Raw genomic sequence first — 72,089 nt, forward strand, 5'->3', positions numbered from 1 at the left:
GAGACTTTGATGGAATTTTTTAGAGTTTTGGCTTATTAAGACAAAAGATACATAGTTAGGGTGTTGGAGTGAGAAGGATTAAAAACTAAGTTGGTTGGTGAGTTTTTTGGAGAAAGGGGATTGGAAGAAAATCCTCTAGATTGGGGTTAGAGTAGTGACCCTAACTAGGCTAATAAATATCCTTGATAAAGAAATAAAATCTCTAAGTTAAGAAGCTTCCCATAAAAGTGGTATCAGAGCCATAAGATTGTGGGTTGTGGTGGTATGTTGTATTATACTAAATCAAATGGATCTTTAAAGATGGTAACCAATGTAGAGTTGGATAAGGAGGTCGATAAGAAAAAGAAGACTACGGAGGAGAAAACCAGGCTTCTTGATGAGGGCATCAAACAGATGAAAGATACGTTGAAATAAATAGAAGATGTAACCCTAGTAAGGGAAGATGAAGACACCAATAAAGGAAAAGATAAGGTAGAATTGGAGGATCAAATACTTGAACCTAATCCTCCACTTGGTGAGAAATAACCATTCCTCAAAGCCTTTAAGGAAATTGGAGGAAAGAGTCTTGAGAAAGTTTCATTGTTCCATGAGAAAATAGATGTAGAGGTGGTCCTAGAGTAGATTGAGAGTATTGAGAAATACTTTGAATATGAAGGTACAACACAAGCTCAGAAGGTAAGGTTTGCAAAGTCAAGATTGAAATCACATGCACCAAATTGGTGAAAGTTTGTGTAAGAAGAAAGAGAAATTGAAGGAAAGAAATGAATAATTAAATGGAAGACTATGGTAGAAAAGATAAAGGAGACCTATTTTTTAGAAGATTATGAGATTTAGATTCACAAGAAGAGGCATAATTCCAAAAAATTTCTCTAAGGTCAAGGGTGAAAGAGTTAGAGAAAATCAAGGTGGAAAGGTACTTAAGTGGCCTTAAGTGGACCATCTAGGATGAATTGAGCTTATTTATTTTTACCACATTGCAAAGTTGTTTCCAAATGGCTAGGAAAGTGGAACATGAGTTGAGGAAGAAGGGTGACTCTAGCTTCAAAGGTAGAGGTAGAGGAAAATATTTTTAGAAGTAACTCAAGAGGAGGTTCTAGTGGTAGAACCAATGATCAAAGAGCCTATGGAGACTCCAAGTGGATGAAACAATCCAGTGAGGCCAATCAAAGGGGAGGCTCTAGCAGAGAAAGAGGATTCAATAATGGGGACAAAGGTAGAAATGGGAATAGTGATAGAGGCTCACACTTTAGTAACATGAAATGTTATCACTATGTTAAGTTGTGGCATCCTGCCTATAGATGTCTAAAGAAGTCATTAGCTTCTTATGGAGAGAAGAAGATAACTTATGTCCAAGAGGAAGACAGTAAAAAAATAGGAAAAGTGAAATTTGAAATAGAGGAGGGTGAGAACCTCATGTTGAGGAGAGTCTTCATCAAAGAGATAGTGAAGGGGCAACCCAAACAAAGGAGAGAACTTTTCAAAACCACATGCAAGATACTAGGAAAAGTATGCGAGGTGATCATAGAAATAGGGTCTATTGATAATGTGATATCAAAGGAGGTAGTATAGAAGCTCGGCCTAAAAAATATTCCCCATGTGTGTCCTTATAGGGTGACTTGTTTTTGAACAAGGGGCATAACATATTAGTAAATGAACAAGTATGGGTAGACATCAATATTGGTAAGTATCAAGATAAGATTTTTTGTGATGTACTTCCTATGGATGCTTTCCATTTTTTATTATGACGACCTTGGCAATATGATATAGAGGTAGTGCATTATGGGAAGGAAAACAAGAACACATTCAAAAAGGATGGGGTCACCTATAGAATACAATCTTTAGTGGAAGAAGATAAGGTAGAGAAGGCTACTACTAAGACATTTTTGATGAGTGGAAAAGAGATGAGGCCATCAAAGAGATGAAATATAAGCTAAAATAAATGAAGATGTAGCCCTAGTAAGGGAAGATGAAGACACTAATAAAGGAAAAGATAAGGTGGACTTGGAGGATCAAATACCTGAACCTAATCCTCCACTTGGCGAGCAATAACCATTCCTCAAAGCCTTTAAGGAATTTGTAGGAAAGAGTCTTGAGAAAGTTACATTATTCCATGGGAAAATAGATGTAGAGGTGGTCTGAGAGTGGATTGAGAGTATTAAGAAATACTTTGAATGTAAACGGACAAAAAAGGCTTAGAAGGTGAGGTTTGCAAAGTCAAGATTGAAATCACATGCACCGACATGGTAGAAGTTTGTGCAAGAGGAAAGAGAAACTAAAGGAAAGAAACACATAACTAAATGGGAGGCTATGGTAGAAAAGGTAAAGGAGACCTATTTGTTAGAAGATTATGAGATTCAAATTCACAAGAAGAGACATAATCTCAAGTAGAAGGATATTGATGTAGCTACCTACACTAAAGAATTCCAAAAACTTGCTCTAAGGTCAAGGGTGCAAGTGGTAGAGAGAATCAAGGTGGAAAGGTACGTAAATGGCCTTAAGTGGTCTATCTAGGATGAATTGATCTTATTTAGTCTTACCACATTGCAAAGTTTTTTCCAAATGGCTAGGAAAGTGGAACATGCATTGAGGAAGAAGGATGACTCTAGCTCCAAAGGTAGAGGTAGAGGAAGAGATTTTAGAGATAACTCAAGAGGAGGTTTTAGTGGTAGAACCAATGATCAAAGAGGCTATGGAGACTCCAAGTGGATGAAACAATATAGTGAGACCATTCAAAGGGGAGGCTCTAGTAGGGGAAGAGGGTTCAATAATGGGGACAAAGGTAGAAATGGGAATAGTGACAGAGGCTCACACTTCAGTAACATGAAATGTTATCACTATGGTAAGTTGTGGCATCCTACCTATAGATATCCAAAGAAGTCATTAGTATTTTATGGAGATAAGAAGATAACTTATGTCCAAGAGGAAGACAATTAGAAAATAGGGAAAGTGGATCTTGAAATAGAGAAGGGTGAGAACCTCATGTTGAGGAGAGTCTTTGTCAAAGATATAGTGAAGGAGGAACCCAAATAGAGGAGAGAACTTTTTAGGACCACATGCAAGATACTAGGAAAAGTATGCAAGGTGATCATAGAATTAGGGTCTACTGATAATGTGATATCAAAGAAGGTAGTACAGAAGCTTGGCATAACAAATATTCCCCATGTGTGTCCTTATAAGGTGACTTTTTTTTGAACAAGGGGCATAACATAATAGTGAATGAAAAAGTATGGCTAGAGATCAATATTGGTAAGTATCAAGATAAGGTTTTGTGTGATGTACTTCCTATGGGTGCTTGCTATTTTTTGTTAGGAAGACCTTGGCAGTATGATATAGAGGCAATGCATCACTGGAAGGAAAAGAAGTACCATTCAAAAAGGATGGGGTCACCTATAGAATATAGTCTTTAGTGGAAGAATATAAGGTAGAGAAGGCTACTAATAAGACATTGTTGATGAGTGGAAAAGAGTTCCTTAAGGACTTGAAGGAAGGTGAAGGAGTAGGATATGCCATTATGGTGAAGCCAAAGGAGGAGAAGCTATTAGCACAAGCACTTAAACCTATAGAAGTGCAAGAACTATTGGATTAGTTCAAAGACATTATTTTTGATGGAGCACCACCAAAACTACCCCAAAAAGGAGCCTATTGTCACAAAATCTTGCACTTTTTCCTAAAGTTTTTACCTAAAGGAAACCTTGTGAAACATGGAAACAATCTCCAAGTTGTGGGACTTGAAATATGAGATTGAGTCTCTGGAGAAGGTCAACTTCCTTATTATTACAGTGCATCTAACTACTCTTTGAGAAGAAAAGGGAGAAGAAATGCATGAAAGAAAACTACCTAATCTAATATAAAGGGAGTGATACACCAAAATGGTTTGTTTAGTCATATATCTTCCTAATAATGCACTATTCATCAATATAAACTCAAAATACACTAATTCAACCTTTTTTTTAACTTGACGACTACATACAGATTAGAAACCAAATGAAATACCACAAGGAAGGAAACTTAACTCTATAACATTCAAAGGTAGGGGTAGATATTGTTATGTAGATTGAAGAATGAAAAAAAACACCAATAGAGGCAAGAAGATTTTGCACTAACATTTATGGGAGAATGAGGTAGAGTAGAGAATTACATTCATTCATAGATAAAATGAAATTATAGTAACAATGTATAGAATAATATCACTATAGAATCAAAGAAAAAATGACTGACCCAGAGAAGGGTTACAAAATCTACTTTAATAGTGTAAGCATAACTTAGATAGGTTCTACCATAAGGTAAAGCACAAAAAATGCATTTAAGGCTATAGAGAACAATCACTATAAACCTAGGAAGGATTTGATCATGGTACACATCTAGAGATAGGAAAAGCATATTATTCACCAAAAAAACCTTGAAAAGATAGAAATGACAACCATTATCATTTTGATTGGGTAGATGGATAACAAGGTGGTGATGAAGTGTCTCTTTACATTTATTAGGCATGGGGAAAGTCAAAGAGTAGTTATAGGTGATCAAAAGATCAAACCTTCATTAAAAGAGTTGCTTACTCTATATTATCAATGTGCCAAATAAGATAAATCAGCAAGTCAACTGGATTTGACTACCTAACCCTGCTATGTGCACCAATGTTATTTGAATATTCTTCCACCTTGTCTAGCTTTCTAACTTCATGTTGACCTATTCACTATTTACATGGAATTACTTTGCCACCTTTCTTTGGGCTAACATTTTATTCCTTGCTAACTTTTCAATCTAGGCCCATCAGGACACATGTTAACCTATCGTTATGTCACTATGAATAATGACCTTACATCTTTGGTTAGCAACATAATGATGACACTTGATAAAATTTAAATCTAATGGTCCTAAAGAGGCATTGACCTCTGTTAGTACCTTGACCAATCAAAACCTTTCCCTATACCAAGTCTCTCTAATACCCTTTTGCTTGTGGCCCATAGCTGAAATAGGTCCTACATGTCCATTTGTCACATCGTTACTATCTTTCTACAGAAAATGAACATACAATTTTCAATAGTAACATAGTGAAAAACATTAATTATTTGAAAATCAACAATGAGAAAGAGGACACCAAGAAACTAGACCACTTTTGTAAAGCATGAATAAAACTTTGCCAATTATTACCCCATTTGACAACTCCACTAGCCATAAAGAAGAAAGGCCTACTGGGATTCATGGAACATTTTTGAAATGTCATTATGAATTTTATCATGCAAATTTTGGTAAATACAAAGTGACAATCATCGATTTCTTTAAATCGAGTGGTTGAGAAGATGTGGGCACACTGAGATATTATAATGTGAAACAACTCGTAGACTTGGGACATAAAATATAACCCAAGTTTTTAAATGCATCTTTTATAAAATCAGTATGTTTGAATATTTTAAAATATAATAATTAGACATATTTAATAGGAAAACTCAAATTTTGGTAGGAGAGAAATTATGGCTAACAATTCTGGTGACTTAGTGGGGATTCTTACCTCCGAAGCACACAACCAGTGACCTTAAGAATCCATTGGGTTACAAAGTCATAAAAACTAAGATATGATTTGTATAAAAAATGGAAATACTAAAGGAATGCAACCTCTGTAAGCACAACAAACTCTAAAACTATGCCTCCTCTACAACCTTGAACTTTAAAAATTGGTTTCTTACAGAGAGAAACAACATGTGCTCAACACTTCTTGGAAAACTAGAAACTAACCTAATATATATAGGAAACCCTAACCCTCTCTAGAATTAGGGTTTGAGATAAATTTTATTGACTAAAATTGGCAAGACATCACCATTGGGTCTAGATAGTTGGAAAGCATTGGCCTACTTGCAACTAGTGCTAACATAAGGTCCACTCCAAAGAGCATGAAATTTAGAGTGCCTACCTTGTTTGGCTCTTTCTACATTACACTTGAGAACAAGGTCTCCTTCTTTGAAAACCCTAGCTTTGGTCTTATTTTCAAATTTTTTTTTGACCCATTGTTGATGAATTTCAAGTGTATGCATAGTCTATTACCTCTTTTCTTCTAGCTCCATTAATTCTTCCATTCTGACTATCATGACATCATCTTTAACTAGCTCCAACCGATGAGCTAATTGAAGAGAGAGGAACTCAAGGGAAATAGAAATTCTTTCTTCCCTTCCATAAACTAACATGAAAGGAGAGTTCCCAATAGCCCTCTTAGGTGTAATTATGTTAGCCCAAAGGGTAATCTTTAGTTTTGAATGCCAACACCTTTGGTTGTCTTCAATGGTCCTCTATATGATTCTAATTAGGTTCTTACTAGAGGACTCAAACAAGCCATTGCCTTGGGGATAGTAATTTGAGGAGGTGCTAAAATGGATACCATTTTCAACTATCCAAGAACAAATATGGGTTGCAACAAAATACTTAGCATTTTATGATATTATAGCTGAAGGGGTGCCAAATCTAGTAGCAATTCCATTAAGGAATTCTATCATTGAAGTCTTTATGGCATCCTTCAAGGCTACTTCCTTTATCCACCCTATAAAATAACTAGTAGTAGCTAAGATCCACTTATGACCATAGCTTTAAGGTGGATTGATTGGACCAATAAAGTTTAGGCCCCATTAAGAAAATGGTTGATCAACCTAAATAAGATGCAAGAGAAAAGCTACTAATCTCACATTTCCTTAAATGCTTATGATAATAATTGAATAAATTTATCCAATAATAACTATCTCTCATGATCTTCATAGCTATTGTTCTAGCTAAGAAATGGCCACCATCAGGATTATCATGAAATTCCTTGATCATCCTATTAGTTTGATCAGTGCTGATGCATCTTAGTAAGGCTCCATTAAGATCATTCCTAAAAATCCATCTATAAGGGAAAAAGGGATAGAATCTAATCTAAATTATCTTATTTTGGCCTTGCTCAACCCTTATGGATATCCTTCTCCCAATAAGAAGGTTGTCATGTCCTACATGTAATCATTTAGATTTTCATCTCCTGTTGGTTCTACATTTTCTATAACTTGAGAAACTTTGTCAGTTGGCTCCTAGGATGAAATCATATTTTCACAAACCATTTACCTCTTACTAGCTTGGTAATCTTGATGTCTATGTCATACCCCATGACCTTTGTGATCCATCCAACCCCCTTGTCATTGAAATTATTATTTAAAAGAAAGTCCTTCACACTTGCATGAGGAACCAGGAGTTGGATCTTGTTGTGAGACAAAAGATGTTTGGACTTCTTCAAGGCCCTTATTATAGAGATGAATTGTTTCTCCACATAACTATACTTATCTTCATAATTTTTTAGCCCTTCACTAAAAAAGGCTATAGGTCATTCTTCATTAGCATCGTTCAGGTGTGTCAAGACAACTAAGATTCTTGACTCACCACCTAGGGTATAGAGAATGAAATCCTTATCAAAATTGGGGTTGATAAGGGTGGGGGTTGATGCTATTGTTTCCTTTATATCTTCAATACTCACTCTTGCCTCCCTTTTCCAAGTGAAGACCGTATTCTTTCTTAACATAGATGTAAGAGGCTTAACCATGGTATCAAGATTAGGGATAAATCCCTTAACAAATTTTATTCTACCAAGGAAACTTTGCAGCCCTTTCTTATGAGTAGGAAGTGATAGAGCAAGAATTATCTCTATCCTCTCTAGATCGATGGCCAAACCCTCCTTAGACACAATATTTCCAAGTAACTTCCCTTGATTAGTCGCAAACATACACTTTCTTAGATTCAGTGATACACCATATTCCCTACATTTGATGAACACTTGCCTCATATGACCAAAGTGATCTACCACATTCTTGGAATAGACTATTATATGTTCTATGTAGATTAACACAAATTTCTCAATCTAATTGTTGAAATCCATCTCCATTTACTTTTGAAAAGTAGCATCTACATTAGTTAGTCCAAAAGGCATCTTGCTATAGGAATAAGTGCCCCATTTAGTAGTGAAAGAAATCTTGTATCTACGAGACTCCTAGACTAACACTTGATTGTACCCTAAATACCCATCTAGGAAAGAAAATCTATCTACACCACTAACTTTGGACAAGATTTGTTCCATGGAAGGGAGAGAATGGTGATCTTTAAGAGAAGCCCTATTAGGGTCCCTAAATTTCCCCATTCTTCTTCCTAATAGGAAAAATGTTGGCTAGCTAATAAGAATTCTTAATAGGAAAAATTATGTTGGCCTCTATAAGCTTGGATAGCTCCCTTCTCATCATAGGCTCAATCTTAGGGATGACTTTTCTCTATTTTTGTCCAATATGTTTGGCACTATCACTCAAATCTATGGTATGTTGAAACAATATTAGTTCAAAACCCTTTAAATCATCATATGTCCATGCAAATACATCATTGAATTCTTGACATAAATGAACAGAATTTTCTTTCTCAACTTCAAATCATACCTTTTCCAAATTAAGAGTCTTTCCATAAGCAATTTCAACTGGTATATGATCATCTTTGTTTGCAACCAAGTTTGATCCTCTTCTCTTGCTTGATTTTCATGGTTGAAGATACTCCCCAAAGTAATCAAGCCTTTGGGTAACTTTTTTGGACTGAGTTTCATGATTTGATCACTATAGTGGCCTTGTATCCTAGATTGATTCCTCTTAGAGAATTATACTTCACCTTACACGAAGTTGACATTTTGTAAATTAAAATCAAAGACTTGCCAATTGGTATTTTTGTCTAAGATTACAAGTCTTACAACTAATATAATGTGTTTCTCCTTGTTATCCTTAACATACTCTAGAACATCATAAGAAGCACCAATTGCTGCAAGCCTATTAGCATGTTTGTTCCTTTTCCTAGGAACATTTTGGATGTTGAATGCTTGAAAACCTTCAAGAAAATCCCATACTTTGTGCTTTTATGACATGAGAAGGATATTCTTTGTAATATTCTAGCTTCTTACTTGATTAACAACTAGTTCACTATCCCCAAATACCTTAGAGCCTTAATTCCTCTCTTTTTCACAAGTTGAAGACCTTGGATTAGATCTTCATACTTTTCCACATTCTTAGTGCAACTGAATTGGAGCCTATAAGAGAAATAGTACTTTTCCAATTCAAGGGAAATGAGCATGACACTAGCCCCTAAGCCATTTTTATTTCTTGAGCCATCAAACAACATGCTCCAAAATCCACTTGTATTCTCTCTTGTCTTTATAAGATTGGGGGTAGGAGCATCCTTTTTTGATTAGCAATATGTGCCAAGGCTAGTTTCTAGGGCTTCTTGTACTGGATAAAATTGATAGGTAGTGGCCCACTCATCCAATAGATAATTAGGCACCTCCACCAAAGAAGTAGTAGGCTCCTTTGCTATGTCTCCATGTTCTTCTTCAAAAATATTGTAATTCATGTTTATAGGACTTGGAGTATAGCTATATGATTGAGGGCTAGAGGCTCTACTCTTATGGAAGATTTTGTCACATACCTTGTTCTAAAAACTATTTAAGACCAATTAGGTGAAATATAGCCACCTATTTGTGTAGTAAAGTCTCTAGAAAGACAAATGGAATAATGGGGTTTGATCTTAGCTACTACTATATCTTGTGTAATAGTACAACTAGGGAAAGCATGTAATGTCATCTCCACATTCTTTAATACTCCTATAGTGTTGACATAGCTACCATCTAATTGGAGTGCATCCCTAATCATTGGTTCATATTTGATGCTGAGGAGATTAGCTACACTGCTAGGCATTATAGAACTACTAGCCCTTGAATCAATCATGAAATTATGGACTAGCTTATCTCCTATGATCAAGGAAACATAAGAGAGAGGAGGCTAGATTTTATTATTTATTTCTCCCCCTTTTATTGTTTGCACCAGGCTTGTTACATTATCCTCACTATGTGGTTGATCTTTCACTTCTATGCTCTCTAACTCTTGTTGTAGTAGCTTCTTTTGTGATGGTATAGTAGCAATAGCATCCCATATAGAGATATTGATGTTAGTCTTTTTCATTTGATCTACCACATTGAAAGGAGTATTAGCTTCTTTGGTTGAAGCTTTGGGAGATACATGGATAGGTCATTGAATTTGAAAATTTAGAGGTTCATTGGGCTTCCTTCTATTTGTGTCTTGTTGATGTTGGGTAGCCACACTTGGTTGTGTATTCATTATTGGAAAATGAGGAGTAGCATCTGAAGTTGAAGCTTGATTAAATGAGGGAGATGTAGCATCCTCAACAAATCTCCTTTTACTTCTAGTTTTGTGAGCTATGGAACCATGATTGGCATGACAATACTCCTTTGAATGATGGGTCATGAAAGAAGAATCACCCTATTGTTTTAGATGAGAAGCATCAATAGGTTGCCTAACATTATATTGTTGTCCTATTGCTTGCTCTTATGTAGTCAATTCTAAGTAAGATTGGTGCAAGAGCACCCAAGCTACATGAGGTTAAGATTCATTAGATTATATATTAAAATATATTTGATTCAGTTGTGAGATATTTTAGTTGATATGTAAGGTTATGTGAAGCCATTTGTATGACATTGTTAATATTTTCATGTTAAGGTCCTAGTTTTGTCAAGAAGATCAAAATATGAAAGAATGTCTAATAAAGGATAAAATTGATGCAAAATGTCTAGTAAGTCCATTTTACGGTGATTCATGTGTCCATTTGGATAATTTTTAAATTTGGAGTTAAATCGTGAAGTTGTGACAATGACATAAAAAGTTGTAATTCAAAAATGCATAAATTGCATAATGTTGTCAAAAAAAGTGCATAATGTTGCAAGGGAAAGGATTATTGGTTCAAAAGGTGGTTGGGAAGTTGTAAAACACCAAAACCACTATAAAATAATTTTATTATTCATTCCAAATCATATTTTAAATGAATGAGAAGAGGAATATCATTTTGAAATAATTGGTATCTTCATAACTTGCAATTTTGATTGGTGTTAACTATTTTTATGTGGTTTCTAGGTATTGTACGACCATTTACAGCCTAGAAATGTTATAAAAAGTGTAATTTATTTAAATTAGGATGAATAATATTTCATTTGGTTCTATTTTGGAGTGATTATGTTGATAAATTAATAAATTATGGAAGATTTGGAAAAAGTTGTTATTTGCAGATTTGAGACTACTTGACCATAGTCTGAATTAAACATTTGGTACATAATTTTTTTTGAGAATGAGGACCTATAATAATATTAATTGGAAATATTATGTGAACTAGCTTTCATTCCCTTTTGTTTTGGTTTTTTCTTGTTCATATTTGTGAAAGTTATATACATTTGAGTGGAAACTAGTTTTTAAAGATCTCCATTAGAGTTGCAGGCAATGATTTGTGCTTGTAAAATGATTTATGAATGGTAAAAATGAATGACTTATAGATCATAAAACCATAATCACAAAGGATGAATTATAAATTGATTTTTTTTCATTTATATTTTTTTTGAGAAAGATATTAGATGCCCCATATAGGGTTTTGGGTTTTACTTCTGGTTTTTGACAACAAAATGAGGTTTTGATCACAAAATGAGGTTTTGATAAAGAGATCATAACTTGTAACTAGGTTGTTAGATTGGACTCAGATTTAGATATGTTTTAATATTCCTACTATTTGAAGATTCCTTAAAAGGTATTTTTATGAAAATATTAGAAACAAAAGTTATGAATGATAATCTATGGAATAGAAATCAAACTATGCAAATGGTGAAGTATTGGTAGACTTGTGTTGAAAGTGTCTTGTTTTGCTTCTTGAGATGTACAATAATGGAATTATTAAATGAATTTTAAAGAGATCAGCATGGATCCAACTGATTTTTTAGTTTTTCATGATGCTCTTCATCAAATTGGTATTAGAGCTTGAAGATCTTGAGTGTGTGGGTAGAGCACCGAGGGAGGCAATCCACACCAAGACCTTAGAGATTTGGTATTTTTTTTGTTGATGAGATTTAGTTGTAGGGTTCTTATCCATCAAAGATGTAGTAAGAAAGTGTGTTTTTGGAAGACCTAATAAGGGGTCTTAATATTGTCTCCATAAAGATGAAGCTAGGTAGAAGGTGTAAAGAGAGAAACCACTAATAGAGTGTGGTAGTGCATCTTCTAAGGTCTTGGATGGCTAAGATGGCAATAGGTTGGTAGTTGTGTAGTAGCAAGAGGAATGGTGGATTTATGGAACCTTTATATAAAAATCATTGATGCTTCACTTATAACAATACTAGAGAAGAAAATGGTAAGGACTATTATCTGTTCTTGAACAAGAGAAAAGAGAATGTGAAACTTGAAGAGGCAACGTTGAAGATGATTTTCAAATATTTTTTCTTGTAGGTTATTGATTCCATGTTTCCAAGGGACTTGAAAATTTTTGAAGGCCCAGAGTATGGTGCAAGAGCACCCAAGCTACATGGGGGTAAGATTCATTAGATCAGATATAAAAATATATTTGATTCATTTGTGAGATATTTTAGTTGATATGTAAGGCTATGTGAAGCCATTTGTATGATATTGTTGATATTGTAATGTTAAGGTCCTATTTTTGTCAAGAAGATCAAAATATGAAAGAATGCCTAATAAAGGCTAAAATTGATGTAAAATGTGTAGCAAGTCCATTTTATGGTGATTCAACTATCCATTCAAATAATTTTTAAGTTTGGAGTTAAAATTGTGAAGTTGTCACAATGACATAAAAAGTTGTAATGCAAAAATGCATAAAGTGCATAATGGTATATAAAAAAGTGCATAATGTTGGAAGGATTATTGGTTCAAAAGGTAGTTGGGAAGTTTTAAAACACCAAAAGCACTATAAAATCATTTTATTAGTCATTCCAAATAATATTTGAATGAATGAGAAGAGGAAGATCATTTTTAAACAATTAGTATCTTCATAATTTGCAATTTTGATTGGTGATTACTATTTTTATGTGGTTTTTAGACCTTGTATAGACTTGTCCAGCTTGGAAATGTTGTAAAACATGTAATTTATTTAAATTAGGATTAATAATCATTAGTTTTGTTCCAGTTTGGAGTTATTATGTTGAGAAATGAATAAGTTATGGTAGATTTGGCAAAAGTTATTATTTGCACATTTGAGACTGCTTGACCACAGTCTGAATGAAACATTTGGTACAGACACATTTTAGAGAATGAGGAACTCTAATAATATTAATTGAAATATATGTGAACTAGCTTTCATTCCCTTTTTTTTTTGGTTTTTTCTATGCATATTTGTGAAAGTTATATACATTTGAGTGGAAAATGGTTTTTAAAGATCTCCATTGGAGTTGTAGGCAGTGATTTGTGCTTGTAAAATGATTTATGAATGGTAGAAATAATGGCTTGCATATAATGAAACTAGAATCCAAAAGGATGAATTAGAAATTGATTTTATTTCATTTGGATTTGTTTTGAGAAAGATATCAAATGCCCCAGGCAAGGTTTTCAGTTTTACTTTTGGTTTTTGACAACAAAATGGGGTCTCGATAAAGAGATCATAACTTTTAACTAGATTTTTGGATTGGAATAAGATTTAGATATGTTTTAATATTCCTAGTTTTTGAAGACTAATTCAAAGGGTTTTGTATGAAAATATCAGAAACAAAAGGTATTATGATATTCTATGGAATAGAAATTAGACTATGAAAATGGTGAAGTATTAGTAGACTTGTGTTGGAAGTGTTTTGCTTTGCCTCTTGAGATGTTTAACAATGGAATTTACTTAATGGATGTTCAAGGCATCAGAATGTATCTGATTTATTTTTTTCCTTTTTATGATGCTCTACATAAAAGACCCCACTTTATGGCACATGCAATATCCATAGAAATAGTTGCAAGAAGGGCAAAAGTGCTAATCTTGAGCAAGGTTATTTTGAAGGACTAAGGCCCTATTTGGGTTTGTATTTGTAGAAAGACTATTACCAATAGGTTTATTTTGATTCTATGGAATGTGACCCTAATTTTGATTTGGAGGCTTATTATGTATGGGACCTACTGGAGTTCATTCTAGTAAGGAACTTATCAAGTGGATTTAAATATGATGCCAGGAAACAAAGATAGGGACAAGCTTAAGGAGTAGCTAAATCCTATAGTTAGCAAGGATAAATCTTAGTTTTGTACCAACATTAATATAGTAATTAGGACTCGCTTCACTTTAGGCTCTGTAAGGCCAAGGTGGGCAAACCTTAGGGATTGATCTTATTAACTTGATATTCTTCTCTACAAGACTATCCCTTATAGTAGAAATGGTCAATATTCTTCTATAATTTTCTGACAAACTTCCTAATTATAGTAGTTAATTACAACAAAAAAGTAACAAAAAATAAGCAATGACCAACACTTAATTTCTTAATACATTAAAAAGTAAATTGATTTGTTCTTATGAATGTTCTATAATCACTTTGGAATGGACCAGTGCCTTATCCAATGGGATATAGAGTCAAATATTAGTAGATTTGGACCTTTTTAATCAACTTGTGACTAGAAGTGTCAACATTAAACTCTAAGCTTCATTCTGATTCTCATCCTTTTCACAAACGTTAAATTTATCAATCACAGAATGTAATGACTAAATTCTTTAAATTAGCAGCAATCAATAAGAGATATACAACCTTTTCTATTGTATTAAACTAAAGGAAACTTTTTCATTTAGTCCCAAGGCTACAGATATATGAAAAAGAGACAAAACCTCAAAGATAATGATAATTAAGGATAAATCCTTCTCATTTAGAGCTTAATATTGCTAATAAAAACTCATAATATGACACAAAGACAAAGTATTAGGTCCCAAATGTTCACTTTTTGTATTCAAGTATGCATGCAAATGAACTCATTCAAATAACTATAGAACAAATGGATAGATTACAAAATAGTACATGACATATGTGAAAAATTCTACAGACGATGAACCTCTACTTCTCATCTTAGAAATCCATATATAGGATTGCAACAAGCTACAGATGAGAGGACACATGTCATGATATTAATGGATACAAAACTTTGGAAGAAGGGAATGAAAAAATTATATAGAATATTCTTCCAAAATATTGATCAAACAAATATAATTAGTTGAGGAAGTAAAGGAACATTTATATTGGGCATCTAATCTTTTTCTTCTTTGTCCTTTATCTATCCTATTTTCAAAATATCTTAGCTACCTCCTGCCGATAGAGCTTTAATTTCTCCTAATGCTTCCCATACATATATTTCCCTCTTGGTGGGCCATTTTGTAGATTTTACTTCTTGTAAGTTTTGAGTGGCCTTAGTCCACCTAGAATCCATGTCTACTTTAGACTCAACAATAAATTTATTTAAATCTATTTCTACCTTAAATAGAGAATCAATCAATTTATTAAAAGGAATATCTGAAACATCTTCAAAAATTGACAATGTAGTCTCTTGGGTTAAAATATTGTCAAATGAAGTTGACCAGTCCTTCCAATCTTTCAATGTGCTAGCAGTATCCAAAATTCATGGTAAACAGGGTTATATTCCCTAAGATAAAATATTCAGTTTCTCTTATATAACTTGCAATTTTCTAGTGAAGAAACCCATCAATTCCTTCACTAGATCTAGTCCCTCCTTTACTATAATTATTTTATCAAGAAAATCTTGCTTCTTTGCCATTAGTACAATTAGCCTCTCTAGAAATTGAATATATGGCTCCAAAAGATTGAATGTGGGTGATAGCCATGATAGTTCCTCATTACAAAATTGCTCAGCACTTTGTAATGCAATATAAAAATGATGAGCCTACTGAGACATGTTTTTCAACACTTAATTTTGTGACTCATCATACTTCTAAGGACACTTGTCTTTATATCTCCTCCCTATTGAGTAGATGGAACATCAATGCTCATTCTTCTTGGTTCTAATGCCTCCTCTTCTTCCATATCCTCTATTTTCACTAGGGCCTCATCAATATCTCTTGCTAGCTATTATTGACTTTCAATTTCCTCTTTCTATTCTGCAATAAATATCTACTCTACCTATGTAAGTTACCCCTAAGAGATGCAACCTCATTTTAAAGTTCCTATACCTTGTCCTCAAGTTCTACAATTCTCTCTTTATAGACATGGCTGCTCCTAAGATCATCTTAATAGAGCTTCCTAACATCAATGTAATCACATATAGATTTGGCTAATCTTGTTTCCATCTCCTCTACGTTGGCTTCATTCATAAATGAAAAATGTTTTAATGCCTTTGAAATTTTTGTGCCAGAGGTTCCCTGTAGAGTCCATACAATCATGTTACCTTTTTCAGTACTTTGGACATCCATTAATTTTAGCTTGTTTGAGGTAGGGGCCATACTCTAGACTACTATGGATTTGGTATCAATATTGAAACCAATTCATCTCGTCAATCCATCTTCATCAATTTCCACATAAGAAATGGTACTCTCCTACCTCCTTATCTAATCAAGCATAAATGCTTGTTCCAAATCCCATCTAGGCACTAGTAACATACTACTTCTCAACACTAGATCTTGAACATCCTCTAGAGTCATTACTTCACTCTCAGGATCATAGGCCTGCAATTTCTCAATAAGTTCCATCTTCTACTCATTAGACTCTCCTAGCTTCATCTTCAATGCAAGTTCATTCTATTTTATCTTATATAAGAAACTCTTAAATTTAGTGGACTTAATGAATTCATCATCTTCTAAGAACTATTGTGCTTGGATGATCCTATCATCTAGCCTTCCTACTACTAGTTCCATGTTTGTAAGAGTATTTTGTATTGCATTAACTATAGTTTGTAAATAATTTTATCTTAAGTCAGCAAAATACTATCTACTTCTTGGTAAAATTTATAATGTCCTTTGTTTGACCTATGTAGGGATGTGGATAATCTTTTGCCTTTTGTTTCACTTTTCTATCCATGATGCTTGAGGTACATCATCCTCTTCTATTTCAAGGGTTACATTTGGCTTAGGGCTATTAGGGAAAACTCTATCTTCTTCTCCTATTGGGCCCTTTGGCATTTTAGCCATGATCTCAGCATGGTCCATGACCATCTTCCTAATCTTCTAAGGATAAGGGATATCCATGTAGAATCCCACAAATTGGGGATCTATTCTTTTCAATTCTTTCTTTACCCTTATGACATCATCAAGATTTGCTAGCTTATTAGCTGCCTCACCCTCTACTACTATGTTTGGAATAATATCCTCATGAGGTTATTCCATGGTACTTGACAATACATAATTCCTCATTTACTTAAGGGTGACCCTCATCCAACCATCAGGGTCATACATTCTATAAGGGATAGTGCACAAATTGTAATGTGAAGATAAGAGTGAATTTGGTCTACGACCTCTTTACCAATTGTAAAATCACCAATCCTAAAACACCTACATAAAAAGGTTCCTTTATGTACCTTGGGTCCTAAATACTCTCTATTGACCATGGAAAGTTTCCATATAAATTCAATTATTCCTAGCTTAGGAGGGATAAATTTAGGAAATATATGGGGTGGCTAAGGACAACCATAGACTCTCATTAAAGAAAATGTAGGAAATAACAAAATATCTCCCCAATTATGGTCAAGTATCTTCCGCTCAAGAAGCAAGGCTCCTCTCAAATGATCCTTCAATATATCAGGAGCCCTAAAGTATCCTGGATCTAACATTTTCATAATTACACTAAAATAATTGAAAAATGATACAAAATCAAAAAAATCATAAGTGTTGTCCCATACCTATGTCCATAGTTGCACTAGTAGGTTTCTAGTTATATCATAAGTTTGATCAATGAAATCAAAGTTTATGTACCCTATATTCTTGTATATAATCAAGTGTATCAGCAATGAATAATGATGGAAGGTGAAATCCTTAATTACCCACTCTGAGCCTTGGCAATATTCTCTTTCATCACTTCTAGAATATAATTGACATAATCATATTCCTCACCATGGTAAGCATCTTATACATCTCTTGCAATTTTGAATTCTGCTCCAAAGACCATATCAATCTCATCCTTTCCAACTACCTTATGGACACCATATATAGTTTTAACAAAATAATTCTTGAATTTGTCTAGTGGCATCATCTTATCAACCTTCTTAGGGTAATCACCCACTTTCTTCAAGTCCATGGGAATATGTTGTAGCATTGATCTTCCAGTGTATGCCTTGGTGACTGCTTCAAATTTCCTCTATAAATCTTTCAAATCTACAATCTGTCCCATAGCTGCATCTAATCCAAAGGCCTCAATGAGTGACTCTTGATCTAGGGTATAGAGGATAGTTCCATCCCTCCTATGGAAAGATTTTGTGGCTAGATTGTAGCACCAAAAAAGGGCCTTCATTAGGTCTACATCTACAAAGACCTTTAGAAATATCAACTTGGTGAGATTCTTCTTCCACAGGTTGCATACATGAATTTTCTTCTCCCTATTATGATAGAAGTATTTGAAAAGCTCTGAACATGTAACACCAGGGCATACAACATCTCTACATAAAGAATATGGGTCAATGAAATCTTGATCATCTACAAAATTTGCATTGGAGGAACCTATAAAAAGCTTTATCCATTCTTCAACAAATTTGTGTTGTTTCTTCTATCTGGTTTTGCCTACTGTAGAGGTTAAAGTTTCTAAAAATACCATGTCTAAGGCTTAGATATCTTCTACTTCTTTGTCAAACAATTTGATATTATGCAAATAAACATCAGATATAACAATCACTCTATTCTCAAGAAGCTCTGGAATAACAAACTGGAATGCACTAAAAACTCTAGAATGCTCAAATTCTTTCTCTTTGAAAATTAAAAACTATGATTATGAAAAGGGAAGATCTTTACAAATTAATATACCCAAATCAATGTTCACTTTACATTTATTTCAGAATTCTTGAAATATGATATCAATTCATTTTTTTCCTCAATGGAGCATCACCATTACTATCCAACAATGTACTTTTTGTATTGCATTCAAATCCTATTGGTCGATAACTTTACTATTTTTTCTAGCTCAAAGAAAAAACATTCACTTTAATGTCAAAGAAAGGCCCATGATGCTATGACAAAGATAGATGAAAAGACCTTTCATAAAATCTTATTGTTGCAAAAAAGATTATTTGATGTTATGAAAACCCATGAAAAACCCTTGTTCATCAGCTGGGCCTCATGGAAAAAGGTTTCTACAATCTTATGATCACCTTGTTTTTGCAGTGTCAGCACTAACCTTTTCTCCCTTTATGATCTCTCAATAAACATCTTTGTACATTGTAGCTTGAACTTTCCCATCATATGATATTATGATCATGGTTTCAAAGTCTAGTTTGTAACATCATAGGTTACATTTAGAACTCTTACAATCCTCCAATAATGGTTAACCCTTTATCATAGCATCACAGTCACTATAATCTTCATGAATGATCATATGATCATAGCTTAATCATGTCATCAGGCCACACTTTATTTTTTCATGAGATGCTATGATGAACCATTCATCATAGCATTGGAGAACATTATATTTTGTTTCAAAATAATATATCATTTCCTTTGTTCCCACCCTTTTTGACTAAGTAGACAATTGGTACCATACCTTCTATTTTGACCAATGAAAAACTAGACACCAATCTACCAATGCACCATCATTTTAACTTCAAGACTTCTATGATCTTATGACCATTGGTTCTTTGTATCATCACAACACCCCATCCTTTCTTTCATGATCCTATGATATACATGGTTTCATAATATCGTAGCATGCTTTTTCATTTCACTCAATCCCTTGATGACCTCCCTTGTAATATCGAAGATGAGCACACATTGAAATATTTAAGATTTGTGACATGATCTTGCAACAAAAAGAAGTCATAAGATCAGAAAGATAGAATACACTATTCACAATATGATGATGACAAATTTATCACAAGATCGTAACAAAGAAAATATTTTCCTATGATACTCCACTAACCCCCTTTATCATAACATCATAAAGGAAGATGTTAAAAGAAAACAATAAAAACTCACTTAATTTCAAAAATCCTAGGGTTAGGGTTTAGACCAAATTCAGGAAGATTTTGCAATATGAGATGAAGATCAAAACCTAGAGCACTAAACCTCACACTTGGGATAATCAATATAAATAATTAGATCAGGGAAAAATATTCTAAGGTTTCTTCTATAAATGGAAACAAGATAAATTCAACCCTAACAATCAATTAAATATTTTCACCATAAATTTGAAAAATTAGCCTTAGTGAAAATAAGAGCTATTAGGACCTTGATACTAAAGTGATGGAGGCTTATTGTTTTGAGCTTGTTTCCTTTCTAAAATCACCACCTTATTACTCATCTTCTATACCACTAAGAAGTTATCCTCTAGCTTCTTTCTAACCCTACAACTTCTTGTCTACATTTTGCATCATGGAATGTGTCATATCTTTAATTTCATCTATTCCATTTGAAGATGTAAAGGCTGAAGGGACAATGCCAAGGGGCTAAATTGAAGATGTGGTATGGATAGGGGTTAGAATAGGTTGATGATTGGGCATGTCAAGAAAGAAACGAATTGGAGGCCTTGGTGCTAGCTTCCCTCCTTGTATTAGTATATTTCCTACCTTTATGGAAATCTCATAAGCATTTGGTAAGGTATCCCCTCCCATAGTTTGCACTATGGTAGCTATGTGACTATTAAAGGCTCTAAGGTGATGTAAGAAAGTATTACTAGGCGAAGGCTCTACTGTATTAGGTATTCTATCCCATGTCTTTTGAAATCTATAATTCAAATCAGTCATAAATTCATGGGTTACTCTCTTGATAGTTGTTAGCTGCTCCAAAAGTGATAGATGATCATTTTTGTCTTCAAAGTGTTTGCAAAGTCCTACTCCCAACCCATCCCTATCAACAATAGAGCTATGAGGAAGACCTTTATACCATTGTAATGTTTTTCCTTTTAAGGATGAAGCTAAAAGCCTAATAGCAAGACCGTCCTTTGTAATACCATGTATATTGTAGACATTTAAAATTTCTTGAATATATTCTATAGGAGAGATGGAAGTTTCACTAGTCAAAATCAAGTACTCTTTTGAGAACTATCACTGGGATATCATGTCTTTGAGCCAATAAGAGAGGACTCCCACAATTAAAGGTGGAAAATGCATGTGCTCTAGGCTATGCCATATGGAATAATGATATATTTAAATGTAAAGATGGCAACCTAGGTTGTGATCTACCAATAGGAGGAGTGGACAGAGATCTTGTAGGTGCATGTGCTATTGCTACACTCCTAATTGGTGATACAGATAATCTATTTCTCTTTCTCTTAGGGTTTGAAAATGAGAGCTCAATGTATTGAAAATTACCTCTAGAAGATGCTCTTGTATGATCTTTAGGCATGAATAAAAACTTTCGTCTAGAAACCAAAATATAGAGTCAGAGTTGCCAAGTACTTGAAAATGAGCCTCTAAAGGCCTGAAATACTGAGAGTAGCACTATCTTCTCAAAATCATTTGAACTATTCTTCTTGACACCAGTGAACTTAAAATGTTTCAAATGTTGTCCCAGTGAGTGTGCCAAAAATTATGGTATGACTAGTGGAGGTCCTAGAAACTAACTTGAATCTTTAATATCAGTCCCATAAGGCATGCCAAAAACTATTGTCATAAAAGCTTGCACCCTTGCTTAAATATTTTACCTAAAGGAAAACTTGTGAAACATGGAAGCAATATGATAGCTTTGGGACTTGAACTATAAGATTGAGTCTCAAGAGAAGGCTAACTTCCTTACTATTGTGGCACATCTAACTACTCTTTGAGGGTAAAAGGGAGAAGGAATGCATGAAAGAAAACTACCTAATCTAATCTAAAGGAGGTGATACACCAAAATAGTTTGTTCAGTCATATCTCTACCTAACAATGTACTATTCATCAAAATAACCTCAAAATACACTGATTCAACCTTTGTTTTAGTCTAACAGTTACATACAAACTAGAAACCAAATGAAATGCCATAAGGATGGAAACTACACTCTATAACATTCAATGGTAAGAGTAGATACTATTATGTAAATTGAAGAATGAAAAATAAAACACCAATAGAGGCAAGAATATTTTGCATTAATATTGATGGGAGAATGAAGTAAACTAGAGGATTACATTCATTCATAGAAAAATGGAAATTATAGTAATAGAGTATAGAATATTATTGCTATAGAGTCAAAGAAAAAAGAGCAACCCTGAGAACGGTTACAAAGTCTACTTTTATAATGCAAGCATAACTCAGATAGCTTTTACCTTAAGACAAAGCACAACAATTGCATTTATTGCTACAAAGAGTAAGCACTAAAACTTTGGGAAAGATTGGATCATGGTACAAATCTAGATGTAGGAAAACCATATTATTCACCAAATAGAACCTTGAGAAGATAAAAATGATGACCATTATCATTATAATTAGTAGATGGATAACTAGGCAGTGATCCCTTTAAATTTATCAAGAATGAGGAATGTTGAAGAGTGGTTGTAGGTGATCAAAACATTGATCCACCATTAAAAGAGTTTCTTACTCCATGTTATCGACGTGCCAAAATTAGATAAATTAGCAAGTTAATTGGATTTGACTACCTAACCCTCCCACATGGACCAATGGTGTTTGAATATTCCACTACCTTGTCTAGCTTTCTAACATTATGTTGTCCTATTGACTATTTACATGGTACAAATTTTCCACCTTTCTTTAGGCTTACCTATTATTCCTTGTTGACTTTTCAACCTAGGCCCACAAGGACACATGTCAACCTATTGTTATGTCACTATGAATAATGACCTCACATCTTTGGTTAGTGACATAATGATTATGCTTGATCTACTTTTAATCTAATGGTCCTGAAGATGCATAGACCTCTATTAGTACCTTGACCAATCAAAACCTTACCCTATGCTAGCTCACTCTGACACAATTTTTCTTGTGGCCTACAGCCGAAATACATGCCATACATCCATGTGTCACATTGTCATTATCTCAATATGGAAAATGAACATACAATTTTCCATAGTGACATAGTGACAAATGTTGATTATCTCCAAATCAATGGTGGGTCATAAGAGGCCAAGAAACTAGCCCACTTTTGTAAAGAATGAATAAAAATTCACCAATTGTTACTCCATCTAACAACTGCACCAACTACAAATAAGAAAGGACCACCAAGATGCATGGTACATTGTTGCTATGTTGCTATGACTTTTTGTCTTGCAACTTTTGATAATGACAAAGTGACAATCACTAATTTCTTTACATTAGGTTGTTGAGAAGATGTGGGCACATCAAGATATTATAATGTGAAGCAACCCATAGACTTAGGACATAAAATATAACTGAAGGTTTTAAACATATCTTTTATAACATTATGACATTTGAATATTTGAAAATATAACTGTTGGACATGTTTGATAGGAAAAACTCAAATTTTTGTAGGAGCACAAATATGGATAGCAGAGCTATAAGTCATCAAAGTGACTTTATACTAGGTGCATCATTCCCTAATAAGGCTACATACAAGATGACACTAGAGAAGAACAAGGAGATAACTACAGAATTCCAAGAGTTGCTTGATTAGGGGATGATTAGGAAGATCATTAGTCCATGTGCAGTACATGTTTTCCTAGAACCCAAAAAGGGAGGTGATAGTTCTATTTTCCACCAGAGCTAAATTTTTAGATTTATGGTGAAAATATTAAATTGGTTGATAGAGTTGCGTTTATCTTGTATATATTATTAGAATAAACCCTAGTTTTTACCTAAATCTGATGGGTTGATATTCCCAAATGTAGGATTTGATGCTTTAAGGTTTTCTCCTTTTAGGGTTTTATGCCCTAACCCTAATCATAAGCCATATAAGTGAGTAGGCTTTTGTCTAAAGTGCATTATTTCTTATGATGTTACAAGGGAGGGTTAGCTAAGTATTGCAAGCAAGGGTTTTAGCACTTTTTATCTCACGATTGATGTTGTGTCATGATGTCATGGATGACAAATTAAGTCTTCTTGATCATATGATTTCCTTTGTATTGTATGATTGTATAATAATTTAAGTGGTTTGCATTGCAACTATCTTTGATATTATGGCAAGAAGTTTTTTCATGATTTTGGGAGTAGTGAAATGGTTAGCTATGATCCTACAAAAAGGTGGATATCAAAGCATCGTAAGGGAAATGTTGAGATATTTTGATGCTATGATGCCCTACTATCCTAAGATCGTAAGGGTGATAAAGGAAAATAAAAGTGGTGTGTTGTCAAATAGGTGTCCATGTCTTGATTGGATAGAACAAATGTACAAGTGCTAGATGTATGCACTATCAAGATTAGTGGGACTAGAAAAGGGTTTTATAATGTGTTTTGAGCAGCAAAGAATTACTAAGCTTGGATGATGAATTCATTAAATCCAATAAATTTAAGAGTTTCTTATATAAGATCAAACAATGTGAGCTTGTTTTGAAGATGACACTAGATGAGTTTGATGAGCAGATGATGGAATTGATAGAAAAGCTATAGACCTACGATCCTAAAAGTGAGATAATGATTTTGGAGGAGGCCAAAGATCTAGTACAAAGGAGTGGCATGCTACTAGTGCCTAGATGGGATTTATAGCAAGCATTCATACTTGATTAGATTAGGAGGTAGGAAAATTCCATTTCTTATGAGGCACTTGGTGTAGATGGATTAAAGATAGGAATCCCTAGTAGTTTGGAGTATGGCCCTTGCTTTTAACAAGCCAAAATTAATGGATGTACAAAGCACTGAATAGGGTAATATGATTGTATGGACTTTATAGGGCATCTTTGGCATAGAGATATCCAAAGCATTGAAACATTTTTTAGTCATGAATGAGGCCAAGGTGGAAGAAATGGAAACAAAGTTAGCCAAGTCCATACATGATTACATTGATATTAGAAAGATCTGTGAAGGTGAGCTTAGAAGAAACCATGTGTACAAAGAGAAGATGTTGAGCTTGAGGCTAAGATCCAAGAACTTGAAAATGAGATTACATCTTTCAAGGAGTAACTTGCACAAGTAGAATAGAGGATGGTTCCAGCTCAGTGAGAAGAGGGACTGGAAATACCATTGGTAGTTAGGGATACTACTGAAGCCCTAGTACAAATAGAGGATATAGAGGAGGGGGAGACATAACAACCAAGATGGATGAGTATTGACACTCAATCAATTCAATAGGGAGGAGATGTAAGGACAAAGATCCTTAGAAACATGATGATCCATAGGGTTGAAGTTATGAAGAACATATCACAACAGGCTCATAATTTATATGTTATATTTGCTAGATAAGATATTTACTATGAAGGAAAGCCTAGATATGGTAAGAAAATTAAGTGGTTTCTTTACTAATAAACTATGGTTTATACAAGGAAAGTTAAAGATTCTATCTGAGGGAGTGGAGCCTTGTATGCATCAATTCTAGATGCTACCACTTCAATAAAAAATTGGCTAGAGTGGTGATCTTTGTTTGGTAATATTTTTACCCAAGAGGCTACAGTAGAAATTTTTGAAGATATGTCTAATTCCCCATTCCATACTTTAATTGATTCTCTCTTTAAGGTAGAAATAAATTTGAATAATTTTATAGTTGAATCGAAAGCAATCATGGATGCCATGTGGACTAAGGCCACTCAAGACTTACAAGAGGTGAAGAGTATATAGTGGCCCACTAAGAGGGAAATTTATGTTTGGGAAGCAATAGGAGAAATAAAAGATTTGCCAACACGAAGTAACTAAAATATTTTGTAAGCAAGATAGATAAAGTACAAGGAGAAGAAAAGACCAAAGGATCGATATAAATATTTTCCTACCATCTCAACTACTTCTCTTTTTTTATCAATATTTTGCAAGATTGTTCTATATAATTTATTGTTCCCATCTTCCAAAAGTTTTTGTTTCCATTAAAATTTTGACATGTGTCCTCTCATCTATAGCTTGTTGCAATCTTATATATGGATTTCCAAGATGAGAAGTAGAGGTTAGTTGCCTATATAATTTTTCACATATGTCATGTATTATTTTGTAGTTCATCCATGTGTTATGTGGTCATTTGAATGAGTTCATTGGTATGCATACTTGAATACAAAAAGGAAAACATTTTGGGACTAAAGGTTGTGTCTCTGTGTCATATTATGAGTTTTATTAGCAGCATTGAGATTTAAATAAGAAGGATTTATCCTTAATTATCAATATCTTTGAGGTTTTGTCTCTTTTTCATATGTTTGTAAGCCTTGGGATTGAATGAACAAGTTTTCTTTTAGTTTAATGCAATTCAAAAGATTGTATATCTTTTATAGATTGCTGCTAATTTAAAGAAATAGGCAATTACTTTTTGTAATTGATAAGGTTTAGGGTTTATGAAAAGAATGAGAATTAGAATGAAACTAAAAGTTTAATGTTGACACTCTTAATCACAACTTGATTAGAAAAGTTCTAAGTTTGCTAATCTTTGACTCTGTATCCCAATGGATAAGGCACTGGCCCATTTCAAAGTTCAAGGGTATGTTGAATCAATCATGTAACTACAAGACATTTACACAAAACAACAAATCAATTTACCTTTTATGTGTTGAAGAAATAAAAGTGTTGGTCATTGCTTATTTGTTGTTACTTTCTTTAAGTTGTAATTGCTAGTGTAGTTGAGAAGTTTGTCAACAAGTTATAGAAGAATATTGGCCATTTCTACTAGAGGGAATAATCTTGCAAAGAATAATATCAAGTTAATAGGATAAACCCATTAGGTTTTCCCACCTTGTCTTAGCAAAGCCCAAAGTGAAGTGAGTCCTGATGACTCTGTTAATGTTGGTCTGGAAATAAGATTTACCCTTGCTAAATATAGGATTTATCCCATCCTTAGGCTTTTTCATGTCTTTATTTCATGGTATCTAGTTTAAATTCACCTAATAGGTTCTTTACTAGTCTAAACTCCAACAAAATGGTGACTCTATTAGGGAGTACTCTACACTTAGTTGTTTGTGAAGGGGTTCTTATCAGGCTATGTTTTAGGAACATTGTTATCAAAATCTCTATATTTTTCTTCTTTGTTCTAGCTTTTTTTCATATATTCCCATCATAGTGTGGTGACCCAAGTCAAAGTTTTCTAGTTGGTGCTATAAAGATTAGGAAATTCTTAAACCAAATGTTTGAGAAAAAGAAGAATACATGTGGCTTTACTAAGAACCATCCTAAGATGCCATTGTTAACTAAGTTACTGAAATGTCCCTTTACTGGTTTTGTATGATATTTCATGCCTCTAATCAGATTTTCAAAATCAAACAACTAATATCACAAAGATCCACCAAATTTCTCAAGAAACCCCAAATCGGGTATGTTGAAAATAGTGCCAAAAGCTTCACAACTTCACCTATTATTAATAAATTTGAAAGTGGAAATTTTTACAAAAAATTGAGCAGAATAAAAGCCTATAAAATGAAATTTCTAGATTTTTATAACATGCACACAATGGCTCCCAAACGGAGGACAAAAACAATGCTCATCGGGCTCCCGAAAATAGCACAAAATAGCCTGAAATCACCACAAAAACTTAATAATCTATCACAGAAGTATAATCATATCCAAATACATATTTTCAGATCTATTTTAAAATTTAAAAGTATGATATATAGAAGCAACCCAAACTGATATGAAATACTCAACCAGAAACACCAAACTCTTACAAAAAATACACCCGAAAACTCACAAATCTGCACTGTTCAGCACAAAGGAAAACTCTGCATGAGCATGCACATGTGTAATATCCTCCCCTAATTTGAACTTTGACTTGTAGAAATTTAACTTAAGGAATATTGTCAAACACTTTGTATGCAAACTCATAAAGTTGATTTCCTCAATAAATTGCTTTCCAATGAGTAGATTTACGAACAACTATGAAGTGACATTAAAATGCATAATACACATCATAACATTTTCACAAACACTTGACACACATTCAACAATATATGAAAAATCTGCAAATTCTTTCAATCTGCTGATAAAGGGTGATTTTTTAAATGTAGATGTGCACTTACAGCTGCCTTAAAGGCTGCAACAACTATTTAGACTTGTATTCAACAATTATTATGCAAAGTATCAAATTTTGACAGAAGAAACCTGGAATTAGTTGCCGTAGTATTTTGCAGATGTAGTCGGCAGCCTTCCAAACTTCTAATCAGCTAGAAAAATAAGTAAACTTGATACCAACACTGTTCATACCGTACTGTAGCAAAATAATGTTCATGCCGACTATAGAAAAATACTATTCATGCGGCACTATAGCAATAACTAACTTTAGATCTGCACCTCAAACCCTTGTAAATTTCTTTATGTGAACGCCCCAAATGAAACCCAGTGTGTTTCCTGAAGTGAAAACACCATTGATCCTCCTGACTGTGTCTTCCAACAGCGAAGAGAATGCTAGCAAAGAGGGATTCTATCCTCCAAGCCCGATATTCAAATATCCAGCAACATAACATTAAGCTTCATCCAAGCATACAAAAAAAAGCTCTTCCATTTCTTTTATAGTGTTCCCACAAGAGCTCAATCCTTCGTTTTCTCAATGTGGGATAAAACATAACTCCCTTTATGTACCTCATGTCTCCAATGTGTTATAAAAATAAAGGGAACTCTTTTAATTTAAATATTTCCCACAAACTATAGTCTATGCATTAATAAAGTTAAATATTTAAATTTAACTTTATAAAATGGCTTTATCAATGCATAACAAATCTTATCAATGATAAATAAGTTTTCCTGTCAATTTTAAACAATTACCATCGACATACCGCTGTGACTGAATGTCTGACCATGTCTAAGATGACTTACTATAAATAGTAAGTACGCCCAAAGTTGCCTCAGAATGCCTCAGAAAGACCTGCAACTGAAACTATCTAGGCCAAATGGCCTCTAAGCCCCTTTAATGTCCTAGTTAGCCTACATGACTATGGGGAAATAGGCTAACGACAACATCATGCTATGAATGCTAGAAAGGGGACATTACAACATGGAATGGCTTCAAACTCCCATCCTTAGCCTTCCTAGAAACCTGCAAACTCCCACTCTTGGGTCTCCCTGGAAACCTGCAAACTCCCGTTCTTGGGTCTCCTTCTCCATAGGTTTTGCAGCCTCCAAAGAATAACAAAGAAATGAGCAAAAATCAAGTTCTAGAATGAGCCCAAAATGCCTCCAAACCCCTTAAAAGAGGGCATAACCCTAACTCACGTCCAAGAGGGGTTAATAAAATATATTTTAATAATAATTTTCATTTATTAGTCCATTAGCTTCCAAAGATTATCCCCTTTTTCTGAAACTTCACCTTTTTGGGCCTGTCAACCTTAGGAAAGATTATTATTTTTAATTATTTGAAAAAGAGACATGACAAGTCCTCCCTTCCCAAATATTTCTTGTCCTCAAGCAATGGCTAAACAATAAACCAATCAATCCACCTGGATCCCAAATGTAGTCATGAACTATACTACTATCAATTAACACAGGCTCCTGCAATACCCTCTGCAATATAACCAAGAGGACTCCATAACCAAACTGACAATTATAGCTCAACCAAACTCCAAAATCAACACTACCACAGTCAGAAACCCATGAGACACAAATTCTTAGAACATCAGAATCCAAGTAAAGTGGATAAATCAAACTGCCAACATAGTAAATACCATCAACGCATCCCACTGGCCTATATGGAATGTACAATCCAACTCTGCAACAATGGTGAATGCTCCTGAATGAAATTGTACAATGTATGGTGAATCCACACACTGTACAACTCCTACAGTCAACACAACTCTGCAGGTCACCGAACACTATCTCATAACTATAACTCCCATGCACTGCTGATGGTGAAAAGATATTACAAAATAAATAGCAAGAAATGGAACCCAAACCAAATTTTCCTACCATCAACTCCTCAACACAAGGATCAAATGCTAACTGATGTACATACCCTACAATATAATGTTCATAAAAAAACCAAACTTAGTCAACAGCTCACCATGAACAAGTGATACAACCCACTGTGACTGATCACCAGCTAAGTTAGGAGATGTCATAGCCAAAGGAGTAGAATCAATAACAACACCCACTGAAGCATCACTCCAAAACTCCTGCTCTAAGTCATGTATTATCAAGCTGTCAACTGTAGAACCTATTGCCATGTTGTGCCCATCACAACTCTCATCCCGAGGCATCAAACTATCCCATAATTGATGATAAGCATTAGGAACCAAAATACATCTCTATATCATCATCTCATCAACATGGTCATCAAAGGTGAATTGATGAGCATACCTCACAATGTAATGTTGATAGAATGCACCAATCTCAGTCAGTGGCTTAGACTACAATCTAGATGTAACTAATTGCAATTGATCACTAACCAAGTTGGAACTGACTACTACCTTTGAATACATCGCCAAGGTAGTAGTATTACTAGAAGGAACCATGCCAACTATCGGCTCACCAACATCACACATGGTCTTTGATACATCATCTCTAGTCTTCATGCCATTAGTACTAGATGTCACCACCATGTCAGGCATACCACAAAAATTTGTTGCAGCACCCAACTCATATGAACCTGACTCTAGTGGGGACAAACCTGATATGCCAATGTTAGTATCAAGGATGGATGCATCCCCATCTCCATTGTCTTTGACAATCTCGACCATGGACATCCTCAAATCACCAGAAACCATAGCTTGTTACTGTATAGAATCTAGTAAAGACTTTAGTTGCTCTAACTCCATGGTCACCTTAGCCAAATGAAATTGTGAATCCTTGAGAGCCAACTGTGTACTCTCAAAAATCTCAGAAGTCACCTCAAGCTGCTAAGTAAGCTCACTCACCTCATCTTCCTTGGCCAACAATGCATCGTATGCTGTACTGCCCCACTCCATAAGATAATCTCTATCGGCTACCAACTACATATAATCCTATCTCAAAATTTGGATAGCCTCCCATAAAGAGTGGAACTCTATCAAGGAAAGATAATTGCCTCCCTGCTCATCACTAGTAGGAGAACCCCATCCATAAATAGCTAACAATTGACGAGCAGCATCAAAATGTTGGCAACCGATAGCAATGTCTCACTCACTAACTCTCAACTGATTAGACACATGATGGCACTGGCTAGACTGTCTCCTACAAACCTCCTCTGATGCACTATCTAAAGGAGTATCCTCAAAGTTACTAGTCTCTAGAGTATTACCATCCATATCCTGTGAATCAACTCCAAAGCTCATATCAACATATGGAGTATCAAAAACTGTAGCACTGTTGTCCAACTCCTTTGTACCAAAAGAAAGTGCCAAGTAAACTAAGTCTTCAAAACTGCCCATTGCATCCTCCTGAATGTCATTAATGCCAATATGATCTTGGGACTCATCTGTACACACTGCCAAATATGAAAGATCATCAACACATTCCAGCAAGTATGGTCGACTGGATATATGAACAAAGCCCAACACCGGTGTATAAAAACTAATACCAAAATTGGACAAGCTACTAGCACAAGAAAAGACAACACCGTGCAATCTACTAATCAAATCCATGATAGCACCCAAACAAACACTGCTACCAAAAAGTGTTAAAGATCTCCAGTCAACTAAATCCCAAATGACAATATAATAATCTTGAGTCCATATTTGTAAACTAGAATCAGCTGGTAACTCAAGAAAACTCCTCACCTGAGTAATATGAACAATACCAACTAACTCCACATACCTGTTATGATGAGATAATGAAGTCACAATTCTATCTTTGTTCACTTTTAGCTAGCTAGAAAAATCATGTGAAGTACTACCAGCCTCAACCTCATGTGATGAAGCATCTAACTGTGCCTGGTACTCTTTCTTAGCAAAGTCATGAATGCTCAATGTCTACTCATCTCTTCCAGGTATCTCACCATCATGCACAACAACATCCTCATAATCATCATCTGAACCCACTATGCTGTAGTCACTGCCTATTGTAACTATACCATCCTGAATACCTATGACATCACCCTTTGACGACATGTATACAATTGTCTCAATTTGAGTATCAAGTTGACCATTACTATCAATCTGCATAATATCCTTTCTCACTACCTCCTATGGTAGAGTAGAATTTGAGACCTTAGCCTAGCTATAAGCTAGTTTCTCACACTCCTCATGCAAGTTCTTGGTAATTATGTCATCTGCCCTGTGAGAAAATCTGCCAAATAGAAATCCAATCAACTTATCCACCTTAGCTAGATCAGACAACATGTCATTCATTATACGGTGGTGCTCAACCAACTATTCAGACATGTCATGGCTTATTTTCCTAAGTTTATCTCAAATGTCTAAATAACCATCCTTTCTACTATTTTGACTCTAGATATCAATTTTCCAAGATCATGTCCTCTGAGACTCTATACTATACCTGTCCATTCTGAATAAAGTAGAGTGTAACCCCAATAGGTTATAACTTCTTCAAACACCAAGAACTAACATGCAATTGATTAGAAGTAGAATGCAACCATAGATTTTGATAGGCATCTAATTAGAAGCAACATGCAACCATAAATTATGACATGCAAGATCTGGGTAGTTGTCAAAACTGACATGCAAACTTCTACAAACCCTCAGGCTGGCAAGATCATGGCTCTGATACCACTGAAATGTCCCTTTACTAGTTTTTTATGATATTTCACACCTCTAATCAGATTTTCAAAATCAAACAACTAATATCACAAAGATCCACCAAATTTCTCAAGAAACCCCAAATCGGGTATGCTGAAAATAGTGCCAAAAGCTTCACAGCTTCACCTATTATTAATAAATCTGAAAGTTGACATTTTTAAAGAAATTTGAGCAGCATAACAGCCTATAAAATGATATTTCTAGATCTGTATAACATGCACACAATAGCTCCCAAACGGAGGACAAAAATAATGCTCATCGGGCTCCCGAAAATAGCACAAAATAGCCCGGAATCACCACAAAAACTTAATAATCTATCACGGAAGTATAATCATATCAAAATACATATTTTTAGCTCTATTTTAACATCTAAAAGTATGATATACAGCAGCAACCCAAAATGATATGAAATACTCAACCGGAAACACCAAACTCTTACAAAAAATAGACTCGAAAACTCACAAATCTACACTGTTCAGCACAAAGGCAAACTCTGCATGAGCATGCACATGGAATGGCTTCAAAATCCCATCCTTAGACTTCCTAGAAACCTACAAACTGCCATTCTTTGGTCTCCCTATAAATCTACAAACTCCCATTCTTGGGTCTCCTTCTCCACAGGTTTGGCAGCCTCTGAAGAATAACAAAGAAATGAGCAAAAATCAAGTTCTGGAATGAGCCCAAAATGCCTCCAAACCCCTTAAAAGAGGGCATAACCCTAAATCATGTCCAAGAGGGGTTAATAAAATATATTTTAATAATAATTTTCATTTATTAGTCCATTAGCTTCCAAAGATTATCCACTTTTTCCGAAACTTCACCTTTTTGGGCCTGCCAGCCTTAGGAAAGATTATTAATTTTAATTATTTGAAAAAAGGGACATGATAGTTACCTCTTGGGGTAAAATGGAACCAAAATAAAAAGAATTCTAATTTTAATTCTACATGGGTTCCTCAAAGAAATATGTCACCCTAGTAATTATATCACCCTGTGGTAGAAAATGAATCATCCTCCAAAAGTATTGAGTCAAAAGAGTTTACACTATTGGGGGAAACATTTTCAACCCCATTAAGGAAGCCAAGGGTTTTTCATGAAAAAAATATGTTGCCTATTGGGGATTTTCCTTGTAGACCAAACTTGGTAAATGAAATGAACCATAGTTAGGGTTTTAGGGAAAACTTGGATATGGGTTTTAGTCCTAGACAAGAACCATATTTAGCAAACCTTATAGATTTTGACCTAGTGGATTCTGAGGTTGCTACTATAGATCATGAGGAGCTATTTCCTGAGCTTGTTCTTCTCAAGAAGAAAGTTGTAGATGAGGAAGCTAGACATATGCACTTGGAAAAGGAAAAGGAGAAAATTATTTTGAATACCATTATTGAAAGAGATAACCTACTTAGGATAATGGCTTCCTTACAAGAGTAGAATAATAGATTGGAAGAGAAGTCTTCTAATTTACACTCTGATATCTTTTAAGATATGGATGTTCTAAAGTCTAATGTTCAAAGCCAAGAACAACTTCTTAAAAATAATGAGGCCCCTATTATTACATAGGTTCAACCTTACAAGCCTTTGGTGACTAGCATGGAGGAGGTCAATAGGAAGGATTTGGATAAGGGAAAGAAAAAGGCCATTGGGATACAAATCAATGAACCCCATCTTCCTAATAAACCCATTTCTTTTGTTATGTCAAAACTCGATTTAGATCTAGAGAAGGCAATAAAAGAAAAGGAGGATCTAATGAAGGAACTTGTAAAGGTAGAAAATGAAGCTTAGGTAGCTAAGACTAGGAGAAAAATCCAGTTCATTAAGTCAAATTTTTCCCTAGCAGCTCAATTAGACTAGCCTTCACAAGTTTTTCCTACCATATCTAGTGTTGGTCCTCTTATAATAGGCCAAAGTTCCTCACAACTAGCCCCTAGTTTAACTTTTGTTACAACTCGTTAGAATCCTGTGTTCAACAGATTTAGCAAACTCGGTTTCATTTTCAAAGTCAAATTACTGGAGCAAGTACTTCAAACATCCCAGGTACCCAAAGCAAACCAATTTATATGGAGAAATATAGGTAGATGTCTTTCTTGGGTATCTTTGGTTTTCCTCATCCTATTTCAAATGACCTTAGGGACAAAGTTACAAAGTTTGCTAGAAATAATGCTATTACAAGTGAAGAGCACCTCAAAAAGTTCATTGATATGTTGAATGACTATGAGGTGGAACTTGAAGATGTAGTGATGAAATCTTTTTTTCATTCACTGATTGAGGATGCAAGAGGTTGGTTCAAAAGGTTGCCTAATGATAGTATCAAATCACGGAATGATCTTGAGACATTATTCAAGGGGCAATATGGTAATAAGAATAATGTTGGTTTCATGCTAAATGACTTCAACAACATAAAAAAGAATCCAAATGAATCATCTTTTGACTTCAATGTCAGATTTCAAAAGGGTATGTATAAGTTATTCAAAGTAATGAGATTAAATGAATATGTGTCTCTTACTACTGAGTTCAATGCTTTTGATAGTAAGATGGCTTATGTTCTTTGAGATAAAGATCCAAAAACATTAAGGGATGCTTATACAATGGGAAAGGTTTTAAGTTTACTAAAGAAATTAAGTCCTTCAGCTTACCAAGCAAATAAAACAAATGTTGCAGAGAAGTTTCCATTTTAATAACAATTTTAATAGGCAACCTAGGATGAAAATTTATCCTTATACTACTCAATGGAAGGATGGTAAGCCAATTCCTAATCCCACATAGGGGAATATGGACAAAGGGACACCAAACCCTTTGCAAAGAAACTCTATAAAGATGTCCCTTGGTGTCTCATTTCTCAGACACCTCGTTCCCATGCTTTTTGTGATGTGGCTCAATCTTTTGCTGCAAATCATCAAGTGCAAACTAATGATGATGCAAAAGATGAAAATGAAGAGGATATTATGGGTAATATGATCCATCTTTGTGACAATGATGGAGTATCAGATACGAAGGAATTTGAAAATGATTTTACAAACCAAAGAGATTTGTATCACACATATCACCAACAAGTGTTTTCTGATAGTGAAGATCAAGAAAAGAATGTAATATGTAACACTTTAGCTACAACTAATCATATCAATTTGAGAAAACCTTCCAAGGAGGAAATTGATAGGATTACTTTAGGGTTAGTTGCACAAGTCCAAAGTACTTACAATTTGAGAAATAGAGTTGTAAATGGTGCACCTATGAAGCCAGTAGACATTTTTATCAAGGATAATACTACAAAGGTTACTCATGAAAATAAGAATAATCTCCCTAAAACTTCTAAAGTTAAGGAAAACAAGAATAAGAAATGGGTACCCAAAAAGAGGGTACATTTCCAAGAAGTTGAGGTCACAAAGCCCATTGCATCAGAGGAAGGATCAAAATCTAAGGTTGTTAAGTAGAAGGAATCATCTATTGTTCAAACTCCTATACCCATAGATATTAATGTTAAATCTACTACTTATGATCCAATTGATATGATTTCAATGCTATCACAAATCACTATCAAAGTTCATTTGTCAAAAAAGTTTAGGATAGAGGAACATAAGAAAAGGCTCTATCTTGGCTAGGAGGGATAGAAGATAATAATGTTGTGACACAAGAACCAACAATTACATAGTAGATCCTAGTTCTAGAAAAAGAAAAGGAAGAGAATTGAGTCATGTCTCAAATACCCCAAATGTACTTAGACAATTCATTAGTTGATACGTGCAAGATATTGACACTTTTTTCTTGAGTTTGATCATAAAAGGTAGAACATTAAAAAATTATATGATTGACTTTGGTGCTTCAAATAATATAATGTCTTTAAAGGTTATGGAAGCTCTTGGTCTAAGGGTTGACACTAGGCAAGGTAGGTGCAGGGCAATGGATGCTAGAGAGGTACCTGTCATAGGTACTATTAATGCTTTACTTTTCAGACTTGTTGCATAACTTGATGAAGAATTAACTATGTCAGTCTTTCTAGTAGATATTCCCCCTCACTATGGGATGTTGCTTTTAAGGAAGTGGAGTGCTACAATGGGAGGTAGTATGCAATGTGATTTTTCATATGCTACTTTCCAAGTAGGGGAAAAGGCTATCAAGGTCAATAGAGAGCCAAGAGTAACTTATATCTTTGAGGAAAATATTGACAAGGATACAACTTGTTTCATAGACACATATGTGAATGCATTCAGAGCTAAATTGATCATCCAAGAATTCGAAAAATTGCCTACATGGATTAAACAAGAGGTCACATTTTTCTTGGATTCTCCAATTTTTTGGAAAATGTACTTTGATGGAACAAGTTCAAAGGAAGGATTAGGATCAAGAATTGTTTTTGTCTCCCTAGATAAAAATACATTTAGGTATTCCTTTTCTCTCAATTTTGCATGTACCAATAATGTTGTAGAATATGAGGCTTTGTTGTTAGGATTGAAAGTTGCAGCACACCATGGAATCAAGAAAATACATGTTATTAGTGATTCTAAATTGATTATCTCTTAGGTTATAGGGGTATATATGTCAAAAAATAAAAGATTGAAGCAATATAGGAATTCTTTTTTAGATATGATTGAATCTTTTGATACCTTTATATTAAAATGGAAAGATAGGAGTAATAATAACATGGTTGATTTATTAGCGAATGTGACCATAAAGCCTGATGATATATCATTTTCTAGTGTATCTACTGTAGAAGTATAGAATAAATCCTCGATCCTAGATAATGTACACAATTGGAAATTTTTTGAGGATGACAAAGACATTCTAAACTTTCTACTCAATGAGGCTAAGTATCATGGGAAAGAACTTGATTGTAGTGCTTCAGTAGAAATAGTTGATGGAAAAGAAAATATTTTTGGCCAAGAAATCCTAAAACTAAAAAATAAAAAAGGTACCTAAAGGTTTGGTTATATTGGAAAGTGTTTTTGATAATCAAGATATAGTGCATTCAAATACACAAGATAACAAACCACAAGAATTAGAAGAAATCAATTTGGGCACAACTGATTCCCCAAAGAAAGTATACATTGTGAAGACCTTAACCCCTAAGATTAGAAAGTCTTTGATGGATTTTTAAGAAAATTTAGACATGTTTTTGCATGGTTTTATGACGACCTCAAGGGTTATAGGCAAGATTTGTTCCAACATGTTATACCAAGATGTGAAACCTTTTATACATAAGAAAAGACCTATAAATCCTACACTAGCTCCTAAAATGTAAGAAGACTTATTGAAGCTTAGGGATGGGGTGATAATTAAGCCAATTAGGCATACTTCATGGGCATCTAATTTGGTACCTGTTAGAAAAAAGAATGGTGACATTAGGCTCTATGTCGATTTTAGAAGCCTAAACATTGCATCTTTAAAAGATAATTATGGATTGCCTAATATGGAGGCTATGCTATAACAAGTAACTGGTTCAAAATTAATGTCCATGATGGATGGTTTTTTAGGATATAACTAGGTTCTTATTGATGAAAAAGAACAGTTCAAGACAGCTTTTACCAGTCCATGGGGAACTTATGCATATGTGAGAATGCCTTTCGGTCTTATAAATGTAGGGGAAACTTTCCAAAGAGCTATGGATGTAGCTTTCAAAGAATATATTAACAAATTCATGGTGGTATATCAAGATGAGTTGACTACTTATTCTAAGAAATATGAAGACCACTGCAAGCATCTTGAAAAGATTTTTATCAAGGCTTTGGAATATGGTGTATCTTTAAACCCAAGAAAGTGTAATTTTGAGCTCATAGAAGGGAAGCTTTTAGGACATCTAGTTTCAAAAGAAGGGATAAAGATTGACCTTGAGAAGGTAGTAGTGATTGACAAGGTGCTAAGGCCAAAAAGCATCAAAGGTACAATCTTTCTTTGGGAAAGTTAATTTCTTGAGGAGATTTGTAACTAACTTTACTGAAGCTAGTAAGCCAATTTCAAAAATTATTTAAAAAGGAGCTAAAATTAGTTAGGAAGGTGAACCTACAATTGCATTCCAAGAAATAAAAAATGCTATCAAGAATGCTCCAATACTAGGAACCCCTAATTATGAAAAGCCTATGGATATTTTTTTCTTTTCCATCTTTTCATACTATTGCAATAGTTTTGCTTCAAAAAAATGAAAATAGATATGAACAACCTATAGCAATTTTTAGTAAATCCCTACAACTTGCAGAACTAAAATATGATATAAATGAGAAGTAGTCATATGCTCTAGTTAAAGCTATTAAGGCTTTTAGATGTTATATAGTAGCTGCTATTGTCATAGGCTTTGTGCCAAATGCAACAATAAAAGATATTTTCTCTCAACAAGAAGTATATGGTAGAAGATGTAGATGGATTAACAGAATCCAAGAATTTAATATAGATATATAGATTACCAAGTTGTTAAGAGGTCAAGGATTAGAAAAGCTCATGGCACAGACAAATTTAGATGCTAATCAAATAAATGTTGAAGATCAAAACCTCAATCTTGGCATATGTGATATGGATCAATGTGATTGATACAAAGATGTGATATATTATTTCCAACATATTTGATCTCCACCTAACTTAATAGAAAATCAAAAGAAAACTATAAAATTGCATGAAGCAAGATATATTCTAATAAATTAAGGTTTGTGGTGGAGAAACTTTGAGGGGCTATTGCTCAAATTCATTGATCAATGGAAATCAAAGAGGATTTTGAATGAAATGCACTCAAGGATATGTGGAGAGTAGTACATGGCAAAGACTACTACCCATAAGGTTATGAGGGTAGGCTTTTGGTGGCCTAGCTTGTTTAAAGATGCTCAGGTCCTAGTCAGGAAGTGTGATTCATGCCAAAGATTTGTAGGGAAATTAAGATTTTTTGGGAACACACCTTTAAAATTAGTTGAGGGTCAGGAACCCTTTCAATGATGGGGAATGGATTTTATAGGTAAAATTTCACCAAGTTCTAGCAGTGGTTTCTCTTGGATCCTAGTTGCAACTGATTATTTTACAAAGTAGGTGAAGGCAATCCCCACTATGAATTCTACCAAAAAAGTGGTAAATAATTTCCTACTCAATAATATCATCACAAGGTTTGAGTGTCCTGAAAGAATAGTAACTAACAATGCTATGTGCTTTAGATCTAAGGAATTCATCAATTTCTATGAAAATTATGGTATCACTAGCTTAGTTTCATCACCTTATCATCCACAAGGGAATGGACAAGAAGAATCTACAAATAAGAGTTTGTTAAAGATCATAAAGAGGACCTTGGATAACAATAAGAAGGCTTGTGATTTAAAGCTATAGTTATCTATTTGGGCTGATAGAGTGATAGTAAAGAAGGCAATAGATTTATCATCTTTTAATCTTGTGTATGGAATTCAGACCAAAATGCCTCAAAATAATCTGATGGGCTTGTATAACTATATTTAGATGTATGATGATGATATTTTTTATGACATGCATGAAAGGATTGATGAACTAGTGTGATTAGCTAAAACAAGGAAAGAAGCCTCTATCAGAAACATGAAATTGTAATTGCATACTAAACATTGATATGAAAAGAAGCCAGTGGTTTAAAAACTTGAATCTGATGATCTTGTCTTAATGTGGAATGCAAGATTAGAAGATAAAGGTAAACATGGGAAATTTCACCCCATTCATCTTGGTCCTTATTTGGTTGACTCAGCTTGGGGTGAAGATTCATATTTTATCAAGGAATTGTTAGGGAGCTTCTTGGAATTGTTAGTTCATGGAAAATTCCTAAAGAAGTACTTTTCTTAAAGGTTTTTATCTTCCCTTAGTAGTAGTTTGGTTTTGTGTTTATGTACACCTTTTTAAGTATATGTGCATATCTGTATAAGCCTTGTATACATGTATATTTTTTTTTGTTTGATCCCACCAATTTTTTTTCCTAAGTTGTCAAGCTCGTGATTTTCTTAAACTAGAAATTCTAGACCCTTGTATGGATACAAGTTATCTATCATCCCTAGATAGAGCCATTGATAGTTCCTTTTTCCACTAGGGCTAAATTTTTAGATTTATGGTGAAAATATTAAATTGATTGATAGGGTTGCTTTTATCTTGTATATATTCTCAAAATAAACCCTAGTTTTTACCTTTTTTTGATGGGTTTATATTCCCAAATTTAGGGTTTGAAACTTGAAGGTTTTTTCCTTTTAGGGTTTTATGCCCTAACCCTAACCCTAAGCCATATAAGTGAGTGGGTTTTCTTTTATCTAAATTGCATTATTTCTTATGATGTTATGAGGGAGGGTTAGTGGAGTATCACAAGTGAGGGTTTCAACATTTTTGATCTTACAATTGATGTTGTGTCATGATGTCACAAACAAGAAATTAAGTCTTCTCAATCATACGATTTCCTTTGTATTGTTTGATCGTATAATAGTTTAAGTGGTTTGCATTGTAGCTATCTCTGATATTATGGTAAGAAGAATTTTTTGATGTCAGAAGTAGTGAAATGGTCAACTACAATGTTATGAAAAGGTGGATATCAAAGGATCATAAGGGAAATGTTGAGGTATTGTGATGATACGATGCCCTACTATCGTAAGATCATAAGGAAGATAAAGACAAATAAAGGCAGTGCATTGTCAGACATGTGTCTGTGTCCTGATTGGATTGAACAAATGTACAAGTGATAGATGTATGTGCTATCAGGATTATTGGGACCAAAAAAGGGTTTTATAATGTGTTTTGAGTAGCAAATAATGGTCTATGTTCTTATGATGACCATTTCATCATGAGATCTCAAGGTTATAAAAGGTGTCTTTTGATGTTATGATAAGGGTATGGTCATAAGATCACATAGGAAAGATGTTAAGCCATTGATGCTATGATATGAAATATTTAAAGGTTTCCTGTGATATTGTAGATGCATTCAAGATCACTTACAATGTTATGAAAAGGTGAATGTAATCGTGATCATATGATTGTAGGCTAAGAAAGGGTAATATGTGATGCTACAAAGCCACTTCTCATGTGATTGAAAAAGGAGATAAATTTGATACTGATGCTACAACAAAAAAGGATTCATAAGATCATAAATGGTTTTGCCATTGTGTTAGACTAGTCAACAAGAGTTTTTCGAAGGGTGTTTGTAAGATTGGAAAAACAATTGTATAATAACATGATTTTACAAAATTTCTTTTCATCTATCATTGTTTTAATATTGTAGGATCTTGTTTTGATAGTAAAATAATGTCATCTCTTTAAGCTAAGAAATAATAGTAAGGTTCTCAACCAATAGGATTTGAATGCAATACGAAAAGTCCATAGTTGGATATTAATGGTGACACTCCATGGAGTTGATAGAATAGTTTGATATAATATTTCAAGCATGCTAAAATAAATGTAGGGTGAACATTGATTTGCACATATTGACTTGTAAAGATTTTCTCTTTTCATAATCATAGATTTCCATTTGTAGAGAGAAAGAATTTGGGTATCTCCTGAGTTTTCTGAGCAATCTAAATTTTTATTTCTAGAGCCTCCTAATAATACAACAATGTCCATATTGATTATTTTATTGACATGTTTATAATATGTCTAACCAGCAAGTAGTGAAAATTTAGGCCTCGGATATGGTAGTTTCAAAAACTTCAACGTCTAGGGGATGCAAGACCAGACAAAGAAAACCCAGTAGATTTGTAGATAAATGCATAAAACTCTTCCTTGGTTCTTTTAATGCAAAGTCTACAGATGGTCAAGCTTATATTGACCCATACACCCAATTCAAAGATGCCATATGCCCTAGTATTATGGGCTTTGAACTTTTCAAATACTTTTATCATAATAGGGAGAAGAAAATTCCTATGTACAACCCATGGAAGAAGAACCTCACCAAGCTAATTTTTCCAAAGTTTTTTGTAGATGTAGACTTAATGAAGGCATTATTTCAATGCTATAATCTAGCCACTAAGTCTTTCCATAGGAGGGATGGAACTGTTCTTTGTACCTTGGACCAAGAATCATTCACGAAGGCTTTTGGATTAAGTAGAGCTATGGGTTAACCTGTAGATTTAAAAGATTTATAGAGGAAGTTTGAAGCAAATACCAAGGCTTACATAGGATTATCAATGCTACAACACATTCCTATGGATTTGAAGAAAGTGGGTGACTACCCTAAGAAGGTTGAAAAAGTGATGCCACTAGATAAAAGCAAAAAATATTTTTTCAAGACTATATATGGTGTCCATAAAATGATGGGTGAAGATTGGTCTGATGTGGTCTATGGAGTAGAATTTATAATTGCAAGGGATGTTCAAGACTCCTACCATGCTAGTGAATATGACTATGTTAGTCATATTTTGGATGTAATGAAGGAAAATATTGCTAGGGCTTAGGCTAGAAATTTGTAAGACTTCATTTCCCCTGCTATTCATTACTAATGCACTTAATTCTCTACAAGAATATAGGGTATATCATTTATGATTTCATTGATCAAACTTCTAACATAAATGGATATTTTCTAGTGTAGTTGTGGACATGGGTATGGGATAGGACTTACCACTTTTATGATTTTGTATCATTTTTTAATAAGTTTAGTGCTGTCATAATGAGGATGTTAGATCCATGATACTTTAGGGCTCTTGAAATTTTGAGAGGTATTTTAAGATTGGCCATGCTTCTTAAGGGAAAGAGATTGGATTATAAATGGGGAGATATCTTCTTATTTTCCATATTTTCTTTAATGAGAGTCTATGGTTGTCCCTAACCACCCAATATATTGCCCAAATTTATCCCTCCCAAGCTAGGAATAATTGAATTTATTTGGCACTTATTCATGGTAAATAGAGATTATTTAGGACCCAAGGTGCATAGGGGAACCTTTTTGTGTAGATGCTTTAGGATTGGTGATTTCACCATTGGCAAAGAGGCCCTAGACTCAATCCACTCCTATTTGAACCATTATAATTTATGCATTGGCCCCTACAAAATGTATGACCTTGATGGTTGGATGAGGGCCACCCTTAATGAAATGAGGAACTATGTATTTCCAAACACCAAGGAGCTACCCCATGAAGATATCATTCCAAATATAGTGACACAATGTGAGGTAGTTGACATGATGGAAAAGATTGATGATGTCCTAAGGTTAGAAAGTGAGCTGAAAAGAATTGATCACCAATTTGTATGATTCTACATGGATATCCCTTATCCCCAAAGGATTACGAAGATGCTCATGGTGTTGGATGCAATTGTCTAATTATGTGTTGTCTATAATGTTACATAAATGTCATATCAGTTTTTAGTTAGTGCTTACCAAGTTCACTTGGTCAGCAAGATAGTTTTCCCTGTCTATTGAGCACTCCTAAAGTTTACTTTGCGAACACAATGTCTACCAAGCTCACTAAAGCATACAAGGAATTTAGGCAGGAAATAGGGTTAATCGAGTTCACATGTTTAGTAAAGAAAAGTTGGACAGAGTCAGTGTTCACCAAGTTTACTCAGTTGCCAAAGGATATTCTCAAGTTCATAGTGTTAACAAAGCTTTTTTTGGTTAACATGGGAAATCATCTCAAAACTAGTGTTAACCAAGTAGGGTTGGCCAATGAATGATTTTGCTTTGGCATAATAAGCTTAATTATGGTGAGGATTACTGGTTATTATAATTTGAATTTGAGCCAACTTGACAATCTAGATGGTATAAATGAAATGTCAATTTGAGATTTTTAGTGTCTATGCAAGTGTGTTGATTGAATTGAGAAGAAAAGAGTGAGAGTAAACTTGAAGGATAAGTAGGTATCCTTGTGGAGTAGAAAAGTGTTATTCAATTAGGAAGGATCAAGTATAAAGGATAATATAGATCTCTAATCAAAAATTCAATTGCATCACAATCAAGTCATTTTCATTGTTACTCTTTAACCATTATAGCAATGATCTAAATTCTCTTAATAGAGTTGGTTTATAGCCAGTTGTAAATCCTCTAACAAGGTGACAGTTCCATTGAATTTTTTTAAGACCTCTTGCAAGGCCACTCCTAACAGGGTGATTAAATCCTCTAACAAGGTCACACCTAAAAAAAAATTTTGTATCATTTAACCGGGTTGGCTCCTAATAGGGCTCACTTTAGAAGAATGAAAAATAGTAACCATTTACATTGGTGGTTTTTCCCATATTGGGTTTCCACATTAAATCTTGGTGTCTCATGTGTTCATGTTATTTCTCTTATGCTTGCAAATTAATCACTATTAATGTTTAAGATCAGCTAAAAGTAATCACACTCTGCATTTACCAAGTTACAACATTTTCTATGTGTTTACCAAGTAACAATAAAAATTAGTTTTCTCAGTCTAAATTTTATTGTTGACATCTAAGGGATCTGAGATTTATTTTAGTGGTAACTGATTCAACCCTCCTCTTAGTTACTCCTTTTATACTTCCAACATTTGGTATCAAAAAACTTGGTGCTTGCAGGAAAGGTTTCAAGTACCTAAGCTAAAGATCAAGATATCTTACAAGAGAGAGGTTCCAAAGCTAATCAGAGATAACTTTTTAGCATGGCAGGGACTCATGAGACTTCATCTAGCCACCATTAGTGATTTAAACTTGAAATACCTTGATGAAGAATATATAACCCCTACTGGTACATTATCTATTAGAGATATTGTTGAGGAAAAGAACCATGACATCATGATGATTAATATTGCATCTTCTCTTAGCTATTATGAATTTAATGAAATCAACGACTGCAAAACTACTTTTGATATGTGAAACAAGCTAAAGGACATCTATGGTGGTGATGGAAATGTGAGGAGAGCCAAAGAAGAAAGCCTTAGAGGATAGTTTGATCAGATGAGAATGAGAGAAGATGAAAATGTTGCCAAATTTGTGGAAAGAATCAAAGCTAGTGTCAGTGCAATCATAGCTTCTAGAGGAGAAATCAAGGATGAAACTATTGTAAGTAAAGTTCTTAAAACATTGCTTCCCATCTATGTAATTAGATTATTTTCTATTCAAGAAAAGAGGTGTGAGCCAAATCACAAGATAAGTTTGGATACCTTAGTAGGAAGATTGACAACTTTTGAGCTAGACAACTATGACAATTATGTTTCAGCTTCCAAAAATATTGAATCTACATTTGAGGCCAAACTTTCACTCAAAGAGAAAGGCAAGAAAATAAAGGACATTTAGTCAAAAAGTGAAGAGGAATCAGAGGAAATTCTTGATAGTGATCTTGAAGTTGTTGAAGCTTTACTTGCAAAGAAATATTCTAGAAGTAGAGAAAAATACAAAGGTAAAGTTCCCCTAATCTATTTTTTATGTGAAAAAATTGGTCATATTGCTGCCAAGTGCCCAAACAAAGAAAGCAAGGATGAGAAGAAGAGTCACAAGTACAATGGCAAGAAGGATTTCAAAAATCACAAATCATATAAGGACAAAGGTAAGGGTATGTATAGGATCATGGTCAACCAAACTATTCTCTTAAGTGGCAATAAAAAATTAAAAAATCAAGGTTATGTCAACTTGACATGCAATTTTTTACTTGTTATTAACTTTATATCAAAAAGTTGAGAGAAAAGAATCTCTAGAAAATTGAATCTAGTTTCTAAACTACTAGGACTTATCTCAAAAAAATAAAAAATTGATTGGTCAAAATTTTGAATTTTAATGCATTATTACAAAAATTTTAGAACAAAAAAAATAAGAAGACATATGTCTGACCACCTTAATCAAAATCAAATGATAATATTTTTTTAATAATATTCTAGATATAAGTGGTAGAATCATTCCTAGATGTGATAGACATTTTTGAGTATTTTTATTCTAAATAAATAATTAGTAATTAATTTTTGAATTTAGTATTTTTGGAATAAAAAAACTCTCGTGTCTGACCACCTTAACTAATTCAAAACTCTACAAAATTCAATTTTTCATTTTTTTTACTTATAGTAGAAGAAGCATAGAATGTGATGCATCTTTTGGATTTAAAAAATATTGTAACATTTGAAAGTTATAGTTGTTTTTCAAGTAGTGTGTCAGTCAACACTTTATACGTGACTCCATTAGAAAATAAGTAATAATTACTTACTAAACTCATAATTTGACAAACCTTACATTTATGAAAATATAAAAACATTGTTAAGAAACCCTTTTTATTTCATTAAATTTTGGTGAGAAAAAGGTCATTAGCTACATGTTTGAAGTAAAAATCACATAAAAATAAGCCAAAAGCACATTTTTAGGATGGTTTTAAAGTTGATCATACAGGTTTGGTATCAAAAGATATAGTAGAACTTATAAGGATATTAATTGCTTTCATTTAGTATCAGGGTGGGTGGGAAAAAAGTTGGAATAGATTTTGAAATGGTTTGAGATATTTCAGAACTACAGATTTTTCAAATTGCCACTTTTTGGCACACCATGATCCTACACATACCCATAAGAAGACTTGTTTTATGGCTAAAGATTCTAATAACAGTGAAGATGAAATAGTATACATTGTTGTGAAAGATGAATCTGATGAAGAAGAAGATAAGATGGAACTTATCTCTCATGTCAATAAAAATGACACATGGATCATAGACAGTGGATGTTCATATCAAAATACTGGAGACAAAACAAAGTTTGAATACTTTGAACACTATGATAGAGGTATTGTAAGGTTTGGAAATAGTGAACCTTGTTGCATAAAAGGAAAAGGCTAGATCTCATTAAACAAAGAACTTGTATGTGACAATGCCTATTAGGTTGAAGGACTAAAACATAATGTGCTAAGTGTGGCACAACTAATCAAAATTGGATTCATGGTAGAATTCATGCATGGCATAGAATAAATTTGGTTATGGCACAACTAATCAACACTAGATTCAAGGTAGAATTCTTGATCTTGGTGATTGCTCTTGTTTTATTTCTCAAATGGAAGAAAGTTGGTTATGGCACAAAAGATTATGTCATGTAAACTTTGATAATATGGTCAAGATAACACAATTTAGAAAAGTAAGAGGTATCCCTAGTTTGAAGAAACCAGATGTTGGTTTATGCAAAAATTGTTAGATTGGAAAAATGGGAAAGACTAGTTTTAAGAGCAAAAACTATCAATCTAAAGATGTCTTGGAAAGTGTGCATAATGACCTTTGTGGACCCATTGGAATAGAAAGCTATAGTGGAGAAAAGTTCTTTATTTTTTTTTGTTGATGAATATTCCATAATGATGACTATTATGTATCTTAGAGAAAAGTTAGAAGCATTTGAGAAATTCAAGTGGTATCTAGCAAGAATACAGAAGGAAATAGGGAAAAGATTGAAATGCTTAAGATTAGATAGAGGTGGTGAATTCAATTCCAATGAGTTCAATAACTTTTACATTGAAAAGGGAATTAAAAGATAGGTATCAACCTTTGGTACTCCCAAGCATAATGGAATAGCTAAAAGAAGAAACAAATCCATCATGGATTGTGCAAAAACTCTAATGATTGAAAAAAATGTTGCTATCAAATACTAGACAGAAGCCATCAGCACTACTTTTCACATTTTCAATTGAGTACAGTTGAAGAAAGACTCATATAAAAGTCCCTATGAATTATGGTATGGCTACAACCCAATGTAAGTTACTTGAAAGTATTTGGAAGTAAATGCTATATCTTGAAAGAGTCTAGAAAAGGAAAGTTTGATGTGAAAGGTGATGAAGGTATATTCTTAGGATATTTTTGTAGAAGTAAGGCATATAGATGTTTGAATTTGTCTACTCATAAAATCATAGAAAGTGCACATGTGAGAATTGATGAGTTTGCCAAAAGGGCTGAACAAGAAATAAAAAAGGAACCAGAAGATTATAGGAGATTTGTTTACATTGAGCCTAATACATTGCCAGACACATATATCAATAAGGAGACTTCTATTCCCGAGTCTTCCTTAGTTACCAAGTTGCAAGAAGTTCAAGAAATTTGGAATGGAAGATTCAAAACTAGTTCAAACCCCCATGTGTACTGGACTAAAGCTTACCAAACATGATGATTCAAAATAGGTAGATCAAATCTTATATAGATCAATGATTGGAAAATTATAGTATGTAGTTCATACAAGCCCTAATATTGCATTAGTAGTTGTGATAGTAGCAAGATTCTTAGTTAGACTCAAAGAAAATCATATGATGGAAATCAAAAGAATTTTGAGATATCTGAAAGGAACTGAAGAAAATGGTTTATGGTACAAACTTGGAGGAAACCTAGACCTAAAGGTATTCACTAATGTTGATTGGGTAGGAAATCTTGATGATAGGAAAAGTACAAGTGGTGGAGCATTCTTTTTTGGTAAAAGGTTGGTATCTTCGACAAGAAAGAAGAAAAACTACACATCTCAATCTATAGCAAAAGTGGAATATGTTACAACAATAGTGAATTGTTCTAACATTGTTTGGTTTAAATAGTTGCTAGAAGGCATGAAGGTTGACATCAAGGAACCAATTTTCATGTATTACGATAACACTAGTGCAATGAACATATCAAAGAGCCTAGTGATGCATTCTAAAATTAAGTACATTGCTATAAAATATCATTTTTTCAGAGAAAAGAAATCAGATTGGAATATGTTCACACAAAAGAACAAATTGCAGACATATTCACCAAGCCATTACCTAAGGATGCATTCATGTATCTAAGAGGTAAGTTAGGGGTCATTCCCCTATCTAAATCTCACTAAATAAACTTTTAGTGATGCATCAATAGGAACCAAGTTGAAGATCAATCAGTTGATGTAACATAGTCAAAGAAAATATTGCATATTAATCAGTACTCAAGGTACATTGATACTAATTTGGTATGTTTTGTCTTTGGCATGTGTTGTCAAAGAGGGAGAAGATTAATATCATATCTTTTTGAAATTTGTTTATATGTTTCTAAGGGAAAAGTATACTATCATAGAAGTTATGTAATTCCTTCACAGATGGAGATTATTGCATGAAAGAAAAGAAGCTTTTGGTGAAAATTTAAGAGGGAGAAACTTTCTATCAGAGAAAGTCTTGTTCTTAAATTTCATTGTGTTATGACACGTTGTGTTGCCTCACTACCAAAGAGGGAGATTATTGGATATAATTTTCTAATTGTGTGTTGTCTTTGATGTTACACAAATGTCACATTAGTTATTTGTTAGTGCTTATCGATCTCACTTGGTCAGAAAGATAGTTTTTCTTGTCTATCAAGCATTCCTAAAGTTTATTCTATAAAGAAAGTGTCTACCGAGCTCACTTGAGCATCAAAGGAATTTAGGCAAGAAATAATGTTAACCGAGTTCACATGGTTAGGAAAGAAAAACTAGGCAGAGTTAGTGTTCACTGAGTTCACTTGGTTGCCAAAGGATTTTCTCAAGTTCATAGTGTTAACCAAGCTTATGTTGGTTAACATGGGAAATCATCTTAGAACTAGTGTTTACCAAGTAGGGTCAACCAATGAAGGATTTTTTTTTTGGCATGAGAAGCTTAATTATTTTAAGTATTATTTCTAGCTGACTATGATGATGATTATTGGTTATTATAATTTGAATTTGAGCTGACTTGACAATTTGGATGGTATAAATGAAAGGTCAAGTTGATATTTTTAGTGTGTGTGCAAGTGTGTTGATTGAATTGAGAAGAAAATAGTGAGAGAAAACTTGAAGGATAAGTAGGTAACCTTGTGGAGTAGGAAAGTGTTATTTGATCAGGAATGATCAAGTATGAAGTAGAATAGAGATTTATAATCAGCAATTCAGTTGCCTCACAATCAAGTCATTTCATTATTACTCTTTAACCATTGTATTAGTGATCTAAAATCTCTTAATAGAGTTGGTTTAGTAGCCAATTGTAAGTCCTCTAACAAAGTGATAATTCCATTGAATTGTTTTAAGGCCTCTTGCAAGGCCACTCCTAACAAGGTGATTAAATTCTCTAACAAGGTCACACTTAATAGTGTGTTTCATAACCTTTAACTAGGTTGGCTTCTAATAAGGCTCACTTTAGAAGAGTGAAAAATAGTAACAAGTTACATTGGTGGTTTTTCCCAATTAATGTTTAAGATCAGCTAAAAGTAAATCACACTTTGCATTTACCAAGTTACAATATTTTTTGTGTGTTTACCGAGTAACACTACCGATTAGTTTCACCCCCACTCTTAGTTACTCCTATATTTCCAACACATGGACCATACTAAGATTATGGCTGAATTGCTAGAGGGTCCAATAGGGGAAGAAGGTAGGGTTTGTCTTGATAGCCCTGAACTAGATGTGACCCTTAAAGTAGGAGAGGATGATGTACCTCAGGCATCATAGATGACAAAAGGGAACAAGAGGAAAAAGATTATTCACATCCCTCCTCAGGTTAGACAAAGGAACCTGTAGGTCTTTCCAAGAAATAGTTAGTATTTTGCTGACTTAAGAAAAAATTATTTACAGAGTATGGAAAATGCAACTGAAAATACCCTCATAGATTTGGAATTAGCCGTAACAAGATTAGATGATAGAATCATCCAAGCTTACAATTCTTAAAGGATGATGAATTCATCAAATCCAATGAACTTAAGAGTTTCTTATATAAGATCAAACAATGTGAGCTTGTTTTGAAGATGAAATTGAATGAGTCTAATGAGAAGAAGATGGAATTGATAGAAAAGATACAAGCCTATGATCCTAGAAGTGGGGTAATGACTTTGGAGGAAGCTAGAGATCTAGTACAAAGAAGTGGCATGCCACTGGTGCCTAGATGGGATTTAGACCAAGCATTCATGCTTGATCAAATCAGGAGGTAGGAAAATTCCATTTCTTATGAGGCACTTAGTGCAGAAGAATTAAAGAGAGAGATTGGTTTCAATATTGATATTAAATCCCTAACAGTCTGGAGTATGGCTCCTACTTCTAACAAGCCAAAATTGATGGATTTACAAAGCACCAAACAGGGTAATATGATTGTATGGACTTTATAAAGCACCTGTAGCACAAAAATATCCAAAGCATTGAAATATTTTTCATTCATGAGTGAGGCCAAGGTGGAAGAAATAGAAACAATGTTAGCCAAGTCCATACATGATTACATTGATGTTAGAAAGCTCTATGAAGATGAGCTTAGAAGCAACCATGTGTACAAAGAGAAGATTGTTGAGCTTGAGACTAAGATCCAAGAACTTGAAAATGAGATTACATCTCTCAAGGAGCAACTTGCACAAATAGAATAGAGGATGGTTCTAGCTTAGAGAGAAGAGGGACAAGAAATACCATTACTAGTTGGGGATACTGCTAAAGCCCCATTACAAATAGAGGATATAAAGGAGGGAGAGACATCACAACCAAGAAGAATGAGTATTGACACTCAATCAATTCAGAAAGGAGGAGATGTGAGGACAGAGATCCTTAGAAACATGATGACCCATAGGGTTGAAGTTTTGAAAAACATATCAAAATAGGCTCATAATTTATATATTACTTTACAAAGTGCTGAGTAGTTTTGCAATGAAGCACTTTCATGGCTAGCACCTACTTTTAGTCTGTGGGGGTGTATGTTCAATTTTTGGATAGATTAATTGTATTGATGGCTAAAAAGCTAGATTTTCTAGATAAGATATTTATAGGAAGGAAAACCTAGAGATGGTAAGAGAAATAAGTGGTTTCTTTACTGGTAAACTATAGGTTATACAATGAAAGTTAAAGATTCTATCTAAGAGAGTGGATCCCTGTATACCATCAATTTTGGATGCTACCAGTTTAATAAAAAATTGGCAAGAGTGGTTATCTTCTTTTGATAATATTTTGACCCAAGAGGCTACAATAGTAATTGTTTAAGGTATGTTTGATTCCCCATTTTATACTTTAATTAATTCTCTCTTTAAGGCAGAAATAAATTTGAATAATTTATTGTTGAATCAAAATCAATCATGTATGTTAGGTGGACTAAGACCACTCAAGATCTACAAGAAGTGAAGAGTATAGAGTGGCCCACTAAGAGGGCAATTTATGTTTGGGAAGCAGTAGGAGAAATAAAAGCTCTATAGGCAAGAAGTAGTTCAGATATTTTGTAAGCAAGATAGATAAAGTACAAAGAGAAGAAAAGATCAAAGGACTGATATAAATATTTTCCTGCCATCTCAACTACTTATCTTTTTTGATCGATATGTTGGAAGATTGTTCTGTATAATTTATTGTTCCTATCTTCCAAAAGTTTTTGTTTACATTAAAATTTTGACATGTGTCCTCCTCTCATCTATAGCTTGTTGCAATCCTATATATGGATTTCCAAGATGAGAAGTAGAGGTTGATTGCCTATATAATTTTTCACATATGTCATGTATTATTTTGTAGTTCGTCCATGTGTTATATGGTCATTTGAATGAGTTCATTGGTATGCAAACTTGAATACAAAAAGGAAAAATTTTTGGGACTAAAGGTTGTGTCTCTATCTCATATTATGAGTTTTATTAGTAGCATTAAGATTTAAATAAGAAGGATTTATCCTTAATTATCATTATCTTTGAGTTTTTGTCTCTTTTTCATTTCTATAAGCCTTGGGACTGAATGAACAATTTTTCTTTTAGTTGAATGTAATTCAAAAGATTATATATCTCTTATTGATCGCTGCTAATTTAAAGAATTAGGTAATTGCTTTCTATAATTGATATGGTTTAGGGTTTATGAAAAGGATGAGAATCAAAGTGAAACTAAAAGTTTAGTGTTGAGACTCTTAATCACAAGTTGATTAAAAAAGGTCTCAGTTTGCTAATCTTTGACTCTATATCCCAATGGATAAGGCATTGGCTCATTTCAAAGTTCAAGGGTACATTGAATCATTCATGTAATTATAGGAAATTTACACACAACAAAAAATCAATTTACCTTTTTTGTGTTGAAGAAATAAAAGTGTTGGTCATTGCTTATTTGTTGTTACTTTCTTTAAGTTGTAATTGGCTAGTGTAGTTGAGAAGTTTGTCAGCAAGCTATAGAAGAATATTGACCATTTCTGCTAGAGGGAATATTATTCGCTAAATCCCTTAGGTTTTTGCACCTTGGCTTAGTAGAGTCTAAAGTGAAGTGAGTCTTGATAACTCTATTAATGTTGGTCCAAAAATAAAATTTAGCCTTGCTAAATATAGGATTTAGCCCATCCTTAGGCTTGTTCATGTCTTTGTTTCCTAGTATCTAGTTTAAATTCACTTGATATGTTATTTACTAGTATGAACTACAACAAGAGGTAAGTGTAGAATGTGTAGTGATTCTAGGGAAATTAATAGAATCACAATTAGATATAGATTTCCTATTCCTAGGATAGAGGATCTAATGGAGTATCTTGGCGGAGCTAGATACTTTTATAAAATTGATCTCAATAGTGGCTATTAGTAGATTAGAATAAAGGAGGGTGATGAAAGGAAGTTTTCATTTAAAGACTACAAAGGATCTCTATGAGTGGTTGGTAATGCCATTTGGCCTTATCAATGCACCAAGTACCTTCATGAGAGTGACAAATGAAGTCTTGAAGTACAATATAGGAGTTTTCTTGTTGTGTATCTAGATGACATCCTCATCTTCAGCAAGAAAAAAGGAAGCATCTAGAAATGGTATTGAGGAAGCCTCAAGAGGAGAAGTTGATATTGAAACTTGAGAAGGGTTAGTTCATGAAAGAAGAACTAGTGTTCTTAGGTTTTGTTGTGTCCCAAGGAAATTTTAAAATGGACAAGAGTAAGGTAGAGGCAATCTTGAGTTGGCCTAATCCTAGATCTACTATTGAGATTAGAAGCTTTCATTGCCTATCACAATTGTATAGGAAGTTTGTGTGGAAGTCTAGTGAGATTTGTGCACCAATGAATGACTCCATTAAGGGAGACATGACGAAAAAGTTCATATGGACCAAGGCTATAGATAATAGTTTTGAAAGGTTGAAAAAGGAAGTGACAACCCAACTAGTATTGGTTTTTCCTAGTTTTAAGAAGCCATTTGTGGTAGAGTGTGATGCTAGTAACATAATAGTTGGGGCAGTATTGAGCCAAGAGGGCAAGCATGTGACATTGTTTAGTTAGAGGCTTAATGAAGCCAAGACAAGGTATTCAACATATGATCTAGAGCTATATACACATGTTCAAGCCCTCAAGAAGTAGAGGCATTACCTATTTCCTAAGGAGTTTGTTATCTTTGATGACAACCAATCATTAAATTTTATCAATTTCTAGGAGAAGATTAGTTTGAGGCACATAGAATAGATGGGATTCTTGTAGTTCTACACTTTTACTATCAAACACAAGAAAGGTATCAATAACAAGGTGGTAGATGATTTGAGTAGAATGTTGTTGACTATTCAAGAAGTGAAGTTGTAGACCATAGGACTAGAAGGATTCAAGGACATGTATGGCGAGGATACTAAGTTTTCAAAGGCTTACTATTGTGGTCTCCACAACACACGCCCCATTCCTAGTGAGGAATGGGGACCCCCCTACTTTTTTTGTCTCTTGGACTTGTATTTTGGGAGTTAGGAGAAGAAAATTTGGTTAGAAGTTAGAATTTTAGAGTCAAAAAGTCAAAAAATGCACAAAAAAAAAATCAAAAAAATCAAAAAAATTGAAAAACACAAAAAGAAGAAGAAGAAGAAGAAGAAGAAGAGAAAACTCACCTTGTCCCATGTTGTGTGCATGCACAAAGTGTCACGCACACCTCTTATTCCCTCTAGCACATGCATCCCTCCACCTCTCACTGTGTGTGCACCCCTCAATGCATGCACCTCCCCCTTCGCGCGCATGCACTCCTTCGTGCATGTGCACCATTGTCTCTGCACATGCACCCCCTCCACACATGCACCCCCTCTGCGTGCACACCACCATCACCATGCACACCTCCACCTCCATGCGCACACACTCCTCCATGCTACATGTGTCGCCATGCTCCTAAGGCACCGTGTGCACTTGCCAAGCCACCCTTTCACCTCCAATTTTGTTTGAGTATCCATAAAAGGGGTTTAAAATATATCATTTAAGTATAAGTTTCTTATACTTAAGATATATTTTGATATATGCGATGAATCTTTTGAGATAGGTTTCAGACCTCCTTGAGATAAGGTAAAGATTCTAGGAAATTTTAGGGCTTTAGAAATCTAGACTTAGCCAAATTTTAGGGCTTCAGGATTTTAGACTCAACCAAATTTTAGGATTCACCTCGAGTTTTGTTTGAGTAGCTAGTGTGTCTTTACTATGCATTGTTAACTCTATGAACTAATGTTTGCTTCTTTTGTAGGTAAAAATTGCATCCTCAACTTGTCAAGGTCATAAATTTTGACCTGTAGTTCAAAAATCAGAACCATTTACATCGTTGGAAAAAAGAACTGAAAATCTAATTTTGGTCCCTAAAATAGTGAGCCTTTGGCTATCCAATTTTAGGGACCGATGAAGGTTCTGACTTGAAATTTTGAGCAAAAAACCTCTAAAAAGGTCATTTAAAAATGCCTAGAAAAATTTGCAAAAAAACATGAAAAAGTTACAAACATTTGATCATCTTGGATAATCTGGATCACTTGGTTTCTCACTGGGAAGGATTGTACAAGTGGAAAGAAGACAAAGGTCAAAGATATAGAGGTTGGACACATAAATCAAATCAAGTTCCTTATCTTATGCAGCTATTGGGGACAAGATTCAATGCAAGTGCTTTGAGGTTTTCAATTGAAGAAGCGGAGGGAGTGCAAGTTTATGAAAGCAATTGGCTATAAAGAGGGTATAAATCATCAAAAAAGGTAAAAGAATGTATAAAAAAAATGATCTAAAACCCCATTTGAGAAAAACCCAAAAAACTGTTTTCAAAATTGAGAACTTTGATTTTTTAGTGAATTGAGCTTCCGAGGTCCATAGCTACACAAGTCCATAGCTCCATAGGTATGTAGGTCCATAGCTCCATATTTTAATGCAGGTCTATAGCTCCACATTTTTTGAGCTCCATAGCTTCGCAATTCAGAAGTGCACCGACAGTTGATTGCCAGTTCCAAAAATAACACTTTCCATGCATCGAGAGCACATTGTGATAGCAAGTTAACTCTAACACATGCCTAGTAAAGGGTTAGTTTCTATTTTTTATGCCTCCATGCACTTCCACTTTGATTGATGGATTCCTCCTACTTTCTCTCTCATGCTTTCATTTTTTTTGACATGTAAAGGACTCATGCATCCTATTAATGAATAAAATATGGATGGAGTTCCTCTAAGCACCAATTAGATTGTTAGTTTGTATATATTTAGTTTGTTTAAATGTTTTAAAAGCATGTTATTACATCAAGATATCTCTCACTCTCAACACAAATTAAGGAGATTATTTCTTATAAATACCCCATTCTAAAATGTAACAAAGGCCGTCGTTATTATGCAATAAAGTTATGCTTTTGGCACTAGCATTCAGAGTGTAGTTATTCTTGCCTGAATGTGTCATTTTTTTGTGGATTTTATTCATGAGATTTTGATTGAGCCAAAGGTTTATTGTGATTAAGCCAAAGGTTTATTGCATTGTTTCTAGTTGTGCAATCTTTTAGTTCTGGTGTTTGCTACAGATATATGAATTCTGTTGATGTAACAAGCTTGAGAAGAGATCACCCAATTGTGTCTACATAGCTTTTTGTCTTGCATGAGTGCACTTTCCATGGCCTTGCAATTTTATGAAGAGTAAAACATCATTCTATTTGTTAAAGATTCTCATTGACGATTGCATCAATGGATTCTAGGAAGCACTGCTCCTATTTTCATTGGTTTCCTACCGATTTCTTCGAAGGTTTAACTTGCAATGTGTTGTGTTCTATAATTTATGTCTATTTAGGAATTTCAATTTCAAATTATTTGATTTCATGTTATTTTCTTTTAGTTTCATTATTTGCTTTGTTAACCCCCTGTTAGAATAGGACCTCATAGTAGCTGCATTGTTAGAGTTGCATTCATTAAAAAAATGGAAAATACAAAAAATATTGTTCTTTTGGTGTGATATTTTGAGACAACGAATGGGTTTTACTTCGATTCCAAGAAAAGAGAGGTTTTAGAACTAGCAAAGGCCTCCTTGTGAACACTCACATTTATCTTCTATTGAGCAGATTTTGGTATGTCGCAAGACAAACACTAAACCTTGGAGTGGATCCTTAAAAAGATTTTCTTTTCAAAAGAGGAATTACACTATGGATTCATGCCATTGACCTTGTGCCAAATGAACACCCAACACTTACAAGGTATGTATTAACTATGAAAATCATTTCCATAGTGACCTTTTTAAATACACATTGTAAAATGGGTTATTTTTTAAGGGTCAATAGTTGTGCATCCCAAGGGGATCTATGAGGGAAAATCTCATAGAAGAGAAGCATAATGGAAGCATGAGTGGACATTTTGGCCTTAAAAGGACCCTAGACCTAGTGGAAAGGTTTTAATACTTGCCCATGATGCAAAGGGATGTAAGGAGGTATGTGGAATAGTGTGGCATATGTCAGAAGGAAAAGGGAACTTCATCCAATGCAAGCTTTTACCAACCTCTACCTATTCCTAATAGGCCTTGAGAATGCATCAGCATGGACTTCATATTAGGCTTATCAAGAACTAAGATAGGGTTAAGTAGTGTGTTTTTGGTGGTAGATAGATTCAACAAGATGAGCCATTTCATCCCATGAAAGACAACACATGATGCTAGTCATATAGCTAACTTATTCTTCAAAGAGATGGTAAGAATTCATGGGCTACCAATGAGCATTGTGGCTGATAGAGATGTCAAGTTTATGGGGAATTTTTGGAAGAAGCTATAGAGGAGATTGGGTACAAATATAGCTCTTAGTTCTACCTACAAAGGTAATCAATTGGGTCCTAAGAAACCTCTTAAGGTGTTTCACCAAGGAGTATGGGCAGAGTTGGGAGAAAGTCATACCCCGGGAATAATTTTCCTATAATGATAGAAAGAATAGGAAAATAGGGTTAAGTCCTTTCCAAGTAGTGTATGACACATATCCAAGGGTCATAATGGATTTGATGGAACTACCTACACATGACATCATCAATGGACATGCTGATGACTTTGCTCAATCTATGAAAAAGGTACATGATCAAGTTAAGCAGACCTTGATGGAGGCAAATCAAAAGTTGAAGGAAAAGAAGGATAAAATGAGGAGAGGAATATCACTTCAAGTGGGAGATTTGGTAATAGTCTAATTTAATAAAGCTAGGTTATAAAAGGGCATCCCTAGTAAGTTATAGATGAAGAGGATTGGGCCATGCAAGGTACTAAAGAAGTATGGATCCAATGCCTACAAAGTAGACTTACCTAAAGACATGGCTATCTCTCACATCTTCAATGTCAAAGACTTGATATCCTAAAAGGACCTATCTATGGATGAAGGAAAGTATCAGGTAGAGCTAAACAAGCATATATCAGACCTATAGGTACCTAAAAGAAAGCGACCATAGGTGGATAAGATACTAGATTCTAGAGTGAAAAAGAGTACAAGAAACAAGGTTTATAAGGAACATCTAGTGAAATGGTTAGATACATATAAGGATGAAGCTACTTGGATTTCAAAGAGTGACTTCAAGAAACATGGCATTAGCAAGGAGTTCCTCTCTACACAAGTACCCTAAGCTTCTTCTTGCAAGGGAGAATGGTGCAAGAGCACCTAGAAGTAAAGTAAAACCCTAACTAGAATTTTGGGTTGTAAATCATCTAACCAACCATTGAGTGAATTATGACTTAATATAAAGTCCCTAGATAGGTTTAGGAAGTGTGGTTAGGTAAGAGTTGAGTTTGAGTAAAGTTTTTTCCAATTGGGTCCTGATAAGCATAATATTGCTCAAAATTTCTCTATAAGACAAAACAAGGTAAAAAATTTCAAACAAGGGAAAAAGTGTATAATGAAGAAAATTAGGTGTTTTAGGTTCATTTTATGAGATTTAAAATCAAACTAGACAAGTTTGGAGACCTAGATTACAAAGTTGCAAAAGTTGTCAAAATTGCTCATTGACAACTTTGCAAGTTTTGTAAAACTGCGAATAGAGATTTTTGCACATTTTGAGAAAAGGAAAAAATAGGTAGTTATTGCTTAAACCAAAGGCCAAGGTAGATAGGAGAACCTATTTAAACACCCTCTAACTCATTTATATGGGTTGGTTGAGTTATAATATGTAGTCCATAGATATAACTAGGGGTTGGGGGGTGGGTGAATCAATTATACAAATATCATAGCAATGATTAACTTTAAAGATAGTTAACCATATCAGTAATTTTAAATGAAATCAAAAAATGATAATCATACACCATTAAAACCATATATGTTAACAAGGAAACGCTTGATTAGAAGGAAAACCCTGGTGGGGATGGTACCGACAATATGGTGTACTAATATAAATATTCCTTGTTGGAGGATAGACTATGTTAGGATTCTATTACAACATTCAATACTTATGATTCTCTATTAGGAGACTTTGAATCTTATTAGGATATTACAACCCTATTAGGAGTTGTGCCAACCATATTAGGAGTTGTGGAAGAGAGTTGGACCCATTGCCTACACAACTTCAAGGTTAAGTGTTAGAAATAGATAATACTTAGGGGGGGGGTGGTGGTGTGAATCAGTTTTTTTTAATCTTCTAACCCACAACTAAATATTATTAATTACTTTACCACATGCATAAGAAAGTAACCCAAGAGTTTTAAATAGTATAAACAACCATACACATAGAGAGATCATAAAACTATATTTTGTTAACTAGGGAAACCCTGGCCAAGCGAAAACCCCAGTGGGGATGAAATCCACTAGATGATTCACTATATAAAGGATCCTATTAAGGATATTGACCCTATTAGGAGTCTATGAAGCATGTATAGTGTCTTGAGTCTTCATTAGGAGACTAGGCCTTGTTAGAAGCCTCAACCCTATTAGGATTTGCTTCAACCCTATTAGCAGTTGGTGGATCATATACAAATGTGTGCAAGAAGAGCCCACTACCCTAACATGCAACTATATAATGAGATCTTTAGTAAATAAGTATACATATAGTTTTGAGATACTTTTTTTACTTCACAAATATTCTAATTAACAATTCCTCATACAAAATCAAGCATAACAATGTTTCACATCATATACCACAAAGTCACATTCGCTTATTACTCTCATTTCACAAGATGATCATATTGACTTCACAATTACTGATCACATATCACATCTCACTCTTCTCCTTTTCTTTTTCACTTTAACTTCATAAGAAGGGTTCTTTACTTACATAGAACATGTTAGTAAATTCTTGCATAGTTAGCTCACATAACATCATTAGAGTCAGCTCAACAAGAAATCATAACTTAAAACAATAAAATAATTCATTTAACACATTCTGTTGATATGCTCTATTCTATGCTATGTCATCACTACATCACTAATTCCTTCATAACTCAAAATTAGTTTAGTGCAAAAACATGCACATTGGTATATGTCATCATTATAACATCATGAATCTCTAGTTAACTACATAAGAAAGTATTCTAAGGGAACATTATGTTATCATCAAAACTGTCCTACTATTGTAATACTATCTAATACTTAGACAATTTTCTCTTGCAAATGAATAGGGCTAATCTGTAAAAAAAATATGTTTCCATAAATGACAAACATGACTTATCTTATCTGATTTATTGGACATATTGCCAAAAATCTCCCCTTTTGGCATTGATGGAAACATTTTGAAAAAATTGGCTAAGTCCAAAACATGTCATACCAATCAAAATAATAAGCCATAACATAAATAAAAACATTTGTATTCATGTTATGAAAGAGGTTACATCCCTTATAACATCCTATTACAACTTATTTCTTACCCTTACAATTATAATTAATTTCAATTAAAATTTTCCATATCTCCTCCTTTGACATCAATGAAAAAGGTATCAAAAAAAGAAACTGTCAAAAAAATCTGGCAGCTGCATCAAGATTTGGAAAAATAGTTGCTGAATTTTTTCTTCAATTGCTCAAAGTATTTCTTCCAACTATCCTTCAATGCATTAGATACATTTATAAGCACACATAAAGCATATTCTACCAATTATTTTGCATTCACGTTCGTAGCCAAAAACTTGTCATATGAAGATTTTGTTGACAAGCATTCTTCCAATTGATTTTCTAACAATGTTATCTAAGGGAATAAGTGTACTCTCAAAAGAGTGAACTTGTAGACGCTTAAAATAATCCCTAAACACTATATTAATTAATTTTAATATTGCCTGTGACATTGTAATTAATTATTAATTAATTAATTATATTGCTCACATTCCTCTACTTATTTAATTAAACTAATTAATTAAATGAGTTCATTCTCCTAGGTATTTAAATTTAATTTAAATAATCCTAGCCTTAATGTGTTAAATTAATTTAACACATGATCCTCTATCTCCCCCTTTTTAAATAAATTTTATTCATTTAAACCCTCACATCCCATTAATTCCTCTAAACACATGATTAAATTAAAATTTCATTTAATTTAACTTTAAGCCTAACCTAGAGCCTAGCCTATAACCATCATTTTCATCCTCTCAAGCCTATTTTTTCTCTAATCCCACTTAATCATTCATAATCATCTCCCTAATCCCCCTCCTTAGTCTAAGAGTGTGCTCACACATGTGTGAGATGGCATGCCTACACACTCTTGTCTCCCACTCTTCTTCTCAAGTTTTCTCACACATGTGTGAGCAAATTTTGAATTCTTGACCATTTTCATGACTTGCATGTCACCTTATGTGGCACCTACTTGGATGTCACCTCACCAAGCCCACCCTCAAGCCTATAAATAGAGGGTTTGTCTCAAGCATTTGCATCTCTCATCTTATTGCATTGTTATCATGTTGGTTTGAGATTTGAGTTTGCATTCATAGTTTGAGCTTTCATGGTAGCTTGAGCTTGCATTAGTAGAGTTCTCATAGTGATTTTGTAGGTTCATACTAATCATTTGGTAGCTGATTTAGTTTGCATCTTGCATTGTTCATTTAGTTTTCTTCATGCATTTGCATTTCCATTCCATAGCTTACATTCTTAGTTAGTTTCTTTTATTGCACATCATCTTCATTCTTGAATGCTTTCAAGAATGGCTTTCTCCATAGCCATTTCTTGAAGTGTTATTCATCCCACATAGCTTAGGATCTTAGTGCATTTTCATTCACATTTGCATTCACACTTGCACTCACACACTCAAGAGATTCATTTATTGTTGTGTTTCGGAGAGCACACCAAACATACCCCAATCTTAACACACCAACAAGGCCTCTTATGGGTGTCTTTGTTGAGTTGTAGAGATGGTTGAAAGATTGGGTTTATTAGCTGCTTAGGGTTGCAAAATCCAAGCAAGCATTAGTTAGTATTTGTTCCTTTCATTTTGATGAATCTTTGATGCATTTTCAAGGTTTTTAGCTAAATTTTTTTTGTTAACCCATGCTCCTAACAGGTCACATTTTCTAGATCACATTTTGGCATGCCAAGTGGGACCCATGTCCCTAGTTTCATTTCAAAAATTGGTAAACAACCCTAGTTCCATCTTAAAACATCGTACTTTCATCTCCACAGGCCATAGCATCGTCTACGATTTTCATCTGTGCAGACCAGCATCTCCATAGACCAATGTCTCTGCTCTCTAACATTTCTACAGTAGTTCAAAACATACTTGCATTTTTGCTTGACTAGTCTTTCATCTCCGTTTCTATTTTGTCATCTTCGTTTCTATTCTATTTTCTTTGTTTCTATTCTGTCTGTTATCTGCAAACTTAGCTCTATCATCTGCAAACTTAGTTCTGTCATCTAAGAGGAGTATTCTATCATCTACAAGGTTAATTCTATTGTTTTTGAGGTTAATTTTGTCATCTGCATTGTGTGCAGGTCTCTACTTGTCATCTCTGACTTTTGGCATCTCTGCATTTCACATTGGCATTTGCATTCGAAAACTCAGAAAGTGTCTTTTGTCATCTTCAAAGTTTAGCATCTGCATGTTTTGCCATTTGTATGTTTTGTCGTCTTCGTGTACTAGAATTTGCACTTTTATTTTGGTGTCTCCACATTTTAACAAAATTGTGCAAATTTTAACAATAATTTTTGTTAACTGATTCACTTGCAGGTTTTTATTGATGTTTTTGATGTAGAGAATTAACCTTAAAAACCTAAAAAGAAAAACCAATAGTGATTTTTATCACTTAAAACTTTAAGGGGATAATGCACTTGTATGGATTTAAACACTTTCATTTGAATGCATGAATGTTTAGGTTAGCTAAGATTTGGAATTGGTGCTTAAAATTGACATGAATGTTTAGGCTAGCTAACATTTGGATTTGGTGCTTAAAATGGACATGAATGTTTAAGGTAGATGACACATTTGGATTTGGTGCTTAAAAAGAATTCACACCATCTTGAATGCTTTAAATAATAATGGACATGTATGCCTAGGCTAGACAATATTTGGAATTGGTGCTTAAAATGGACATGTATGCCTAGGCTAAATCACATTTGAGTTTGGTGCTTAAAATGAAGTCACACACTCTTGAATGCCTTAAGGTAAATTGACTTTCATTTTTCACATTTTTATTTTCAGCATTTTACTTTCACACACTCGATTTACTTTCTTGTTGATGAACCTGCATTTTTATTTACGTTGACACTATTTCAAGTTGGAAAGAACCTTGCATGTTTTAATCACGAGTGTCTTCAAGTAGATAGAAAACTTAAAGCTTCATTGGGAAAGAACAAGTGTCTTTTAAACCCCAAGATCACATACATATTCTCTCCCCTCATGCATTTGGGCGATCTTGGGTGCACAAAAAATAAGTGGTTTTTCTTTTCTTTTTTAGGAGGCCTTCTTGGGGATTTCATCACCCCTTTAAATGATCTCAACTCCATTGTTTTGGTGGAGTATAAAAATCAAGAGGTGAATCGAAAGACACCTCTCTTAGAAGTGGAATATTGTCACTCTTGGCTAAGCCTGAAAGAACTTTATACCTTTGGGAAGTGAAGAAGGAGATTTGGGTTACCATCTCCCCCTAGCCATGTGGTTGTATGTCCTTTCATCTACAGATTTGGGCCTCATGTACCTTGTGTATATTGAGGATTTCCTTTAGATAAGCCTTGTTCATCCTAGAGATAGCCTTATTAGGGTTGTTGGCATGTTCAGCATGCTTGTTCAAACATTCAAAACCAAAGCCAAAAAATCAAACAAGTTCTAAAATGAGTGAAATTGTGAGGTAACCTTTCATTGAGTGAGATAGGTTAAGTGAGGCCTTCTTAACTCACAGTTACTTTTGGTAGTTTTCATTTTGAAATTGGTTGAGTTTAGTCACTTGAAATTTGGGTCTTGTTTTATTCCTGCCATGACCGATAAAGTCAACCAAGTCAATCATAAGAAAGTGAAGTTGTCCAAACCACCTATCTACAAGGAAAGGAAGAACCTAGCATACGGTGACAAACAATTCTGATACACTATCAAAGACATTCAAAAAGAAGAAGCTACACAAGACCGTTATGATAGAATTGAATACAATGGAAAAATTTGAAACTAGTCTGCTTTCCCAGGAGTAAACCCAAGGTTTTTATTTCTAGTGAACGAAGATTGAGTTAACTACACTAGTGACCACAACACTCTCATCTTTTCATATCTACCTCCATCTTTCCAAAATCCTAGTCTTCCATTTTCAAATTTTTTTCTAGAGAGCTTAAACCTTAAAACATCTTTTGACATTACAACACTAGACCATTCATCTATAAGAAAAAATTTATCCTAATCACACCTACTTATTTGGGATCACAAGTCTATCTCAAAATAGTAAGCAATAAATTTGGTGTCCTATCTTGCCTACAAGATCACTTGGCTATCTTTGGTAGGAGAAAGATACTACTATCCTCTAATCAAACTTTGTTTTCTAAACCAAGGTCTTTTGTTCACACTTGGGTAGTTGACCCTTTAATCACATAAGTTTAATAGCTCTCATCCTCATTTTCTTTTTCTTCCATAATCTTCCACCCATTGGTTTGGTCACTCTTGTATGGTACACACAGGATTAGGAAGTTTCATGTATAATCCCATGTCACGTTTGTGAGAATCATTGAGGCAATCAGAGATGGAGAATCCTTTTCCTCCACTCACAACTTCATTGGGAAACACAATTCCCTCTAGTTCAAACCTTGGTAGGCCTAACCCAACATCCACATGAGAACTAGAAGATCCCTTCCATAACACAACTTTAGGGGATAATGACAAAGAAGTATACCAAGATGAAGATCTTATTGACCCTAATGATGTACCTAGTGATGTCAAGACATTCCTTGTAGACCCCTACAATGTGGAAATGATAGAAAAATCCATTAGGGCAAATAAAACTGAGATATTCCTAAATTTGGTCAAGGATGGTGTTAATGTTCCCCCAAGCTTTGATGAGAACACTTTGTTTAGACAAATTACAAAAGGTGGTGCACCCGTGTTGTCCACTTCAATTGCAGCTCTAACTTCTAGCAAAGGGAAAGAAACCATGGTAACAACTAGTGCTATGACTACATCTAGCACTTCAACACAACCCACATTTCAATTGCGTGCAGAACATATTCAACAAATAATTAGTGCCATGCCCAATGTTACCACACATGCTAGTATTGCACAATCTACCTTGTCAACTTCAACTATGGGATGCTTAGGCATTGGACAAGTGCCTACTCAACCAATGGAAATTCTGACACAACCAATGCACTCCTCTTATTTACAAGTGCCGACCACTATGGTAAAGACATCTGTGCCAATTCCAACAATTGCATATCAATACATTGGCCAAAGTGGAGTACCTCTACCACCTCACACTACATTTGGGACTCCCTACAATTTAGGAGGTGGATTTGTGAACTCCCAACAATCACAAGTGCAATCTAATCAAGATTTGGCTCAACAATTCCAAGAATTGCAAAATTTGGTCCTTAACATGAACGACAAAGGGTGAAGGATGTCTCTTTTGAGGAAATTTGTCCTTTTCCATTTGATAAATCCATTAATATGGTGTCATTTCCAACTAGTTTTGAAATACCTAAATTTGACAAGTATATGGGAGAGACATGCCCTGTCACCCATCTCAAGGAATTTTCCATTTTGTGCCAAGAAGTAGCCTACAGTGATGACTATCTTAAGAGGCTCTTTGCACGAAGTCTTGGAGGCCCCACACTTGAGTGGTTAATGAATTTACCTAAGGGCTTCTTTACTTCTTTCAAGATTTGACAAGAAAGTTTATAACACAATACTCTTACAACATTGAACATCATGCCTCATTAAGTGACTTGTGCAACACAAGACAATGAAATGGAGAAACTTTTGCCAACTTCCTACAAAGGTGGAGACATCTTGCTAATCGTATGCCATATAAAATTGAAGATTCCCATCTTGTGGATATATTTATCAAGAACTTGATACCCAAAATGCCCTTCCACATGAAAATGGCTAGCCCTAAAGACTTTTCCACTTTAGTCAAAAAGGGCAAGAATATTGAAAATGGACTTTTGGAAAAAAGGTACCATTAAACATTATAATTCATCATCCTCCAACAATGAGTCAAACAACAATAGCAAACCCAAATTTTGGTCCAAGAATAAGGGTGTTACACATGATGGTGTTATTGATGTCAAAAATCTTCAAGGAGGGAACAACAACAATTGAAACAACAACCATTCAAATCATGACAATCAAGGCAATCAACAATCTCGTAATCAAACACAATTATTTACATGCAACAACAACTGCAATCGTGACTATGATAAAAATAGAAAGTTCACTAACTTTTGTGAACCTTTGGAGACCATCTTTCAAAAATTAGTGGATCACAACTTGATGGTATTTCCTAACACATGTCCTTTTGATGAAAATCAACCAAAGTCAAAGTGGTATAGGGAAAATAAATATTGTAAATACCACCGTATCAAAGGACATGACACCAACAAATGTATCAAACTCAAATTTTTTATCCAAAATCTTGTTGATGATGGGGAAATTGAAGTAGAAGGAGGTCCAACCTCTAAAACTGCTAAATTGAAGATATTTCAAAAACCATTTCCCGATCACAATAATGATAATAATAATACCAAAAATGTGAATCAAGCTTCTACATCAAATGCATTGCCTTATGATTATTCTACTAACCAATGTGGCCACATTGAAGAGGTAGATGCTTATGTGAATACCATTGTCTTACAAGTGGCTGATTGTGATGCCACTACTCAACATGGAAGACTCACTTTGCAAGCTGCCACTCCCAATAACACTAATCCACCAATGCCACATGCGGCTACTGCGCCATCCACCTCAAAAAGGCCTGCTTCTTGCTATGATGTGTTGTTTGAGCTAGGTAAGATTCCTACACAAATATCTATTCTTGAGCTTCTAATCACATCACCCATCCATAGAGAGATCTGAGAGAAGGCTCTTTTAGAGTCTTGTGTTCCTAAAAACATTAATGCTTCCCAATTCACTGCTATGATTGGAAACCTTTCCGCCCAAAAACACCTTGTCTTCACAGATCAAGATTTCCAAGGTCCTGATCCCCACCATAATTTGTCACTCCACATTGAAGTCCTTATACAATGACATAAGATTAAAAGAGTCCTTATAGAAAATGGATCTCGTTTGAACCTTTGTACATTGAAAATGATTCATTTCTTGGGACTTCCAGTGGATCTTCTAGATGTTAACAAAAGGATCACAATAAAAGCATATGATGAAAGGGAAAGATAATCAAAAGGAGTCATCATGTTGCCTCTAAAAGTTGGACCAGCCATCATAAATACCAAATGCAATGTCTTAGACTTGTATTTTCCATATAACATCTTGCTTGGTAGACCATGGATACATACACTAAAGGTGGTCCCATCTACCTATCATCAACGCCTGAAATTTCCCCACCAAGGAAGAGAGATCACAATCCTAGGGGATCCCACTCCTTTTGAATTTTGTAAAAGATTGGAAGGTGCACCGATGAATTTTTGTCCAATATGTGAGTTTGCCAAAGTTGTACCTAAATCTCTCACCGTAACAGAACCATCTTCCACAACAGTACCAGAATCAACTAATGAGGATGCAAGTTCCACAAGGGGAAAGAGAAGGTTGAAGATACTAAAATTAACACCACAGGGAAGAAGGTTACTTTTTTTGATTTAGGAATGGGAGAGTATAAGTTTGAAAATGCCATGTGTGTTGGACAACTACCACTCCCCCCTTGTTCCTTTGGAAAACCTTCTCAATTATCACCTTCTACTAATAAGGAAACCATGCAAGTTGGCAAGAAAACATTTGAGCATTGGGGTTCACTTAGTGATGAGCACATGGAAGATAATATCCTAGATTGGCTATATTATGATGGAAAAGATGAACTTGTTGAGTTTCCTAAGGATAAATATGTTAAGGCACCTCCCATTATTGAAAGAATGGGATATCATGGTACCAGCCTTGGACCAAAAGAAGATGGAATTAGACAAGCCTTAGAAGCTAATAGCTATCCTAAAGGACGTGGATTGGGCTCCATTAAACCTAAGGTAGCCTTTGCTAACAACTATTGTACGGTTGAACCTAATTTTGAGACTGAAGAGGAGGAATTCTTTGAAGTACCTTTCCAATACATTGAAGATGACCTAGATAACTATGTCCATGCCATTACCATAGATGACCTTTCATCCATTAACCTACCTCTCACCAATCCTGACATGATAGACTGGGACCTTCAAGATACACCACCAGCTCTTGACATTTGTAAGATTGATGAAGTAGTGATGGCACTTTTTGGCCTTAAGAGTCTCTAAGATTATGAACATGAGATCCAATAAAATAAGGAAGCCTACTTTGGTAGCCAAGCCAATTCTCTTAGTCACAAAAGTGAAAAAGAAAGTAAAAATGGAAAAACAAAAGAAACACCCTCTAGTGAAAACTCCCCTGGGGCACTTTTGGATGAAGAAAAAGATAAAATAAAGGATGCATCTTTTGGTGAAAACCCCTTAGAGGCACTAGAAGAGGGAGAGCTTGACTTGCCATTTAGATCTTTGCCACCAGAAAATTCACCTATTTTGAATGAAGACACAATTCCAGTCAATTTGGGAACAGTGGATAATCCACAAATCACCTACATTTATGCTACCTTAAGTCTTGAGGAACAAAAATCCATGACTGAGTTCTTAAAAAAGGGAAAAATCAATTTTGCATGGACATACAAAGACATGCCTGGCTTAGATATAGATTTGGTTGTGCATAACTTGATAGTTGATCCCAAGATTAAACCAGTGAAACAAAAGTTACACAAAATGCACCCTAAAGTAGCACTCCTAGTCAAAGAAGAGTTGCAAAAAATGTTAAAGGTGACGTTCATCCATCCTATTGACTATCCTGAGTGGGTCTCCAACATTGTTACTATAGGGAAAGCATCTGGGGGCATCCATTTTTGTTCAAATTTTCAAGATTTAAATCTCACATGTCCTAAGGATGATTTTCCACTTCCTAACATAGACATCATAGTGGATTTGACTGCTGGACATGAGATGTTGTCTTTGATGGATGGATTTTTAAATTATAACAAAATCAGAATTGCAAAAGAGGATCAACATAAAATAGCATTTACCACCCCATGGGGAACCTTTTGTTATCAAGTCATGCCTTTTGGCTTGAAAAAAACCGGCACCACTTATCAACACGCAATGACTACCATATTCCATGATCTTTTACATGTCATAATGGAGGACTATGTTGATGATATTCTAGGAAAATCCAAGACAAGAGAATCCCACATTGATGTCCTTGCCACTATTTTTGATAGGTTGGAGAAATATAAAGTGTGCCTTAATCCTAAGAAGTGTGTAGTTGGGGTCAAATCAAGAAAATTGTTAGGCTACATTGTGTCATGAAGAGGTATTGAGGTAGATTCAGCAAAAGTGAAGGCCATTATGGATATGCCTCCACCTACCACATTGAAATAACTCCATAGTTTTCAAGGAAAGTTATAATCTATTATGAGATTTTTGTCACAACTAGAAGATAAAGTTCATCCACTTCAGCATTTGCTTTGCAACGGAAATAAGTTTCAATGGGATTACCTATGCCAAAATCATTTGAACAAATTAAGACATATTTGGCTAATCCTCTAGTTTTAGTACCTCTAGTTGTAGGATGACCATTGATTCTATACATTTTAGCTACTTCAATTACCTTAGGAGCACTTTTAGAAAAATTAGATGATAAGGGGAATGAGCAAGCCATATATTACCTCAGTCGAACACTAGTTGGCTATGAGTTAAACTACATTGCTATTCAGAGAGCATGTTTGGCTATAGTCTTTTGTATGCAAAAACTATGTCATTATATGCTTAATCATACTACATATCTCATTGCCAAGATAGATCCACTCAAGTATTTTTTATCAAAAGCCACCCTCACTGGTCGAGCAACAAAATGGCTCTTAATTTTAAGTGAATTCAACATTGTTTATAAGGATTGTAAGGCCATTAAAGGACAAGTAATCGTAGATCAGCTTGCTAAAGCTCCTCTTCAAGGTGACCATCCCATTGTAGCCAATTTTCCAGATGACACAATTATGACCCTAGCCCCTATTACACCATGGAAATTATTTTTTGATGGATCTTTTACACAAAAGGGATTGGGGGAAAGAATTTGTTTGTGACACCACAAGGGGATCTCATTCCTAAGTCTTCTAAAATCACATTCCCTTGCACAAACAATATAGCTGAGTATGAAGGTTTAGTCACAAGACTACGTCAAGCTATTAGATGGAATATCAAGAACCTTCTTGTCTTTGGAGACTCACCGTTGGTCATTAAACAAGTCACAAATGAATACCACAGTAAGGATGAGAAATTATTGCCCTACCATAGAATAGTTGAGGAGCTTAAACAACATTTTATAGAGATTTTTTTCAGCAGATTCCAAGGGCTAATAATAAAGCAGCAAATGCCATGGCTACTATTTCCTCTATGATTGCCATGCCAGAATATAGTCCTAAATGTGAGTTTCTCATTGAGAATATTTTCACTCCTTATGAGCAAACTGATTCAGAGTTGGTGTGTGTGATTGTTGGTCCTGAGTCCCCATGGTATGCTAACATCTTTTCCTATTTACATCACAAAACCATTCCCATAACCCTCACCTCAAATCAAAGCAAAACCTTCATTCGCCGAACCACCTGATATACCATCCTAGGTGACACACTTTTTCGAAAACACTTTGATGGAACCCTCCTCTGATGTCTCAGTTCAGATGAAGCTAGAATGGCATTAGAAGAGGTTCACCAAGGGATTTGTGGTGGCCACTCTAGCGGCCTTACGTTAGCGAAAAAGCTTCTTAGGATAGGTTACTATTGGCCCACTATGGAAGTAGATGCATATCATTTTTTAAAGAGATGTGTTCCATGTCAGCAGCATGGTGATTTGATACATGCTCCTGCCCAAGACCTTCAGCCCACCATCACTCCATGGCCCTTTTCCTGCTGGGGATTCGATCTTGTTGGTCAAGT

Source organism: Cupressus sempervirens, chromosome 3 (assembly GCF_028749045.1).
Source record: "Cupressus sempervirens isolate cs-2001-9-10 chromosome 3, ASM2874904v1, whole genome shotgun sequence".
Classification (NCBI taxonomy): Eukaryota; Viridiplantae; Streptophyta; class Pinopsida; order Cupressales; family Cupressaceae; genus Cupressus; species Cupressus sempervirens.